Source organism: Schistosoma mansoni, chromosome W, assembly GCF_000237925.1.
Source record: "Schistosoma mansoni strain Puerto Rico chromosome W, complete genome".
NCBI classification, from domain to species: domain Eukaryota; kingdom Metazoa; phylum Platyhelminthes; class Trematoda; order Strigeidida; family Schistosomatidae; genus Schistosoma; species Schistosoma mansoni.
Window position 1 is genome coordinate 14,852,562 of NC_031502.1, and position 70,367 is coordinate 14,922,928.

At 38.8% G+C, this 70,367-nt stretch overlaps 4 protein-coding genes across 4 annotated transcripts in view; 3 read left to right on the forward strand and 1 right to left on the reverse strand.

Moving 5' to 3' along the window:
• The window catches only part of Smp_174930 (hypothetical protein), a gene marked incomplete at its 3' end in the record, with an annotated part of 4,995 nt that extends 328 nt beyond the window's left edge, over positions 1–4,667 (forward strand). The window contains exons 1-2 of the mRNA XM_018788684.1: positions 1–197; positions 4,483–4,667. The exon at positions 1–197 is cut by the window's left edge and continues 328 nt beyond it. Coding sequence (XP_018654202.1) covers positions 1–197; positions 4,483–4,667 — 382 coding nt within the window. The remainder of the gene's footprint in view (positions 198–4,482) is intronic.
• Positions 4,668–6,099: 1,432 nt separating this feature from the next.
• On the forward strand, positions 6,100–6,510 carry Smp_096180 (hypothetical protein; the record flags this gene model as incomplete). The annotated part of the gene is made up of 1 exon (XM_018788685.1): positions 6,100–6,510. One exon carries the CDS (start codon positions 6,100–6,102, stop codon positions 6,508–6,510), a length of 411 nt encoding a protein of 136 aa, XP_018654203.1.
• Positions 6,511–28,588: 22,078 nt separating this feature from the next.
• Smp_174960 (putative merlin/moesin/ezrin/radixin) lies at positions 28,589–55,808 on the forward strand (the record flags this gene model as incomplete). Its single annotated transcript, XM_018788686.1, has 14 exons — positions 28,589–28,669; positions 32,817–32,989; positions 33,041–33,116; positions 36,145–36,213; positions 37,931–38,065; positions 39,443–39,557; positions 39,594–39,830; positions 44,955–45,310; positions 45,616–46,374; positions 48,224–49,037; positions 49,374–49,411; positions 49,672–50,065; positions 51,027–51,271; positions 55,570–55,808. 12 exons carry the CDS (start codon positions 28,589–28,591, stop codon positions 49,903–49,905), a joined length of 3,087 nt encoding a protein of 1,028 aa, XP_018654204.1. The 3' UTR covers positions 49,906–50,065; positions 51,027–51,271; positions 55,570–55,808.
• Positions 55,809–57,759: 1,951 nt separating this feature from the next.
• Smp_174950 (putative 40s ribosomal protein S19) lies at positions 57,760–58,929 on the reverse strand. The gene is made up of 4 exons (XM_018788688.1): positions 58,903–58,929; positions 58,798–58,865; positions 58,482–58,763; positions 57,760–57,864 (listed from the first exon to the last, which is right to left on the reverse strand). The coding sequence occupies exons 1-4, from the start codon at positions 58,903–58,905 to the stop codon at positions 57,789–57,791; spliced, it is 429 nt and encodes a 142-aa protein (XP_018654205.1). The 5' UTR covers positions 58,906–58,929; the 3' UTR covers positions 57,760–57,788.
• Between the last annotated feature and the right edge of the window lie 11,438 nt (positions 58,930–70,367).

Below are 70,367 nucleotides of genomic sequence, written 5' to 3' on the forward strand. Positions count from 1 at the left end.
AAATTTGCATAATGTTGCTATGATTAGTCAACATACATCCACAAATAACCATAGGCATGCATTTTTAGAAAATTGTTTCAATTTAGCTAATGAGAAACGAGAACGTTTGGCAAATAAATTACGTACAGAGAATTGGCAAAAACAAGAATTACTCACATTATATCACACATCTGTACGGGAAATAACTGAACTCAATAGTAAGTTTGTTTTAGACGTTTAGGATCAATTTTTTTGAAACATTTTGGGTTTTCACTAACTGGACACAGCTTGTGGCCTGTAACTTTTTATACGTACTTTACTTCAAACAGTTTAATCATCTTTATGTGAATTCTCTATCATGGGTGTATATTAACTGCTACAATAAATAGAAAGCTTAGTCAGTAGTTTTTTAGCCGTACATTAATGCACTTAAGAAAAATGTATTATTATATTTTTCATCTTAGTTTTATTATGTAGATTGAATTTGTTGTTCGGATAGAATAAACTTCATAGGAAAATTTTTGTATTCCACCTAAGGTTCTATGCTGAAATCCACTAGTTCCAAACTGACCTCTTGTGTTATTGCAAACTATTCTTGATATAAACTAATTACTATACAAAATGGTTCGTAGTCACGATTGTTTTTCATATATCGACCGCCTTTCTTGGTTTTTATTATGCAAAAACCATTATCTAATAAATTGTTTTATCCTGCTTAACTACGTTACCCTATCAGGTACGCACAAATACAAAACTTAAAACCACTTACGGGAACATTTTGCAATAAATTTGAGCATAGACCGACATCAGCTGGAGGTTAGAATAGTCGTTTTTCTTCAGTTCGCAATAGTTTAATACTGAGCACTAGTTAACTCTATGACGAATTGACAAAATGCAGAAAATATACATAATTCGATTCCAGTTCTGGCGGAATGATATCCTGTCCGTCATAAAAATTTATTATTTTTAGTTCAATGCAGTGTAAGACAATGATTGTTCATTGCTTATGATCTCCAAACTAAGTTGGAACGGCTATCAATTGCACCATGCTTTTCGATGGCTCTTCAATAGATGTCATCTATTGATGAAAATGTAAACATAAGTTTAGAAAATCGGTTCAGTAAAACAGTTAAATGAAAGTATGGTTTTAGCGTAGTAATAAATTCACTATTGTCTCTTTCTAGACACATTAATCTTGATTTGAATTTTCTGATTATTACTGCTTTGGCAAACTGAAGAAAAGTTGTACTTTTTGTCTACTGATTATTTTGAAGGACTAGGAAGTGTCGGTGATATGCCCGCTACCAATCAACTACTGAGATTTTGCATTGCGTAGATCAGAGCTGCTGCACCACTCAGTCTCAAATTCTTTAGAGCATGCTCTTCAAATCTTGTATAGTTATTACATAACCCATCTAACTAATTTCGAATTCTCTATTATATATATTTGTTCCCAAGTGATGTGAAACTTATGTAAACGGTTCAAGTCCTCTATAATTATCACAGTTCATTTTATTAGTCTCCGGACTCCACTTAATTACTGCCACAATCCTCTGTATTTTTGAATTTTATCTGTAAACGACCTTAATTTCGTATATATATATATATATATATATATATATATATATATATCTGTTGGTAATTTCTGTTATTCTTATTCTTTCCGTCATCAATGTTGGTTACTCAACTTTGTATCATATCTTAATTTTACACTTTGATACGAATACGGTTGTAAGGAGCTGTTGAGAAACCACAAAATGAAATGAATTGAGGTTATTCTGATTCAATTTTTGTTTTGAGTTTATTCAAATTCGTAAAGGAAACCAATCGCACTGAAATAGTTTTATGTTTTTTTTTAAAAAACTGATTACAATTCTGGTTTTGTTTTTGAAAAACATTATGACATGAAAGTACTGGAATTCTAGTCCTAACCACTGATTAAATAGTTTTACATACCTCCATTAACAAAGATATCTTAATTATTTACTCAGGGAAATAATTGTCCTAGTAAATTTATAATAGTCTAGTCTCGACTTTTAAAGTGGTTTTTTTCCAAGATTACTGTTAGTTGTAATGTCTAGTGGACTTTTTCCCCAAGATTATTACATCGACAGCTGAAATTCACCTGAGCTCTCAATAAGTACGTACGGAATTTTTCGCTGGGTTTTCGTAATATGTCTATTAAAAAGTAATTTAATGCTCATCCTAGAATATTTCACGTAAAACAATGAAAAGGATTACTAAATCTGAATTTCAAACAGAGAAATCGATTTGAAAGTTTAATGTATGGTAAAGAATATTTGTAGCTCAGACTAAGGATGTTGAAGATGTGGTCTCGGAACTAGATAATTTAGTGGTAAAGGTTTCACTGCTCGTCTGAACAATGTCATCAGTACGTAGTTCAGAGTGAGTTATTAGGCTTTATCCACATTTGATAGCTTTTCCCATTAGTCTAAGATTTGATTGGTTGCCTTCTATAACTGTGTTGTTGGCGTATTTGTTTTGACTTTGTGATTGTTAGTCCTTTCACTTATTGCCTGATAGATTTGGTTGATTTCAATTTGTTTATTTATTGGTGCCTGATTAAGTTATCAGATTTCTCTGGCTTTCTTTGTGTCCTCTGTTTAATATTTCGACGTTTTTCTGGTCGAGATTATGTCCATAATTGTACACTCATATCTATATGATTGGGGGTATATCGTATTATTTAACAGGTAACTGGCGTTCATTCAAGTACAAACAAAGAGGATGGTTGCTTTGAATTATGTAGCGCCTGTCTCAGTTAATGCAATTTATCTTGTACATGATGCTTTGCTTGTCTTTGTGTCCATTGTTTGCATTTTACTGATTCCAACGATATTGTCAGTTTGTGAGCTACACGTATTCCCAGTGGCCTTAATCTGTTTGTGATCTGAGACATTCTCCATATTGGGTAAACTCATTCTTTTTCGGTTATCTAAATCTTCCTATTGATGTTTGCGACTGCAAATGATCGGTCTCTTTTGTCATATATGCATCCTGTGGGTATTGTCGCGATAATGCCATTGAGTCACAAGCATTTTAAACTGAGACGGAGGGCGTCTAGCAGTGGAATCTTTGACGTGCGTTTCGTTCTATTTAGGACTCATTAGTTGTATGTACCTACATCCTAGAACTGATGTTTACTCTGAGACTCGAACCTAGTACCGTCCGCTACATACGCTATCGTTTTGTTCACTTAGCTAGTGAGTCAATCGATTGAAGAATTCCAAGAATCAATAAAAATTCACTTCATTGCACAAGCTAATCCAACCAAGTATCAATTAATAGACAAATTAAAATCAACCAAATCTATCAGGCAATAAGTGAAAGGACTGACAATCGCAAAGCCAAAAAAGAAAAACAGCCAAAACACATACGTCAACAACAACACAGTTATAAAAGACAACCAATCAAATCTTAGACCAATGGGAAAAGCTGTCAAATGTGGATAAAGCCTAATAACTCACTCTGAACTACGTACTGATGACATTGTTCAGACGAGCAGTGAAACCTTTACCACTAAATTATCTAGCTCACAGACCACGATACCAACTTATTTATATGTAAGACAATTATAGTTTAAGTGAATGAATGTTTGCCGGATAATGGAGTTCAAAGTTATAGCTTGTGTAGCACTTAATCATATTTTAACTTACATGTATAGTCAATATAAAGTTTAATTGATCGTCTAATCCGAATCACTCGTTTCTATGTTTGGTCACAGGTTAGCCTATTTATTTTGGCTAGATGAATCAATAATTATTAGAGTAAGTCAGATTAATAATCACTCATTTAGTTTCATTTCTTTGTACTTATTATCTAGTAAGTATACCGACATGTCTTCGATGATCATAAAGTTTTCTATAATCCATCCTGTTATTTTATAGATGAGTATTGTGTTCACTGTCTTATACTTTTTATATCGAATGGATTAGAGTATGAGAAACTAAATGTCCCCTTAAAATGTAGAAGTAAATTGTCTAAGATATTGGTTTTGAATTATTATAAACAAAGTTTTACTCAAAACCTGATATTGTAATGCATCAGTTCAAGATACATCACTTATCAGCACTATCCCGAAGGCAAGTCAACAGAAGTAATACAAACCAAGAAAACTCGAGGCATTTTTAATGACATTATACGTTCACTTTCTTCATTTACATGAGTGCAGTTAATTTCGAACATCACCAATACATTCTGAAAATTCGTACATTAACAAAATCTATAGTCATTATTTTAGAGTCATATCGATTTTACTCAAAGCTATATCATGCTCCAGTCCCTGTTTTAGTTCAGTGCAATAACTAGCATGTTTTTTATATGCTTCTAGTCACTCATTTTCAAAATATATGCAATCTTGACTGTTCACTTGATGCTTTTAGTTTGATTTTGTCCCAAGAATTTTTGACATAATCTTTATATGGTATTTTATATTGTCTTATATCACTATCTGTCTTTTTTTGGTAAACATTTTTTATTCAGAAACCCTCAAACAACGTGATTTACAGATCTTAGAACTTACGATGAAAATAGAACAACTTGAGTGTTTACCAAAAAGTACTAGTCGGTGTAATCCTGTCAGTCAGGCCGGATATATTGCAACAACAGCAGCATTGACAGAGCCATTAGATGGAATCGGGGTGATGATCCTACAAAATTTTGTTTAGATGATAGACAGTTCCCATCTAATAAACACGGGATGTAAGTCAAACGAATTTCTCCTATATCTTTTATCTGATCAAAAACCACTTAATGCATATCATTCTAGTGCTTATGTTTTCTACCAATTAGGTACTTTTATTTCAGAGCTTTGATTGTCTATTTTTGAACTTCCACGTGCCCAAACTCAGTTTTTGGCATAACTGTGATTAGTCATCAGTTTATGGTGTATGCCTGAAAATTGGAACTACGTATTGGGCTACAGTGAAACTAGATAAGTCTTGCTAAATAAATGCTCGATTCTACTTCCTAGCCGCTTCTAATATCCTCAGGTTGAATCTACACGGCAACTTAAACACAAGAGAAAAAGTGCTAATTTTAAAACCGAAGATTAGTGATAAGGATTTATCAAACTCCCAAAATAAATCGAAAGGATTTATGAATGCACCACTTTTTAGATGATTTATTTATAGTAAGATTAACAGACAGCTTTGTATAAATTAAACTGAGTTGTATTTAGCGATAATAATTCAGTAATTTACTGTATGAACACATATATATATATCATTATCATGCAATTAAGCATCTGTAATCCTTGTTGAGATGTGACGAATCCATATCACACACGATTGGAAAAATACAAGTTTCATATGTCATTAGCATTCCAATCGATGAAGTTATTACTCGCCATATCAGAAATATGCCAAGACAATTTCTTATTTCAAATGTATTTTAATTGATAATTGTGTTTTTTACGAATGCTAATATTTTACAAATAGTGGACTAATTAACATCCCAGTTCTTTTCTGTTATGATCAGGTAGGGTTTGATTTATACCCTCAAAATTACTGTTCGTACAACCTTTGTGATTAGTCACAACATTATATTTGTTATCCATTGAAAGTGGTTGTTACTGGCATCCTAGTTCATATATGTGTGTATATTTAATTACATTTCATATTTCCACACTGTGGTTTACAATTTAAAAGTACTCAGCTTCCTACTGTTTTTTTGTCATAACATCCTTCAGAAGAATTACATTTCCCTTTTATTATATTTGTCATCAATTACTTGTCGAGATCACCTCAGTTATTATCACAGACCCACTAAATTCGATGACCATAGGTATGATTTTAATTTGAGTTCTCTTCTTTGGTTACACCACGTATAATAATTTATGTCCATAGTAAAATTAATCAACAAACAGCTATTTTTGTTTTCTGGAACACTGACTTCAGGTTTCGTAGTATTTTTATGCTGAAAGAGTCATTTGTTTGAAGGTAATAAACTAGTAATTGATTTTCTATATTGTAATCATAATATCGAAGAGAGAAATACTTGCATAAAATCGATTCTTATTATTTTTAGGTGTCATCTCTACTGTCAACATACAATATAGGTCAATTGTTTACCAATACCTCGACAAATACACTTGGTAACATGCTTATCCACTCTGCCTCAGTAAAGCATGATAATAGTGGTAGTGATAATACCGTTTTACAGACTTCTAGATTGTGTGCATCAGCCATCCCATCCATAACTTCATTCACAGACTTTGCAAGTTATAATTACCCTGCAATTTATGCTCATACAACTAATCACTATAAAGACAAACAGAATCTAATCTTCACAGGACCTGTTACTTCTACTTTCCACACTAACTTATCTTCATCTTGTCTGTTAACTTCTCGAATATGTTCCTCCTTCTCGTCGTCATCATCGTCATCTTCAAATATGAGCTGCGCGGTGCATGCAGACGTACAGACACTTAATAATTATAAAGAATCATCTGTTATTACATCAATCAGTAGTAGCTGCCCAATTGTACATCAACGGCATCACCTAAAATAGCAGCAGTAACTATCTGCTGACATAGAGTAATCTATTACAATCATTGTCGTTATAATTATACACGAATTAATGAGTGTTTTTCCTACCTTTAAATAAAGATACATGTACCTGTGAGATATAGATAATTTTTTTTATGAAAATAGCAAGGTTTCATTACTGCTTTTTTATTGGTTATTCTTCTGGTACCTGTTAAACAGTTAGGAAATCCCCCTAAAGTTGGTAAATATCTCAAGTTGTTTGCGTTATATATATATATACATATATATATATATATATATATATATATATATATATATACATATATATATATATATATATACATACATATATACAAATAGAAAAAAGTTAGTATTCAACGTAATATCAAGTTTCCATGCTAATTGTAGACAAAAAGATGCCTAGTGTAGGATAGAGGTTGGATGTGTTCCAGTTGAGTTTTCGGTCACCAACATTTTGTCTGGGGACTTTTAACTTATAGCTAAGCATGTATCCATTGAGTACATGCTCACAAAGCAGTTATCCCACCTACATATATGTGTATTTATTTATATTATAGTACACAATCTCATTCATAAAACACCAGTCTTTTAACTCTGACAGTGTTCATATATATAGCGTTTATTAATGCAAGTATTCACAAAATAGAACTACTTCAGTAACGTGAATAAACTGACTGCATGTTACTGGCTTCAGATCTGGTCGTGGCTGCATCGACCACACATTCACCATTCGTCAAGTTTTTGAACGCAGACATGTTTATCGGCGTCCGACAAAGATAGTTTATCTTGACTTGAAAGCAGCATTTGACTCTGTAAACCGAGAGGTTCTGTGGCAGTGTTTGTCATTGAATGGTGTACCTCAGAATTACATAAACCTTGTGAAGGCTCTTCACTGGAACATTGCAGGCGGAGTCAGAGTGTATGGCGAACTGTCATCTGATTTTGGAACATCAAGTGGTGTCCGGCAAGGTTGCCCACTATCTCCATTTTCGTTTAACATCATCATAGACCTACTGCTGGAAATAACGTCCTCGTCGTCTGAATTCTCAGGAATTGATCTACCAGGAGGTCCACTTATTGATTTAGAATATACAGATGACATAGTCCTGTTTGGTGAAGACGCTGATAAAATGCAAGTCTTTTGGTAGCACTGAGTAACAATGCCAGGATGTTTGGGATGCGTTCCTCCCCCTCTAAATGTAAATTGTTGCTCCAGGACTAGCCTGCTTCGACAACTTCACTTATCTTAGAAGTTTAATCAGCCCTAATGGGTTGGTGTCTGATGAAATCCCTGCGCGGATTCAAAAAGCTCGTTTGACTTTTGTCAACTTACGTCACCTAGGGCGAAGGCGAGATATCCGTCTATCAATAAAAGGACGAGTATACTGTGCAGCAGTTCGCTCTTATTCGATTTACGGCTGCAAAACGTCACCATTAAAAGTAAAAGATACTCGTAAGTTACTAATATTTGACCACAGATGTCATAGAAATATTGCTCGCATCTGCTAGGATTATTGGGTAAGTAATAGTGAGGTTAGACACAGGGTCTTAGGGAATGATGATAAACCAGGTGATGAGGTTGTAAATCTACATCGACTGAGATGGTTGAGCCACATGTTACGTATTCCTGAACACCGATTGGGGGAGGGATAGTTTGAAGAAAGTTACAGGTGGCCAAACCAAAACGTGGCATCAGTCCTTGAAGTCACTAACTTCTAGTCTGAGCCATGTTGATAGATGCAGACTGCTTGGTTGGGGTCCGCGTGACTATCGTAACCAATGGTTGGAGATTCTGGGTGACATAGTTGAGAATCGACTACAATGGCGTAGGTGCACCATGCACCACTTTGCAGTGAAATCCACCGTATGGATTCTGTATGATATTGACGATCATTTCAGGTGCACCATAGTGTCGAAGGAGTTTCCATAAAGTCCTATCCACACTGCCCAATGCTTTCTCATAGTCAAAGAAGCTGATATATAGTGACGAGTTCCATTCAATTGATTGTTCAACGATGATCCATAGTGTTGCGATTTGGTCTGTGCACAACGGATCCTTACAGAGTCCGGCCTGTTGGTCTCGAAGCTGGTAGGCATCGACTGGTTCTTTCATTTGATTCAACAACACTCTGTTGAAAGCGTTTCTTGTTGCTGATAATAGTGTGATGCCTTTACATCGGAGTTCTCATACTCTCTGTGATCTCCTTTCTTTGATTTATTGACGATGTATCCTTCTTCCCAGCTTGTTGTCATTTGTTCTTCCTCCTAAATCTTTCTGAAAAGAAAGTGGAATATCTTTGGAGTCACCATTCTGTCTGACTTCAGTGGTTTATGCGTTATGTTGCCAGGATTTTAAGCTTCCCCACTCTCGATTTGTCTGATGGCTATGCTGATTTCTTCGATTGTTGATGGGGTGACATCTATAGGAAAGTCTGTGTGTGCTGGCTCTATGGCTGATGGGCTCAGTGGGGCTTTTCAAGTCAAGAGTTACTCGAAGTATTCTACCCATCTGTTCCTCTGTTCTTAAATCTCAGTGATTGCCTTGCCTTCTTTGTCCTTGACCGGTCTGTTTGGTTTACTATATTTCTCTGCTAGTTTCTTCGTTGTGTCTTTTACGTATTGTTGCTTGCCGGCTTTCATGCTTCTCTTCACTTGCTTTCTTTGCTTCTATGTATTCAGTTTGTACCTTGACTTTCTCCGTTCTTGTTCGGCTGTTGTTAATCGCTGTCTTCTTGTTCTTCCTTTCTTGAATCCTGTCCAGGGTTCTCATAGAGATCTATTCCTTACGATGATGCTTCTCGCGGTCCAGCACTTCCTGGTACGTTGAACTTAGTGCTTCTTTGATCTCTTTCCAGGTGTCCTCCACTGTAGTTTCTTCTTTCAGTAGATCCTGTAAGGCTTGAAATCTGTTGTTGAGAGTTATCTTGAATTCGTTGAGTTTGTTAGTATCTTGAAGGAAGTTTGTATTGAACCTTTGTAAAGCTGTTTTCCCGATTGTCCAGTGTTTATTTAGCTTCAGCTCCATCTTGGCCACAACCAGGTGGTGATCTGAAGCTATATCAGCTTCTCTCCTGGTTCTCATGGCTTCCATTGTCCTGAATTTTTTAGTGATATATTTATTATCGGTCTGGTTCCTTGTATTGTGAGACTCGTGTAGTTTTGTGTGTGGAGAATATAGTGCTACCCATAACCACTTTGTTGAATACACATAAATTAGTAAATCTGGTTCCTTTCTCCCAGTCCCTATGATATCTTCATACACGGTGTTGTCCATTCTGACTTTGGCGTTCAGGTCTCCCATCAGGATGGTGTGATCCTTTATTGGGCACTTCGCTATGATTGATTGCAGCCTCTCATAAAACTGATTTTTATCGTCGTCATTGCTATCATTGGTGGGTGCATAACGGATAACATTGATTGTGATTCTCTCTTTTGTTTTAAAGGATGCTTTGATGATACTTGGTCCATGAGATTCCCATTCTATGAGTGCTATTCGTGCTTGTTTGAACAGCATCGGAGCAACTGTCTGAGGGTGTGGAGCATTTTCCTCTTCGTGACTGGAGTACAACAGCATCTTTCCTGTACTCAACCTTTTCTGTCTAGCTTGGGTACAATGGGTTCCACTAATTCCGAGCTCTGCCTAGTTGTATCTCCTCATTTTCATAGCTATTTGATTGATCTTCCCGGTCTCCCAAATTTTCTGAACATTAAATACACTTATAATAATTGTTGCTCTGGTTGTTAGAAGGGGCATCGTCCATGTGACTTCCGAGGGGTTTCAGCTTTCATCATGAGGTATCATAATTCTTCTGAACGATGATCTTACAACTTCCATGACAGGGTTTTAGCTGTTTAAATGATTTTTTTCTAGTTAGCGTTTTTCAGCAAGGCTTTCTTCCACGGGATGTGATTGCTGACTCCATGCTCAACCCTCCTCATTTACCTGGACGTGGGACCGGTTATAACTGTGGATCTACAGGTGGTGTTTCGTGGAAGAATACCTTGCGATAAGTACACTATGTATGGCAGATTTTTTATGCGAATCATTATGAAGAATACCTTGTCATAGTTTAAACTACGAACAGAACCTGGGTAAAAACTATTATATACTAATAAATATTGGACAACTGTTTCTTCGTACTATGGGGCTTCGCAGCATTGTATGTCTAGCGCTCCACTGAAGGACAGAATCTGAGACCTAGTTTCTGATTAAGGAAGGAATCGCAAATAGCATTGCTGGATTTCATTATGGTCCTGATGCCAACGTTATTTCTGACATGCAGTACCGGTGTTACGAAGAACTTGAGGATGCTACAGGTATTGTAGTTTGACAACACTACCAGCAACACCTGTAAGTTAATCGCACCCACCCAGTGAAATCAAAAGTTAGAAGCGAGGAAGTTGGAAGATATATTTGATAGATTATCAATATATTGAGAAGTGAATGATTTAAACTGGTCAGTGATCACAGGAGATGTTGAGCATGCCGTCCCCACTCGTGATCTGGTGCGGATGCATGACCGAGCGCCTTCAGCTAGGTGAGTATATTAAAACTAATGTGATCAGCATCCAATGTCAAACACTTAATTTTTTGTAATAAAGGTGTGAGTATAATGATAATAAATTTTTTATCATATATAAAACAAAGGAAAATCGAAATGAAGCAAAATGTTAACTAGTGTCTTACGTGCAATAGTCGTTTAAATGTTCTGGAAATCTTACTCTTCCATAAGGCGTTGTTTTAACTTTTTTTCAGATACTTCCGAAGCGTCAACGTGCGTGTTAGCTGTCGGATGAGGTATAATGAGTGTAGAAGCCGTGTCGTTCGATTGTACCGAAGCAAAATCGACGTGGATAGGATTTTCTTCTAAGTACGCTGCTTCGATTCGATCGGTGCCGATTCTATCGTTAGTGCCGTTCTTATTGACTATATAGTACTTAGGTTCACGCTGAAGAACTTTGAAGGGTCCTTCGTATGCTAATTGGAGCGGTCGTCGATGTGAATCTCGACGTACGAAGACATGTGTGCCACATCGTTAGTCAGGTTGAACGAAAACATCAGTTGATTGCGGTCGTCTGGAAAAAGGTTTAACTGAAAGTATCGCGTTTGTGAGGTTGCTTGTGTAGTAGTTTAGTTCCATGTTCTTTGAAGATGAAGTATCCACGTATTCCCCTGGAAGTCGAAGTGTCTTCCCATAAACGAGTTGAGCTGCAGTGTATTCAATGTCAGCATTGCGAATACCTAGTAAGACGAGTGGAAGAGCATCGGTCCACTGTGAAACGTTTGCGGCTGATAGCGAAGCTTTTAGTTGTCGGCGAAAGCGTTCTACCAACCCGTTTGCTTGTGAATGGTAGGTGGTCGTTTGGAAGCGAGTGATTTCCAGTAGTGTGGTCAGTGACTAGCAACGGTCTCGAGAACAATGCCAAAGGTTGCCAGGCGTGGTTAACCCATTGTTGTAAGACTCCCCCGATTGCTCAGTTGAATGCGTCTATTGCGATTCTGATGAATGCTTGAGTGTTCTGATGTGCCAGCATGGTTGCCTTTGCGACAAGTTCCTTAACTATGGATATGCTTTTCGCGGTGTCGTCCAGATTAATAGATTTTCATTTCCACGAAGTTGGTCGGTTAGCGGTTTCATAAGGGATGCGCATTTTGTTATGAACCGTCTATAGAAACTAGGTTGTTAATTGTGCGCAATAGCTTAATCGTGGTCCAGAATGGCCACTACTTTGCTTCTAAGAGGTCGGATGCCTTGAACATCAATAGTTTGTCGTAGGAAATCTATAGAGTCGGTTCCGACTTGGCATTTCGGGATGTTTACACTGATGCCATGCTGTTACAGTCGTTCGAACACAATGTCCGTATGCTGGAGTTGGGATTCTCTGTCGGGACTCGCAACCAAGCAGTCATCAGCATACTCATGTACAAAGTTGAGACCTCAAACAACGTCATCGATGAATCTCTGGAAAGTCTGGTGAGAATTTCTGAGGCCGAAAGGCATTCGCAAAAATTCGTAGAGTTCTAAAGGAGTGATGATAGAGGTTTTCGGAATATCGTCAGTCGCTATGGGGACTCGGTTATAGGCGATTTTCGAAAAGACATTTATACCTTTCAACGTAGCTGTCAAACCGCGAATGTGAGGCAATGGGTAGCGATCGGGAATGGCTTTTGCATTCAAACGCTGATAGTCTCCAGTTGGATGCCAGTCGTTGCTCTTGTTTTTAGGAACCATGTGCAAGGGAGATGCCCATGGGCTGTTTGATGGTCGACTGATTCCCAACTCTATCATGTGGTCGAATTCACTTTTGGCCAACCTCAGCTTTTCGGGAGCCAGTCGGCGTGTTTTCGAGAATACAGGTGGTCCTGTAGTCGTGATGTAATGTGTAGGATTGCTGGTTACACAAGGCATTTTCGGTTGCGGTCGGTATATCCCAGAATACTTATCGAGTGATAGTTGATAGAATGTGTCTATTGTGTGCCTAATTGTGACTGGAGATAATCTGCAACCGGAAAAAGAAGTTACGCAAACAGATAACCTAGTGTTTCCGTCAACTGGCCTCTGTTTGCGCGTATCGATGAGCAGATTGTGTTGTTGTAGGAGGTGTATACCGATGATTGACATAGAAACATCTGCAACAGCGGAGATCTGGTGAATGGGTTCGCGTAAATCCATATTAAGGTAAACGTACCTTCCGCCATATGTGGAGATTGGCTTCCCGTTTGCCACCTGTAAGTTTAAAACAGATTCGTGAAGCCGGTCGTTAGAATTTGCAGGAAGAACGCTAACTCCTGCACCAGTATCGACGAGGTAGCATACTTTCGTGATCACATCTGTAACGTATAACAGACGGCTGTGTTCGCCGGCTACGGTTGCCGTTAACGCGTTAGGGCTGTGAAGTTTCTCAAATTGTTTTTCGTGTCATTCGATTTCGAGCTCTGATAATTGCAGGGTTTCCCGCAATTTCTGGAAGACTTTCCATACTGGCTATGATACCAGCAACATTCGGGATCACCGGTCTCTCGTAGTTTGGAGACAGATCGCTTAAGTGGTGTTTCTTCGCGGGATATGTGACCGTTTACCGTCATCACGAAATCCAAGATAACGTGTAAGAGTATGACATAATTCCGTTTGAGGTTTTTCTTTGACTGAGAAATCCTCCGCATTAGAAGACTTCATGATTTCGAGGATGAGGTCAGCAGATACAGTCAGCTCGCCTACGGCATTGTTTTGAAACGAGACGAGTACTGTTTGCACTGGTTGAGGAAGTTTAGACAAGAAATGTCATCTGAGTAGGCCATCATAGAAAGTTCTTTGGACAATTACCTCGCTCATTTTTAGCAACATGTCTGTCGCAGAACCATATTGCAGGTCGATATTATTAAGGAGTTGATCTAACCTTTGCCTATCAGTTAGATCTCCGGGTTTCAGAATGGATCATTTTAGGCTTTCGTATGGTTCCGAAACATCATTAGTAAACATACTACGTGTGACGTACCTGTTGAATTCGCGCGGTAGTGCCTTTACTACCGCGAGGAATTGTGTGCGTGGATCGGTCATAACGTGCTCATAGAAGTCAGCATTTGTGTAGCAAAACCAAGCTTCGATATTGTCCGGCCAGAAGGGTATTAGCTGAAAGGAGGGTGGTTTAAGAGTCCTGATCCTAATAGCTTAGGATTCTGTTCTATCATGGCGAATTTAAAGTAGAGAGATGAATGAGGGAAAATATTCAAAAATACAAAAATATGTCACAATATATAAAAAATAAAGTAAAGCAATGATTTATGAAGTCCCAATAAGGAACAGACTCACAGTTTATGGGTTGGTGTACCAGATTATGTCGGGCTCAACAATGAAGATACCACAGTTATTGTAGCTTGACAACACTACCAGCAACACCTGTAAGTTAATCGCACCCACCCAGTGAAATCAAAAGTTAGAAGCGAGGAAGTTGGAAGATATATTTGATAGATTATCAATATATTGAGAAGTGAATGATTTAAACTGGTCAGTGATCACAGGAGATGTTGAGCATGCCGTTCCCACTCGTGATCTGGTGCAGATGCATCGAATATTTGACTGCTACTTCGAATATTTGGTGTAAGTGAGCTGGATGAGTACCGTAGTTTGATCCAACGTCATCGGTCCTTCTCACACACAGTCCATATAATAATCCGAAATTTCGGTTACAACTCTTCTTTGTTTAACACTCGTTATCGTTTTTGATGTTGGTTTGTTATCTGAGCTGGATGGTTTGGTCGTGGAGCTTCTACCCGAAGTTTGTGCTGATGATGTCGTTCAGAAGGACGATGAAAGCTCCACGACTAAACCATCCAGCTCAAAGAACAAACCAACATCATAGTCACACACCTGAGCTACAAATCTTCTCCACTCGTTATCGTTGTTTGAAGCTATTTATGAGCAAAGAGGATGATTTTCTTACACATGTGGGCGTCGTCAACCGTGAGTGAGAACTTTTCCGTTTGAAGTCTTTGTCTGAAGACCAGTTTAGAGTCCCCATCCTCGTTTCCGGCATCCAGTCTTAAAAGTTCATCGATATAAGGACATGGCTACTCTGTCTATTGGACCGAAATTCTATACTCACCCATGGTGATATGATTGATGAATACCAACCCCTCGTTAATCTGCGACCAAACACGATGATTCAGAGTAGTGATTCTAGTCGATCTGAAGTTCGAGTTGTGCGACAGAAACCTAACCAGAATAAATTCGCCACTGCTATAACCAGTCCATTCCAATCCAGATCAGTCCGACAGACTAAAACGAATCCCTCCGCTCCTTGCTGGCACTTTGGTGCATGGCATTATGTTCAAAACTTCTCATTCAGACAGCATCGATGCAGGAAGTGTAGTGTCGTCGGTCATAAAGATGGGTTCTATCTTAAGAGGAAGGCAAACGGATCCAGATATACCAAAAACACTGTTCCTAAGTCCTGGATTGAGTCGATGTTTGCCATGAAAGCAACGCTTCGGTTGAAAACTGGGGCCAAGCCTGTTTTCCATCCAAAGAGACCTATGCTTTATGCAACATTATCAACAGTAGATGAAATATAGAATCGCCTCCAACAACAAGGAGTTATAACGCCTGTTTCTTACTCTGCTTGGGCAGCACCTATAGTTTTTATCAAGAAGGCCAACGGTATGATGCGTATATATGCTGATTTTTCTACAGGTTTCAATACAGCTCTGGAACAGCATCATTATACTCTGTCAGTTCCCGCAGATTTGTTTACTATGCTGAGTGGAGGAACGTTTTTCGCGAAACTGGATCTAGCGTATGCTTACTTGCAAGTGGAAGTGGATGAAGCACTAAGAAAGCTGCTTACTATCAATTCTCATCGTGGTTTGTTTCAGTATAACCGTCTATATTTTAGGGTCAAGTCTGCCCCATCTATCTTCCAGCAACTAACGGATGCCATCCTATCAGGTATCTCGATGGTCACGGCTTACCTCGATGACGTCTCAATTGTTGTGACGACATTAAAACAGCTACAGGAAGGCACGACATTGATACTACAACGCATCAGTGACAATGGATTCGTGTGACGCACAGAGAAATGCCATTTTTTATTGCGGTCAGTAAAGTATTTGGGTTCATTTTTGACGCCGGCGGCCGCAGATTGGATCCTGAGATCATTCGAGCTATCAAACTGATACCTACTCCCACCAATGTCTTGGTACTACGTTCCTTATTAGGACTTGTTACCTATTATGCAGCATTAATCCTTCAATGAATGAAATTGTATCGTCTGCTGGAGAAGAACAGCTTTTGGAACTGGACTAAAGAGTGTGATGCTGTGTTTTGTAAACTAAAGTCCATAATTAGCTTGAAATAGTTATCAACGCACAACGATCCATCCATGCAGATCATTGTAGCTTCAGGCGCTTCAGCATACGGCTTAGGTGCTGTAATTTATCATCAGTTTCCAGATGCATCAGAAAAAGCTCTTATGCGTTTATCCCTCACACCAACCCCGGGAGAAAAGAAATACAGCCATATAGAGAAAGAGGTTCTTTCACTCGTATTTGCTGATTGACTTTTCCACAAGTTTCTGTACGGTCGGAGATTTGCGCTTCTCATAGGTCACAAGCCTGTGCTCGTAATATTCGGGTCAAAATCTGGCATTCCAACCCATTTAGCAAATCCTCTTCAGCGATGGGTCTTGTCACTCTTTGGGTGCGATTTCGAGATCTAATGCAGACACTTAACAATTTGGTCAGGCAGATGCCTTATCACAACTCAATAATGATCATTTGGCGGCTGGGGAAAACATGGTAGTCGCATTTCTGTCAGCGGAAGACCACGCGGAATGATACCTGACAACCGCAATACGGACATCGCCGGCGTTTGCAACAAACATACGAAACGTTTCCAGGAACGACCTCATCATCAAGATGGCGATGAGCTATGTCACCAGCGGTCGGCCGTCTAAGAGGTTTGACGGTGACATGAAACAGCTGTATAAGCGTCAGGATTCACTATACATTGTAAGCGACTGCGTGATATTTGGTGAAATAGTGGTTGTCAGAATCTGTTCGCGCGAAAGTGCTGAAACAGTTCCACACCGGTCATCCAGGGGTTAGACGAATGGAATCCATAGCCAGGAGTTATACACAATGGTCCCCAATGGATCAACATATGGCCAAGTTGGCTGGAAAATGCATGCAGCGTCAGTAAGTAGCAAAGGTGAATGCCAAAGTCCCGCCAGTTTCATGGTCACGATCTAATCACCCTTGTTCCAGGATACACATCGACTTTGCGGGCCTATTTAATGTGACCACGTATTAAATTGTGCTTGATTACCTCTCAAAATGACCAGAAATCAGCCTTGTGATGCTGCCCATGACAACTGAAATAATATAGCTCCTCAATGAAATTTTCTCCAGAAATGGCATGCCAGATATGATCGTATCTGAAAACGGGTCGAGATTTCCCTTCAACTAATTCCAAGCTCTCTGTCAACGGCTGGCCATCAAAGTTCTACGCTCTCCAGAATACTACCCGCAGTCGAATGGGCAAGCGGAAATGTTTGTGGTTACGTTTAAAAAAGCATTGGTTTAGTCAAAGAGGGAGGGAAAACCAGCTGATGCGTTACAAAATTTCTTCTCCGTTTATCGAACAACACCAAGTGAGACGGTACAGGAGCAAAAGTCCTCAGCAGAAATCTTGATGGGGAGAAGACTGTAAACGATCCACAGCTTGATGCATCCGACTAATGCATCAACACCAATACACAAAAGTCTGAAAAGCAATCCATGTACGAAAAAGGAGGTCCTGTGTTTGCCCGTGACTAAAGAGCAACCCATAGTCCATGGACAAAAGCGCCAAGGATCAGAAGAGAAGGCCGTGTAATTTACGAAGTAGAGGTAGGAGGCGATAGATTGTCACGCCATCGCAATCAGATACGTAGACAGCTAGAGCCAGACCGCCCATCAACAGGAGCAACTCTTCCAATTGACACCCTACTTGATACCTTCAATTTCGCGGAAACCCCAACTCAAACAAAGATCAACAAAAAGCTGATCTACCTTCCAAGAGTTGACCTCTCCGACAGCAACGAACAACAGACTTAATCCCAGACTTGCAGATTTGCCATGATTTGACTGCTTAATTTATAAGATCTTACGTAGAAGTCACATAATTATCTACACTGACTCGTCCTGTCACAAGAATCACCAATATGTTGCTGCCCACTTCTGAAAAACACATTTAGACGAGGTAGGACAATATGGATAAAAGTGAAAAGTTATACCGGAATGACCACACATGCAAGACTGGGCCATGCCATTCCATTCAATTGAATTAACTCTTCCCGCCTTCTCCATGGTTGACCTTCTCTCCATGTTAATTGTTGAATAGGCATTCTCCCAGTTATTTCTTGTTTAGTTTTAAGGATCGTGCGGTTAAAATCAATGCCACTACAAGCCTATTCTGAATAGATATCCAGGTTACCTCCCCACAAGCTGCAACAGCCGAGAAGAAACACTTGGAATGAAAATGCTGTTTGGCTCTTTAGGAGAATTCCGGTAATGCAACAAGCAGTCAAATCATTTCACTGAATTAGATATGAACCCTACTAGTAGCAGTTGAGAAGTTTCAGGCTATACTCATGGAATTTTTGATTTTAAACAAAGCCAATCATCAACCCTTCAACAGTAAACTGTGGCAACTTATGTGATCATAACTGAGGTGGCTCCTCCGATTGCGAAACATAGGATATTAGCCGAATTTTGATTATCTCCAAAGGTTGGAAATTGTCCTATCCCATGATAACTAGTGAACGCCACCCTTGCACAATCTCCTGTGGAAAAATGGAGAGGATAGGTGTCAGGCTGTAATAGGTGCCTACCTGGTTCCAAATATCCAAGATTGAACAAACGTCCCTTACATCATGACTTGATTTATGAAATATCTAATATAATGTATAACGTGAGTGTTACTTTCAAATTTTGCTATAGTCCTTTAATAAAGTGCGGTCGATTGATCCACTTGTAACTTACGACCCAAATAAAAAGAGAGTCAAATTCCAGATCAGGTACCAAAGTTTACTTGTAAATTACAAGTAATCAACCCAAATATATCCTTCTAATAGCAAATATAACAGTTGCACAATAAACCTTCAATTTTTAGGCTTCTAGTGAAGGACTCCCAAAATACCAAATCAGAAGCAGAGTGAGGTCAAAGTTGTAAACAAACTAGTTTAAAATTTGAGTAAGATAAATGTATCCGAAACACAGTGGAATTCGTGATATTCAATATGGCAGTTATTATTGAGAAATATATTTTCAGTTCTTCCTGTACCAATGTGAATCGTGATGTGTACTCTACCAGTCGGTTACATTTTCTCATTGAAAGGCGGTCGTCCTGAGACTCTAATACGATGTGGAAATATCGTTAGCGGACGCGTTCAATCTAGTGTATCCTCATGGAAGTGCTTGGACAAGTACGAGGAACTGTGCTTGTCATCGGATTACATTGAGCTTGAAAACATGTCTCTGAATATTGGAAGTACATTTCGATATTTTCCGGTCAGAACAACATGATTTCTAAAGTAGGTGACATGAAATTCTTATTCGAATGAACTTCAGAATATATTCATAATTAGAATGGTTTAGGTATTGGGAAATAATCCAAGAATGTAAAAGCATTGTCACAGTGTAGGAAAAATGAGTGATGACTTTGAGATTAGGGACAGAAACGCGAAATATACTTTCATGTTCTAGGTTATGTCAAGCTCACCAGTCAAGGGAGATCGGGTAGTGGGAAACTTGGCTGTATAGTTGTTGTATTACCTTTTGTCGAAGTGTTTCTAGGACAATTAATCCAGATGTATTGGGTTATTAGGTGGTAGGAATTATTGGACAGTAGACAGAGATGTCTAAGTGTATAGCTTTTACGCTGGCTAGCTATCACTGATGTGTTTTGCGACGAAAGAAAATGTGATCTTGTGGAGATACTTGACCGAGTCTCTTCAGCTAGTGACGTGCCTAGAAAAGTTAAGACAGTCAACAGCAGTGCTATTTACTAACAAAGCATTTATATTCGTGAATTACTTGCTGCAACTGCTTAATCCTGAACTCAACAAGATGGGGGATATTATCGTTCGAATAAATCCTCCAAATATGGTGTCCACAGGGCTTCAGTACGATGGAAATTTATCTATTACAAACCTCTCAGTCACATTGGTCTATTCCATCAATTCTCAAAATAAAGTCATCTATCGGAACTGAAGATTGCTACTATTACTCCTCCTGCTATTATTATTATTATTACTACTACTACTACCACTAATACTTCAAAACTAGCTAATCAAAGGCATATTAGATATTCTGGACATGTCTAATGAGAGTAAAATGCTGTGCCTATGACCTAGACTAGCTTTCACACCCTTAAATGAATAGGTTTTTCGCAATGACTACAAGATGCTCAGCTTATAATTACCAAAATAGGTAAGTTTACTTCTGAGATGTAATTATAGGGAGAAGTCATACCAGAGTTCATGAAAGTAGGACTCATTCTCTGAACATCACCATCATTTTATACGATTACTCTGATGGTAACTTGAGAGGTTCGAATAAACTGCACTTCCGATGTTGGTACTGACCTTGAAGTCCCGGGAGAAGTATACATTTGTAGAGGTAGCTAGAGTTTAGGCTGTTGTTTGTATTTTACAAAATATGAGTTGGCCATATAAAGTTCAAGCCTTGAAGAGTTACAGTTAACAATTAGTTTCAAAGTGCTCAGTAAACTACTGATTACGATAGTTCCAAATGGTCAAGGACCGGTGATAGTAGATACAAGGGTTTGGATGTATAGGTAATTTCTAGCCATACGTGGGTGAAAATTGTCGGATCAAGAATATTTTCAACTCGTCAATCGACACACAGCGCATCTGGGGGTATTCTAAACATTGATGGAGAGATTCACTGTGAAATCACAGTCAAAGAGTTTGCGGAGAAGGGGGTAACATTTTTGGCAGAACGTCCATCATTCGACTTATTGGGGCTTGATTGGATAGAAAGGTTGAAATCAGCAGACCGTCCCACAAACTCGATCTGTAACAACGTCAGTACGTCGGAAGTTGAGGATTCAACATTGTTTCGTGGGGGTGGATAAAGTCGCGAAATTCAGTCTGCATACCGACCCTGAATCTCCAAGAAACAGGGGGAAGGTGTTGTGACGATCCTGCAAATTTCTCGCAATAGGCATGACAAGCTCGGGAAAACATTAAGAAGCATTTTATCCAATCAGCGTTTGATTAGAAGTTTTGCTAGAAACGTCGTGAAAAATGAAAAGTCACATGTAGAGGTTCTGATTGGCTGATTACTACACTGCTACTATGTTTAGTAGCATTCCACAATTTTCAGGAAATCTCAAGGACTTTTAAAATACTATAAAAACCCTATATTTTCTGTACATAAATGAACCTTCGGAGTAAAGTGCTTCCCGCATATTTTGTGCCTTTTCTCTCGTGTTTAAGTCGCTGTGTAGTTCTAGCTTGGGGGTACAAGACTAGCTTAGGATCCGAATAATGCGTTCAATCAGCAAGACTTATCAGACATGTGAGAGCATTTCGAAAGAATGGGCGGACTCTCCTCATTTTCGGCCGTACCAGGGCATTTGGGGGTCGGACAGGAACAGAGGAAGCCAAGGCGAATACACAGAAGCAAACAATCACATGAGGAGAAGCACTAGGACTAAAAGCGGAAATATTTGGAAGGCCTAGCAATGACAGGAAAAAGCTACAAGAGAAGGAAACATAATACAACCATTCAATACGATGAAGTTAGAGGGAAAATATGGTGAACGAGAGCGACCAGTCAAGAAGAAAGACAAAAATAAACGCGCTTCCGTGTCTGGTAGCAGTGGATCACCAATACCTCCAGGCATAAACCTAGGTATATGAACGATAATAGAGGAAAAAAAAAGAATTTGGTAAATCATAATAATATGTTATCCTTAGTCCTTAAGAATAAGTCAAGTTTCCTCTTAAAGGACTCCTGGGAGGTCGCTTGGACTAGCTCAGTCGGCAGCGAATTCCAGCACTTGACAACTCTAACGGAGTAGAAGTTGTGTCTGCAGTCTGTTCTGCTATGTAGGGTCTCCAATTTCTGGGTGTTTCCTCTCAGGTTAGTGTTATGACTAAGCTTAAGAAGATGTTTAAGGGGATGACCAGAAGTATTAAGGATACTATAAGTCATAAGAAGGTCACCTCTAAGACGCCTGTACTCTAACGGGTAAAGGTTAAGTGATTTGAGGCGCTCTTCATAAGGTTTGAATTTGAGACCCCGAACTGATTTCGTGGCTCGACGTTGTATACGTTCCAGAGTGTCCTTATCCTTTTGGAGGGAGGGAGGAAATACTATGTTTCCGTACTCTAAATGGGGACGAATAAAACTGTTGAAGATTATGTGGAAGGTTCTACCGTCAAACTGGCCAAAAATGCGCTTCAATGTTACCAGTGCAAGGTTTGCTTGAGAGGCGTTTTTGTCACAGTTCGCATACGATTTCAGGTCGTAGGGTACCAACACTCCTAAATCTTTTTCGACTTGGGAAATTTCTAGAGGGGAGTTACCTAAGTTATAACTATAGTCTGCAAAATGTCTCAGATGGACTACTTTGCACTTTGTAGTGTTGAAGGTAAGTCCGTTGTCGTCTGCCCAACTTTGAAGTTGGGTCAGATCCTCCTGAAGAACTAGTATATCATTATGATTACGTATCTCTCTCCAAAGTTTCACATTATCAGCAAAAAGCAATAAGTCAGATGAAACTTGTTGAGGAAGATCGTTAATGTAAATCAAGAAGAGAAGAGGTCCTAGTATTGAGCCTTGGGGGACCCCACTAGGACATTCCATAGCCTGAGAGAGAGTGAAGTTAACCCTGACCTTAAAGTGTAGGTTTTCTAGATATGAAGTGAGCCAATCAATCAAAGGGGGTTTTATACCCAATCGTCTAAGCTTCTTGATAAGACATACGTGATTGACCCTATCAAAAGCTTTTGAGAAGTCCAGGTAGATGACGTCAACCTTCCCCTTGCGATCAAGGATGGTTGTCCATCTATCCACCGCAGTCAGCAGGTTGGTCATACAAGAATGACTTTTTCGTCAGTATGGTTGATGTGGGTCAGCTGGAATGTCTGGGAGTACTGTTCAGCCAAAAGGTTGGCGGCATCACCGTCGTTATTGGTCGGGCCATTAGGACCAAGCAGTTGGGAAACTCCAGTTTTGCCTTGTCGAAGAGAAGCTGCGTAATTGAATAAGCTCTTCGGATTGGAGACAAATTTATCGATAAGCTTGGCCTGGAACTGGAATTCGTACATTCCATCCCAATTTATGTGTACAGAAGAAGTTCGTAACCCCCCTATCCCTTCCATGGCCGGACATAACTTAATAAATGACATTATTATTATTTGTAAAAAATTTTATTTTGGTTATCATTTTTTTTGAAATTTTCTACCTCTTTCCGTTTGTATTCTTCACTATCTATTTACTTACATACTTCTTATTACGTAATGATTTTAATGTTTTGTGATTACTATTCCAGTCTATTTACCCACGTTTGACCTCTTAATTCTTATGTTTAATTATTGATAAGACTTTTGTTATCGTAATTTACTATTCTTACTACTATCAGTACACCTGTCTTCCCACTATCAACTTGTACTTTTAACTATTATTATGCTTGGTGACGTATTCTATTTCATTGTGATTATTGACTCAAATAGCCTTGATTGGTCTAACATTTTCATATAAATATTCATGTATATTAGAGTAAAGCCTGATGACGATCTAATTGAAAACAATTGTTCGCTTACATATGTTGTTCTAATTTTCACAATGGGAATCTTTAATATTCTAAAACCACAGTTAACTATTAATTTGAGTGAAACACAGAAAAAGAAGAAATCCACCGAACGTATAGCTCGTAATAGATTCTTTAGATCGGAAATGGTACTTTTGTTGCGTAAGAACACAGCAAAAGTTTGAGAAATGTAAATCACGTGAGGACAAAACTTCCCGTTCGAAAAGCGCGCTAGATGTAATTAAAGGGAGAAGTCATACCAGAGTTCATGAAAGTAGGACTCATTCTCTGAACATCACCATCATTTTATGCGATTACTCTGATGGTAACTTGAGAGGTTCGAATAAACTGCACTTCCGATGTTGGTACTGACCTTGAAGTCCCGGGAGAAGTATACATTTGTAGAGGTAGCTAGAGTTTAGGCTGTTGTTTGTATTTTACAAAATATGAGTTGGCCATATAAAGTTCAAGCCTTGAAGAGTTACAGTTAACAATTAGTTTCAAAGTGCTCAGTAAACTACTGATTACGATAGTTCCAAATGGTCAAGGACCGGTGATAGTAGATACAAGGGTTTGGATGTATAGGTAATTTCTAGCCATACTTACAAATACTTTTGAAGACAACTCCTTAACTTCAAAGCACGGCCATGTTGTAGAACACGTTCTCATTTCGAACCAGCCTGGAATTCTCGGATTTGCTGTCCTTGAACCCCAGTTAGACATTAGCTACGGAAACTAGTATTTAGAATTCTTCATTTGTCAGACTGATTCCTTGGCTATTGTCATAAAGTGTTTCCTGTCCTTCCTTGAATACGTTAGATGTCGGTGGTCGAGAGTGACTAAATAAGGTTTTGTACAACTAGACTCCAGTAGACGCTGCAGTCAGCCGTGCTTATGAAGCTGAGTAATCATCTATGACAACTCTGAGTTAACCCACCAGAATAAGTTGTCACGCCGCTAGGATTTTTGAATGTATGCTTTGCTCTACTAGCCCTAAAAACCCAGTTTATATGTAGTTGTCGACGTTCGGCTCATAACTACTCGTACTAATAAGGTATTTAGTGATACGTTTGTAGATTTGTGTTGTGTATTTTGATTTCTTATATTAGTCTGCGTGAAAGCATCTAAATGTGGTTAAGACGTGTAGTGCTTTAGGTTAACAGTTGATAAGGATAGGATGGGTTTAATCCTATTATTCATTAATAAACTTAATATCTGGAACACTGGTCAACACTATTGAGACTGTCACAATGTGGTATACTACGCTGAATTAATCCCATAAATTCAAATGCACCTTTTGTCTTGTTTCCTTGATTTTTATGTAGTGGGATATTACGCTACATTTTTTAGCACGGATTTACTCAAGTACCTGAAAGTTATGTTAATTTAGCACTGATTGGTAATATAACGGCGGATCTCAGCATTCGATGAAGTGGAATAATTCGGATGCTAAATGTTTGAAGATCAGAGTAACACTACATGAATCTGAGCTAGAGTTTAATATATCGGTACGTTTTATATCTACAACAAGCACTTTCGCTCCAGCCTAAAAGCACTGGAAAGTACCTCTTCGACCTAGTTTGCAGTACAATTGGCTTAAGAGAGACGTGGTATTTCGGACTACAATTTTATAGCTTCTTTCCAAATGGAAGAATGCAACTTTCCCACTGGCTTAAATTAGATAAGAAGGTAATTTAGTATTTTTTCAACTATTGACTTTTAGATTGTTTCACAAAAACCAGAGGATATCTCTAAGTCTCTTTGCTTCTTTTTTCACACCAAATTCTTCCCTGAAGATGTTGAACAGGAACTAATACAAGCTACAACTCGTCGTCTATTCTATTTAAGTGTTAAGTCCACCATTTTAAATCGAAGTGAATCCAATATGAATGGGAATTGTTTTGGTAGGTTAAGGGCTATATCTACGTATCAATAGCCTGTTGTTTTGTTCAGTCTCGAAATATTTCCCATTTTATTTTGATTGGACTTACCGTGAACCCCAGTTATGCATGCCTATGTTTCTCAGCATATATACTGCTTATCATCGTTTATTTATTATTATTAATGGCTTTATTCAATATTTGATTGGAGTGGGGAGAGTCCACTCTCCCTCTCGAAATGCTCTCACATGGCCACGCGAATATATAGCCTCTACCAGGGAAGTCCTACTCACTGCCTTCTCGTGGCATTACTGTTGTTTACAAAATTGAGAGGACGAAAAGCGAATGTCAGGCGCTCTAACCGGGTTGGTGGACATAGAAAGTTCACCTAGGGGAGTTGGAAAACCCTGATTCCAAAACAATGGTGCACATGGGCTCCAGTATCCTGAGGGAACAAATGGCGTATGAATCAATCGTTGGTCACCGGCTACCATGGGACTGCATCTCCTTAAGATGCCCCACTGCCTTGTGGACTAGAACTTCAGGTCAGAGGCTCGGTGTGTGGCCCCCTGAGAAAACCACCTGCTTCAGTCTGGGCACCTGGGTAATATCACAGCCCTCCCACAAATCAAATGAGATTGGTGAGGCGCATATTTGTCTGGTGCTTCCTTGTACCGATATTTATGTGTTTAGATAAATAAATAAATTATTCAATATTATTTTTTTGGTACAATATAGAATTCCTAGCAAAAAGTATTTAAACAAGTTTTGCCTACAAAAAAGGGAAGTAAAAAGCGATAGCCGCACACATATACATAAATTAGTTAGACGAACTGTTTGGAATGCAATTTGATTTTTTTTAAACATTTGAATTTGCACAGCCTTTTAGTTGGAAACATGTTTAACAATACAAGTTATTGAATAAGCTCAAACAACCTGTTCTTCACTCTACTCTACATTCAACCTCAGCACTGCTCACCTGTTGGTCTTAACATATACGAGCACTGGTCCGATCGCATCTGTAATCAAACACTAGTAACCCAAGAATATGCTTTATCTTTGGAGGCTACATTTCACGGCTATAAAGTACGACAAAGTGAATTACTGCACAGTGTACTCGTCCTCTGATTAATAGATGGATATCTGGCCTACACCACAAGTGACTCAGTGGAAAAGCCAACCAAGCTTTCTGAGTTCGTGACGAGATTTCTTCAGATATAAACCCACAACTAGGGCTGATAGAACTTCCAAGATAGGGAAAGTGGTCGACGCGCCCAACTACTTCACCCCATATCATTAGTTCGGTGAGGCTGTCCACTATCTCCATTTTCGTCATAGACCTACTGCGAGGAATGACGTTCTCGTCTGAATTTTTGGGAAGTGATCTCCTACCAGGAGGTCCACTTATCGACTTAGAATACGCAGACGACATAGTCCTATTTGGTGAAGACGCTGATAACATGGAAGTCTTTCGGTAGCACTGAGTAACAATGCAAGGATGTTTGGGATGCGTTTCTCCCCCTCTAGATGCAAATTGTTGCTTCAGGACTGGTCTGCGTCAACACCTGAACTAAGGATAGGGAGTGAAGTAGTCGAACGTGCCGACAACTTCACTTATCTTGTAAGTCTGATCAACCCTAATGGGTTGGTGTCTGACGAAATCTCAGCACAGATTCCAAAAGCTCTTTCGGCTTTTGCCGACCTACGTCACCTATGGCGAAGGCGAGACATCCGTCTACCAACTAAGTAACAAGTATACTGAACAATAGTTTGTTCTGTTTTACTTTACAGCTGCGAGACCTAGCCATTAAGGGTAGAGGATACTCGTTAGTTACTAGTGTTTGACCAAAGATGTCATAGAAGTATTACTCGCATCTTCTGCAATCTCTGGGCAAGTAATAGTGAAGGAGTTTAGACACAGGATACTATGGAATGATAGCAAATCGGTTGATGAAGTTGTAAATCTACATCGACTGAGGTGGTTGGACCAAGTATTACGCATGCCCAACCACCGATTACCACGGCGTCCAACGCTGATTAGTATTGAAGACGGATGGAAGAAAGTTAGGGGTGGTCAGACCAGAACGTGGCATCAGTCCATAAAGTCACTACTGGTTTGAACCGTGTTGGTAGATCCGGACTACTTGGTTGGGGTACGCGTGACTATCTTAACCAATGGTTGGAGACTGGGTGACATGACTGAGAATCGATCACAATGGAGTAAGTGTATACACTCATTGTCTTCCATTAAACCGTGGGATTAAAATTACTTTATACCTTCCTACGAACTAATTCTTTTCCCCTGTATCATATCCTGATATGCAATCTTTCTTTCATATATTACCACTGTTGAAGTAACTGGTTCTATGAATTTGATGTTCATCTTGTTGTGCCAATGAAGCATAACAACTTGGACTGATGCATATATGTGCCTGATCCTACGTTGTAGATGACTGACAGTATTATATATATAATATATATTCAGCATATTTACCTAGTGTAGCTATCATTAGCGCATTTTTGTTTGCTTAGTTAGTCACCTAGTTATGGACCATCACCTGAGGAGTTAGATAAGGAAAGTCCCATTCCTAGTAAGTCATTCATAACGAAATTAAATTAAATGTTAGGATACCCCTGATGAACAGCTGTTGAGGTTGACCTTTTTATAGTAGATTGCCTTGATATTTACTTGATAGAAGTGAAAATTTATGTTTAAATTTGGCCCACTGGTATCTTTGGAAAGTCGTTTGGGTACTCTCAGTATGAGCTACTTAGAGTAGCATATGAGATTTTGTAACTCGTAGTTGAAAATCGACATATTGTTTCAGCAGTATTGATGAATTGAAGATCAAGTGCTTTAATTCTGATTAGTTGTTGTATGAAACCCTTTCTTTTTGATCCAGGCGATCTTTGTCCGTCCCTCGACGTGGCTATTCTTCTTGCCTCATTAGCTTCTCAGGTTAGTTTAGCACTTTTGACCCAATGCTTTGAAGATAATCTATTACTGCTTTTATTTCAATTTCCTTCATCTTTTGGGCTTTATAATCAGAACAGAAATACATGCCATTTGAACTTACATTTCCGTTTGTAAGAATAACTAGACTTAAATTTTGTTACTTTTTTGGTTGAGGAAGATCAGTGAAGTTGTGTCCAAGGTGGTTTCCAGGACTCTTCGTATTATTTTTTCTTTTACGGCTTGGTCGCTCTACATGTAAAAGCTTGGTAATAAGTATCAGAACAGCCTAGTGGTGGCAGCATATTGCACCATTGTAAGATCTTTAAAATTTTTATACAGAAATAACCGTCTCTAAAGAATAGTTTAGTCGTAACATCTGCCTTAATTTTACTGCTCATGAACAGTAGTTTAGAGTATTGGTTTGGGAAGTCGTAAGGGATTTTTCAGTGCCATGTAAATCAGTGAGTAAAAACCAGAAATGTACTAAAAAAACCGTACAAACTCCAAGAATAAAAGTCCCTATATCCCACCTAAAACTACGTAGCTTTTCTTCTTTACAATAAAGTTCAAACTAGATTTTAATACATAAATTTGTAAAACACTGTGGTCCAGAATATCGGCACCCAATCGAGCTATATTGGTTGAGACAATTGTTTCTACCATTACAGACAGTTTGCTTGGAAAATGGTGAAATAAAGGTAGGAGCTCAAAGTTGGAGGGCTACGTTATACCACTGACTGTACGAGGGTGCGACTAAAGCAAGATGTTACCCTTAGGTGACCAGGATTTTGTAGTGATACTGATTTCTCAAAACAAAAGGCTGGGATTACCAAAGGTCAACACTAGGGGTGTCACACCTCATCTTACACTACAAATTTCAGGCGGCAGAGTCATTTGGAGAACAGAGCTGGCACGTTACAAACCTCACACAGACAGTCCGCATGAGACCGGTCTAAAGTTCCATGAGATTTGCGGTCTCCCTCCTAGTTCCTCAAGACTACTTGCTCAATTCCTATTCCATGTACCTCAATAAGAAGTATCCTACCATGGAATAGAAAACCGAAAATTGGTAATCGCCTTCATACGTCTAACAAACTCGAGATCCTCTTGCTTACCGTCAAATCCCCTCGTCACTCTGAAGTGCTCCTTCTATCCCCGCTACCTACCCATTTCCTATAACTTTATCCTTGTCCTCATGCCCCATCAGTGTTTATGAACTAAGTTCCCAAAATTTTATTACTGGTTTTATGAAACTTATAGTTTCTGTTATAACGACCCAGCTATTGTTGCTTAGTATTCTTGGACACTACTCGACAAGTCCCAACTCAGAACACGGTTGAACAGGGATGTGATTGTATTCCATATGAAAAGTTTGGATGGAAATATGAATCCCAATAAGAGAAACGTTAGTATACTTGGTTTTTACATGAGACTCTCAGTCAGTCAGTTAGCGACAACGTAGGACCAGGCACATATATGCATCGGTCCAAGTTGCCATACCTCGTTAGCACAACAAGATGAACACCGGATTCATAGAAGTAATTAATTTAGTGGTGGTAGTATATAAAGAAGGGTTGTATATAAGGATATAGTATAGGGAGGAAAAAAGTTATGAAGCAATTTCAATCTCAAGGTTTAAGGGAAGATAAAGAGTGTATACACCTATGCCATTGTGATCGATTCTGAGCCATGTCACCCAGAGTCTCCAACCATTGGTTACGATAGTCACGCGGACCCCAACCAAGTAGTCTGCATCTGCCAACATGGCTCAGACTAGAAGTTAGTGACTTCAAGCACTGATGCCATGTTTTGGTTTGGCCGCCCCTAACTCTCTTCCAACCATCCCCTACACTAGTCAGCATTGCGCGTCGTGGTAGACTCTAGAGTCTTCTCTAAGTATCCACTACCGCTGATCGGATGAGAACTAGCCAATCAACGTGCCCCAACACAACCTACACGGAACATGCTTTGATACAATCTGTATCCAGCTAAAAGAAACCGTTCTAAACTACACGTTCGAGCTTATACTGTTCGAACCTTATGTCAAATATTATCACAAACTTCCCTAGCTAGAACTCTAGATTATTGCGCTATCGATGTGTGTTGTGTCTCCGAAACATGCGTACAAAATTTGAGTGTGGTAATCCATTTGAACACAACCCCATCAGTGCGATTTACCATATGGATCTGAAGACCTCGTTGGTGTAGGTACAGCACTAGGTTCAAAAGCAAAACAGGCCCTCCCGGACTAGATTCCGGTAGACAGTCGCTTGTGAGTTGTCCGACTAAACGAGATAACAAAAGTCGGGAAGATAGGGACACGTCGTCTCTTCATTGCCTCTCCCTGCGTTTTCATTAATCGCAGTTCAAATGAATTTAAAAAATGAACATTCATAGAATTTTAATTTTCTAAAAGGCCTTGCACTCAGATATAGTACTCGTAGCAGGTGATTTTGTCGTTCATGTGGGTGATCCTATGCAAACTGAAAGGTATTTGTATGGGTGCGACGTTGCACCAACTCAACTAATAGACTATAGAGAACATCTTCAACTATGCTCAGAAAACCGCTTATTTCTAACTAAAACCAACTTCAAGTATAAACGGAGACATTATCTAAAATGCTGACCTAAAAGTGACTCAACAGTGGTTACAAATAGACCATATTGCAATCAGCTGTCTTTGGAGAAGTTCGATAAGACTGGGGCTTATTTTGGAGCACATGTTTGGACTCTGATCGTATTCTAGTGGAACCACGCGTTTGTCTGTCTTGCTGAATTCAGAGAAGTCACAGCAGGAAACCCCTTGGAGTTCGGCATAATGATTAAAAAACTAAGAATATTTTCCAGGAACAACTGGAGGGGTTAGTCAAACATGAAAGGGATATTCGCCCCGAGGTATCTGGACACAATGATCAAACACCTGAGTAAACAGCAATGATGTCTAACAGTAACTAAAACCACCTGTTTAAAAAAGGTCACTGGATTTCTCTAGCGTCTACTTAACTGATCGGTCCTCCGTCCCATCAAGCATTGAACACGGTATGGAGAGGAGGCAGCCTGACTGCAGATTGATGAAAAGGCTACTCAATGATCATGGGCAGTCGTGGGTAGCAAAAGCTGATGTGTTGTCCGCTTTTTCTATTTTCATTCGACTTTGTCGTTGATGTCCGTTAAGATATAATGCTCTCATCATCTGACTTTTCAGGGGCTGATCTTTCACTAGGAGATTCACTTGTTGACTTAGAATACGCAAATGATATAGTTTTGTTTGGTGGAGATATTGAAAAAATGCTGAGTCTTCTGACCACTTTAGAGAACAACACCAGCATTTTCGGGATGCGATTGTTTCACGTCAAATGTAAAATGTTGCTTCAAGACTGGACTGCGTCAGGGCCTGAACTAACAATAGTAGGTGGAAAAGTAGGGTGCTTCGACCGTTCACTTATTATGGGAGTCTCGTTAGTCCTGATGGGCTGGTCGCTGACGAAATCTCGGCATGTATTCAGAAAGCTCGATTGGCCTTAACCAACTTCCGTCGCTTGTGGAAAAGACGGGACATCCGTTTGCCAACAAAAGCACAAGTTTACCGTGAAGCACTTCAATCCATCCAACTTCATAGTTGTGAAACGTGACTATTAAGAGTAGAGGACATTCATAGGTTACTAGTATCCGATCATAAGTGTATTTGAAGGATTGCTTATGTAGTTTAGGACCACTGAGTAGGCGGTTCTTGGGTTAGAAATAGTGTACTAGGTAAGGATAGAAAATTGATTGATGAGGTAGCAAATGTTTATCAACTGAGGTGGTTGGTATATGTCTTTCGTAGAAATGCTTTTATTTTTCAGTGAAAATTGATGACGGATGAAAACATCATAGTTCATAGGATTTTACAAAGCGGTATCACCGACGGAAATCATTGTTGGTTACCTGCAATTGACATGCTTCGGAAGTCGTAATAACGTCAAGCTGACGGCCGTCATAGGAATAACTCTCACAGTAACAACCTTAAAATTACTTATCGAAACAAATGTTTTTGTGGCTAAAATGCCTTCGTGTTTGATCTGTTTTAAGTTGATCGTTAATTTTGTCAGTTGTATATTTTCTTTTAAAAAGCCTTAGATATGTTTTTAAAGTCAGCATTTGTTTGTAGGCAGAATACGGTGATCTTTGCGAGGAAGAGCTTAGTGATACAGAGGAACTCACGTTCTTACCACGACGTATTCTCAGATTAATCCCAGCTCAACTATGGACCCAAATACATTCCACTCAAGGTGTAACACAAAAGTTTCGGGAACATTATAAATCCCACAAGGGAATGAATCGGTTTGTTACTTAACATCATTTTTCATCTTTTCATTTTAAATGATATTACAGTGACAAAGCGGAACTTCAGTATCTCAAAGTAGCCCAGATGCATAACCTTTTTGGCGTGGATTTTTTTCCTATTGTCGTAAGTATCCGTTTTACTATAATGTTTTATATCAGACATTTCGAATATGGACTATGTTTAATTCATCTGTATATAATAATAGGTCGTCGTGTTTTATAATTCGATGTTGCATTTATTGTCTCTAGTACAGAAAACATTGCACTTGTCTCTTTCGACAAACATCTGTCACCTGTGGACTCCACTTCGAACGTGAGATTTTCCCCACGAATGTGTAGTCAACGGCGATTTGTTGAATATTACTTCCACGACGGAAATGTGTTCTTATTCTATTAAAGTTATAGATAATCATTATCATTCCTAGATGACCCATTAGTTTGGGTCCTATCAGTTTATTCGAGGTCTTCATTCTTAAACATACTTTACGCCAAGCCATTATCAATTCACGAACTATGATCATATGATTTCCACAAACGTATGCTGTATACATACATAGACTATGTTTTAGAGTGACCTATGCAGCATACTCGCTCATTGATTAGAAGATGGATTTCTTGTCTGGGATACAGGTAGTCCAAACTGAAAAAATACGGCTGTGTTTTTGTACCAGTTACAGGACTTAATCAGCCTCGATCACCCAAGGTAATGCAACTTCCTAAACAGATGAAATGAACAGTGAACTCAGCCATTATACTTAGTAAGCTGACTATACTTAGTATGTTCGAGTCACACAACGACTAAAACCATATCTGAAGTAGTATTTTAAGTTTAGAGGAGAAAAGTGTTCGATTAGGTCGTCATTAGGCTTTACTCTAATATACATGGATATTTATATGAAAATATAAATCGATCAAGGAAATTTATAATTCAGTGATCACAATGAAGTAGATTGCATGACTACAAATAACAGATAAACAGTGCAAATAGATAGCATGAAGACAGGTTTACTAGTAGTAGTGATAATGAAATCGATTTTATATAATATCGGGCTAAGACTGCTATTCCTAAAAGCACCTGTGTTATAAAATTAAATAAGTGATCAGCGCCGACCTACAATACTTATTTAATAAGCTTTCCAAATCCCAACACTTACAAGATCTCAGTCTGCAGAGTTAGATTTAACTCTAACCAGACATCTACAAATATTTTTATGGCTTTTTAGGGTTGGAGCATAATTCTGGTTTCTCATTCAGGCTATTTTTTGAGTATTGGATAACTGAAAAGTATTTGAGCTGTAGTTGAGTTGGTCTGTCCGTCGTCCTAAGCAGTCAAGACTATCGTTTTCGTAGATTATTTCGTAAACACCGAACTTTTAACCTCAATCTCTTTTGTTTTGCCTGTCACTGTTACGTCTGCGGAGTTGCTTAACTGACTTTTGCTTGGTATTGGAACCCCAAATCCAATGACACGTAGTAAGAAACAATGACTAGTGAAAAAAACTTATTTGATGCCGGTAATGAGTCAAAATGATGTATACATACACTACTTTTACATAACTTATATGTTGTCAGATTAACAATCAGATCTGTATAACTTGAATTAGTGTTACTTAACATTGGTTAATCAATAACTTATTATAAACACACATTTGGAATATCTTCTATTAATCTTCGCACTGACTTGATTTTACCCTTTTGATCCTGTCATATCTTAGGTCTGTTTAACCGGTTATCCGGCCCTATCACGACTGTCTTTTACATCTTCACTTTTGCTGCTCTCCACTAATCTCTATCATTGCGCAGACTTTCGTTAATTTTGATATAAGTTCTCTACTCGCCATCCCAGCTGAGTGTCTGAAAATCGCTTAATCCAATTAAGGCTTCCGAAATCAATTGGTCTTAAGCCTTAGTAATAAATGCTCTCGGTTGTATTTATAAAGATTACAAATCATTACAGCCCACTCCAGGAATAATATCCTATAGATTGTTTTACCTGTGAGTTTGACGAAGTCCTCTCGTAGCATTTTCCCGCTTTCAGTCACATATAAGTGCATACTCGTTCTAAAGCGTTGTCGGAGTCTACTGATGTCCCTCATAAGGATCAGAAATCGATTATCGATCTTCACCAAGGGCACCCGTCGCTATAATGATGCTGGGGGTCACTGGGTTCGAGAATGTCTATCTGTATGTTTAAAGTTAGTGCTTTTTAGGTTGCCTAACAACCATTGCAACAAATACCGTTACCTTTTCGCTTGATTTAATATGGTATGGCAACTTGAACTGATGTACGTGCGTACGAAGTTCTACGTTGTTACTCTCTGTCTTCCGCTTGATTGGTGTGGCAAATGCTTCGTCTAAGTATCTTTCAGCTTAACTTGGCTCACTTTTCTTGAGGCTAGGATTACCAGTTCTATATGAGAAATCAACTGATAGAACTGAGCTTCGGTTAGTGTATGTGTAAGCAGAAACGACGAAGAGTCAATGGGATGTATTGATATTTTCCTGAGTTCTTTTATTCGAAAAGTACTGAAGTGATTGTCGATAGAAGTCTAGTCAAACAGTGTTTTCGAGCTTATTCACATACTTGCACCTGAAACACCATGAGATGCTACTACAGAGTCTTCAGATACATAAATGTTGAATCATATTGATTCAAATGAATGATCATACTAAGTTCCTGCGTAATTATTTCACACACGACGAACGTCAATAAAATGAGATACATAGGTACTATATGAACATGGAAATCTTCAACACGTAGTGTCGAGCTCGGTCGCACAAGATCGGTGGTAAGATTTAGTCAGATCTGATTGTTAGAACTAGTGCGAGGAAAGATGGGGTTAATATTAAAAGTTGAGCAAATATTAGAAATCTTCTATAAAACAGTCCGAAGACCGATAATTAAAAAGAATATTACGTCACTTTCTTGTCTAAAACCAGTTAAGAAGTCTCCATCCTCCCTATTTGACCCAAAGTTAGAGACGTCATACTCGAGATCATAGGATTCTTGAGTGTTTTTTATCCTGTGGTTCTCACTTTCACTTCATCCCCCTCAAATTTTCACGTCCTTGTATCTCATGAGCTTAGTATCAATATTATTCTATTATTCGGTGTCAAATTCAATAGTTCCGTTACTCTCATGTTTCTTTCAGTATGTTCGGATGAAGTTTCCTCGAACGTTAAGTTTGGCGCAGAACGAATCAACTATTTGGGACAACACTGTAAGCTATTTCATTAAATAATATATTAATACATAATTTAAGGTGTCATAAAATAAACACAAAAGATACATTCTGGTGAGTCGCATAATAACTGTTGATTTGCATGGCTGAAAATACATCTTAGTGATCTGATTTCGTCCATCTTTTAATTGTGTTACATCGTTCTCTGTTGTCTCGAGTCTTACGTTCCATAGTGGTTAACAATAGTTAATGAGACTCATTTGTAGACCCTTCTGTTGTTTAATTTCAACCATCCAGTATCAGAATACTATTCATTATAATATCAGACCATTTAGCCCACTATCCTGTTTCGCCTATGACAAATTGCCACGTCTTTGATCTGTCTACCCACTTTCGTGCCGAGGATAACTTGTCTAATGTAGATTAAGACCTTGACGCGATAGGCTGACTGGCTTAACCTTGAGGCTAGTATGCGTTAGTCCGAAGTGGGGTAGAGAGACAAAAACTATTCTATTACCTGATTGGCTGACAGGCACGCGCAAGAGAAAAAACAAGACGACTGGAACACTACTCGCTTTATTCCAAAATCCGATCTGGCTTTGGAACAGAAAATGCTATGGCAGTGAATCATACATCAAACGAAAGCTTATGATCTGTAGAATAAACTAGGAACAAAAGTAAATATTACTATTTTACAAGCTTGGAATTAAATGAAATAACGTCCCCCAAAACAGCTTCCGTAGTTTGTCAAGGCTTCTTGTTTCTTTGTTCAAATCACAAATGAAATCAATTTATTTTTCAAGTATTTTATTTGCCACTTTTGGCTGGTTTTATACAGATATACATTCAGTTTAGGTTCATTGCTAAAATATGAACAATAACCAAAGCTTTAGTCCCGTCTAAATATAACCATATGTGGTTGTAGTGTATGTAGTTTCATTAATATTACGGTCAGGACGGGACTGAAAAACTTGGAAATAAGACCAACACTAATTTGTTTGCCACATCGAGCCAGCCCCACAGCTAAATTTTTACATCCCCGCACAGTTTATCAACAATATACAAATTTTCACACCACTACTTATTATATTAAGGCTGGTTGAAATAACTGATTTCTGAAATCCCCTTACATGTATAACGATGAAGCGAGAGATACACCCTTTGGAATTCTATCGTGAACTTACCGCCCGTATTTATATCAAAGGTCGCATTAGAGGTTTTTGTCTGTTCATATATCAAGATATGTTTTGGGGATGGGCTTTGGTATCTGAGTGGTTAAGGCGTTCGACTTCTAACTATTAAGTCACATGCATGAACCTCACCTCCCATCTACTTCAGTTTGAGCGACCGGGTAGTATCACTAACCCTCACACTTAGAATGTAGCCTATGCTCAAGTACCTGCTGAATTTTTTACTCAATCTAAATATTTTAGAACCCCATCATGTGCGTCGTATGTTTTCACAGATGATGTTCAGCTTGTTGCGAAAAGCTGTTTAAGTATCTCGTCTGTCGACTATATTTAACGAAGTAGTCAGGGCTAAGTATACCATCAGTCAAATAGAAGAATCATACCAATAAGTATCTTATTAAAATCCTTCTGGGTTTTCTTTGGCAGATGAGTTGAGGCTCATCCAAAATACTGTGGATAGCTTATAGCTATTTTTCGGGAGAAATTACCAAGGTAATATTTAAAATCCATGTACTATGGTTATGTATATATGATAATATTTTGTTTGCTCCCATTCTTTCTACCAGAATCAATGTCACACAAATGCTTGGCTTGGTGTTACAGCAGCAGGTCTTCAACTGTATGGAAAGTGTCAACGTGATCCACCTCAATTTACATTTCCTTGGAATATGATAAAAAACGTTTCATATCGTGAACGTAAGGTGAGCTATTTTTTACTTAATTATATTGCCCAGCCAAATTCATATAACATTTCCACCATGTTCTGCTCTATAGAATTTCGTTCTTTGTAGGCCATTCACACCTTTATCTTAATCACTGAATAAACTACAATCGTTTTTAACTTCACAATATGCCATAATAGTATATTTTAATTTGGTTGTTAGACAATTATTATCCCAACAATTTTACCATATCATCTCCTGTTACCTAGAAAATTCTGTAAAATATTTTTTGAATCTAAATAGTGTTGTTACTTATAGCTTAGACCCACTAAAGGATTGGTGGCTGTCATGAACCTATTTTTGTACATTTTCATTGCTGAATACCTCATAAATCAAATAGCTAGCCTAAATTTTCAAAATCTAAGTTTGCTTTTCATATTTCCATCCGTTTCTGGCGAAAATTTCCACGGATTCAATGTAACCTATTTCAACTTAACCCTCATTATAGCATACTTCCTACAATTTATTCAGAAATGTTGCTGATTGTATGGATTTGCATCTACCAAATATTGAGCGTTTCCAGACCGGACACAGTTATCTTTTATTTTGCAAACGGATTACTATCTTTGAAGTGAAGTGATTACTGTGATTTAAAAACTATGCTCTCAAGCAATAGGTCTCCGATCCAACCCCCCACCTCATCTGTTTTGGGGGACTATGTAATATCACTAGCCCTCACATACACCTGTAATATAAAATTCAGTCGAACAAAAATCGGTCGAAAGATCCTAAACAGATTTTCTGATAATCCGTTTCGTTTCATTTCATAACTTTTGCATTATGGTTTCCCGGTGGTTGACTATTCATCTTAACAACTAGCTGGAAGTAAAACACATTTTCCTGCAACCTTTTACATGTAGTTGTACAAAACACTTATGTATAGATTATACAAAACAACTTGTATTAAAATCTATAAAGTATGGTCTGAGTCAATAAAAAGTACTCTGATAACGAATATACAAATTTTATTAAAAAAGTCCACACTTATACAACTATCTGTATGCAAGTACAAAACTAATTACATATTTCTGATCATTTGTTTTTTGACTTATGTATTCTGCTCACACTGAATTATATTCTGTTTCATGTATAATCAGGTATAAAACAAAGTGAATTATTTGTCTTCGTCCGTTCCCTAATCAATAAAGCTCTGCGGATGTGCCAAACAGTGAACATTTTTCGTCACTAACTTTTACTACAGAAAGCGAACAACCTACTAAATGGAGAATAGTAATATCCTTGAGATCAGCAGATGAAAGACTATAAAATTTCTATTTTTACTGGGCGAAATTGTCTCTTTCATGTTTGTGTTTCCGTATTTCTTCTTAAGTTGGTTTCTTTTTAATCATCGTTTAGTTTACGATCAAGTTGACCAGTACCTGTCGTGCAACCAGCAAACCTAGTCAAATTACATCTATCCCTACCTTATTGAATGAAACCAGGGGACCAGTTGTAATTTCATCAAAAGCAAGTCAGCCCAGCCGCAGTCCTCTTATTAGTATCACAGGCCAAGCCTTTGTTGGCGTTGCTGTAGGTTCTAGTGCAGGAGGTAGTGGAACGTCTGCCGCAAGCTTACCTAGCACTCCAATATCAGCTCGTCTTGTCCCTGCGGTTCCACCTGTTTCTCCAAATTTACTTGATGCGTCTGTTAACCTTTCATCTCCAAGAGCTGTTTCCAAGTTCGAATCATGTGATACTGCGCAACAACTCGGTGCTCCTAAAGGTTTCAAAGGTCGTGCTAAAGGTAAGCTGAACTGAAAGTAAATGTGTCATTTTTTCGTGTAAACAGTAGTGTCAACAGTGGCTGCTACATTGACGTGGTTGTCGGGCTTGCCTATGGTGATGATTCAACCAGACTTTATTGGCTGGGACATATGGTCTTTTAGGTCCTACTATGCCAGGCAGGTCGGTTGGAGGTCAGTAAAACTTAAAGCTACAACTTACGGTCCAAAGAGTGAGGTCGTACTGGTGACTGCAGGGGGTTGTGGTAGCAGTAAGGTGTTTCCCTTGAACAACTAGCATCTGCAGCGCCGGTGCTCTTTCACAACGGGCGGAAGTGGTTATAAAAGGTCGACTCGGAAAATTTCACACCTCACCTTACCACACTGATTTCCATCTCCGTGAGTAAAGCTTTTTTGAAATGGGAAGCGAACACATCAAAAACTTTCCATATAAAGGTAGTGCGTGACCGAACTAAAGCAGATTTACTTTCGACTCTTCAGTCACATTCCCAGTTCACTAAGACCACCACTAAACCAGCTTCTTTCTCAGGCCCCCCAGTGAGAAGTATCCTTCCACAGTGTGGGCAACTAGAAAGTGGGAGGTGCCCTAATGCCTCTAACAGTGCCCAGTATAATCTTGTCCATAATCAAATCCCTTCTTCACCTATTGATAATCCTCCTGTCCCCAAAACTAATCATTCTCTCGAAACTCTGTTGCAACGCACCACCAATGCTAATGATGTGAGTTCACAAAATATAATTCCTGATCTACCGAAACCCTGCTCTAAACTACAAGTTTGGGTTTTCAATGCTCGAACCTTTTGTCAGATCAGACAACAGTTTTTTAGCTAGGACTGTAGAATCTCGCGTCACCGATGTGTGTTGCGTCTCTGAAACTCTCAAACAGGATCCAAACGCAGTCGTTTATTTGGTTCTACCTTGTCAAAATGAACAAACGGCGCGATTTACCCTTCATGTATCTAGGGAGTCTACTGCTACTTTCCATGGCCTTGCTGGTATAGGTATAGAATTAAGTTGAAAAGCGGATCAGGACAGTAAAATCTCCGAAAAATAGGGATACACCCCGTTACCTGTTCGTTGTCTTCGTTCACGCTCGTGCTGTTGCAGCTCGGATGAAGTTAAAAATGAATTTTATAGGAAGCTGTCCAACTTCCTTCAAAAAGCTAGATGCTCCGATGTAATAAGAGTGATGGGTAATTCTAATCCTCAAAAGATAGACTTAACGAAACCGAAAGGCTGTAAAATCGGTCTTGCAGTATCGCTGCTCAGCGAACAGATAATGGCAATTATTTACTGCAGTTATGCTCATTTAACCGTCTAGTTCTAGCAAACGCTAACTATAAACATATGGCAAAACATTGTCTGACCTGGCGATCCCCACAATCAACTCGTCGGTGGGATTCGAATAGACCAAGAGGTTAATAAGAATAAGTGAATTTCACTTGTGACTACGTAACTGATAAATGCTTAGAAACTCATCCCGTCTGGCTTCGGACACAAATGGCGGAGTTGGATACGGAGGGTCCATCTAGGGGAGTTGGAGAACCCTGATTGCAAAACAATGGTGTACATTGGCTCTATTATGCTGAAGGAACTAATAGTGTATGAACTCATTGTTGGTCACCGGCTGCGATGGGATCGCATCTACCAATGTTGCTCCACTGTCTTGTGGATTAGGCCTTCAGATCAAAGGCTTAATGTGTGGCCCTTAAGAAAACCAATTGCTCCGGTTCGGGCCCCCGTGCGTTATCCTATCTCACATGCGAATCAAGCAATAATGACTACTGGAAAAAATTACTCTTGCTTCAGCTCTCATTCAGAGAATCATATGATAATATCCGTTTTAATTTCTTTTATTATACGTCACTCTCCACTACCATTTATCGTCATTTTGTGTATTCCTTTACTCTTTGACTTACACAGCAGCTTGCCTATGGAGGAAACTCTGTTCTATTCATACGATCTTAAGTTACTAATTAGTCAAAAGTTGAATGCTACCACTGACAACGAATTGTGAGCCAGCCTTTCCAAAAAGACTATACGACTCAAACTGGTTTCCTTCAACGTTCGCACACTAATACAGATAAGAAAACAGGGTTGTTTATGTTATCATAAACTCTCAACATCGATCTCTGTTGTCTATCCAAGGTAGGTACAGCACTAGGTTCAAAAGCAAAACAGGCCCTCCCGGACTAGATTCCGGTAGACAGTCGCTTGTGAGTTGTCCGACTAAACGAGATAACAAAAGTCGGGAAGATAGGGACACGTCGTCTCTTCATTGCCTCTCCCTGCGTTTTCATTAATCGCAGTTCAAATGAATTTAAAAAATGAACATTCATAGAATTTTAATTTTCTAAAAGGCCTTGCACTCAGATATAGTACTCGTAGCAGGTGATTTTGTCGTTCATGTGGGTGATCCTATGCAAACTGAAAGGTATTTGTATGGGTGCGACGTTGCACCAACTCAACTAATAGACTATAGAGAACATCTTCAACTATGCTCAGAAAACCGCTTATTTCTAACTAAAACCAACTTCAAGTATAAACGGAGACATTATCTAAAATGCTGACCTAAAAGTGACTCAACAGTGGTTACAAATAGACCATATTGCAATCAGCTGTCTTTGGAGAAGTTCGATAAGACTGGGGCTTATTTTGGAGCACATGTTTGGACTCTGATCGTATTCTAGTGGAACCACGCGTTTGTCTGTCTTGCTGAATTCAGAGAAGTCACAGCAGGAAACCCCTTGGAGTTCGGCATAATGATTAAAAAACTAAGAATATTTTCCAGGAACAACTGGAGGGGTTAGTCAAACATGAAAGGGATATTCGCCCCGAGGTATCTGGACACAATGATCAAACACCTGAGTAAACAGCAATGATGTCTAACAGTAACTAAAACCACCTGTTTAAAAAAGGTCACTGGATTTCTCTAGCGTCTACTTAACTGATCGGTCCTCCGTCCCATCAAGCATTGAACACGGTATGGAGAGGAGGCAGCCTGACTGCAGATTGATGAAAAGGCTACTCAATGATCATGGGCAGTCGTGGGTAGCAAAAGCTGATGTGTTGTCCGCTTTTTCTATTTTCATTCGACTTTGTCGTTGATGTCCGTTAAGATATAATGCTCTCATCATCTGACTTTTCAGGGGCTGATCTTTCACTAGGAGATTCACTTGTTGACTTAGAATACGCAAATGATATAGTTTTGTTTGGTGGAGATATTGAAAAAATGCTGAGTCTTCTGACCACTTTAGAGAACAACACCAGCATTTTCGGGATGCGATTGTTTCACGTCAAATGTAAAATGTTGCTTCAAGACTGGACTGCGTCAGGGCCTGAACTAACAATAGTAGGTGGAAAAGTAGGGTGCTTCGACCGTTCACTTATTATGGGAGTCTCGTTAGTCCTGATGGGCTGGTCGCTGACGAAATCTCGGCATGTATTCAGAAAGCTCGATTGGCCTTAACCAACTTCCGTCGCTTGTGGAAAAGACGGGACATCCGTTTGCCAACAAAAGCACAAGTTTACCGTGAAGCACTTCAATCCATCCAACTTCATAGTTGTGAAACGTGACTATTAAGAGTAGAGGACATTCATAGGTTACTAGTATCCGATCATAAGTGTATTTGAAGGATTGCTTATGTAGTTTAGGACCACTGAGTAGGCGGTTCTTGGGTTAGAAATAGTGTACTAGGTAAGGATAGAAAATTGATTGATGAGGTAGCAAATGTTTATCAACTGAGGTGATTGGTATGTTCTTTTGGTATTTCAACCGCTGTCTATATGAACTGGTTTTATCGTATGGTTAAATTGTTGTTGGAAAGAAAGCTATTATTGGCCGAACCTTGAGATGACAACCGCCTATCGAGTCAATGACATTTGGGCTGTGCTGTATTAACATGAGTAAACTACAAGTTAAGGATTTTTTGTGATTATCCTAAACAGTGGGTAGAGACCTAATACCATTACTCAAAAGATTTTGTAATGGTACAGGTGTACCGATTGCTTGTATCACCAGGATTTCAAGCTTCTGATTTTCTCTTGGTTTTTTTAAATTACACTTATTTACATTTTCTTTTATTGTATCCCCAATGTCTTATCTTTCAATCAACACTCATACTTTTATTAGCTCCTGTACTCTGAAATTTGACTTGACAATTTCATATCGATTTTTATACTCACCAGCATCATTTTTGTAGTTGACTGACTGTAAATAGTAGTTTTTTTAGCAATATTTTACAAATATTTTGCTGTCTTTTCGTTTATCTTAAAAACCCTTGCATACTTTTCACATTCTTAAATTCAGTATAATTTGATTTAAAATAAGTAAACAATGACTGCTTCTAAAATTTCCGATCCTGAATTTCTTGTTCCATAGAACTCTTGGAATAAGATGTGTACTAACGATTCGTATTGATACATGAAGAATAAAGAAGTAGATGTTATGATATATTCTATTAGTGTAACTTTTACCGCAAAATTTTGTGTTCAGTTATACTAATCATTTACGTAAATATTGTTCACAAAAAGTCTTGGAAATCCGTGAATAGTGGTTGAAGCCAGTAAAAAAAGTACATTTAAACAAACTATTTTCCAGATGTTTTAGATTTACAATTAAGAATGCTAGGTGTATGTACTCGCGCTTTATTAAAGGGTTACAAAATATTTTCACTGCTTATTGCTGGAAAACTCAAACAGAAGTCTTGAAGTTCTTGGCGTATTTTCTTTTTATTTATCCTTTGACAGAACAGGAGACAAATGTATTGGAATTCAAGCAGTTTACATATGATGGATAGAAAAATAGTCATAGCAGCTAAGTTTTGATGACCAATAATAAATGTTAGAAATTATTTTTAAAAAATGTGTTTTGGATAGTTACAAATTATTTGGATGTTAGAATATTGCACAACTGGCTCTGTGAATTTTTTGCTGCACCAAAATTTATGACATTGAGTAAAGGAATAATAATTATTCATTTTTGTTCTCTAAAATTAAAAATAATTAATTTGTGCACTGCCGAAATAGTTATATTGAGTTTAATTTACAATCTAAACGAATATTCACTGGAAAAATCTGCTATTCGATGTCTTCAATTTTAATATAACTTGTGGTTTCTTGTTTAGTTCTTGAACTAGGTTCACGCTGCATTCCTGGTTTATCTATCAAATCCTCTTGTTACTCTGCTAATGAATTTGCAGTTACTAGGACTAGTGTGAATTGTCTTCGTGCCCCTAGGGTTCAGTCTGCGGAAAACAATGTCTCACTACCGTCCAAAGGTTTGCTTAAATCGTCTAATTTGAATTTTGAGACAGTGTCAATCAGTGTTGTTGAAGTTTGGTTAGCAGACCCAAATCAAGCTAAAACAGTTATGTCTATGTGTGCTGGTAACCACTCACTGTTCATGAGACGTCGTCAACCGGATAGCATTGAGGTTCAGCAAATGAGAGCACAAGCAAGAGAAGAGAGAGCCAGACGAGAGGTAACCTACCATTTTAGTATCTTTTCAGATTTCTTCAATTAATATGTCATTTTTTTATATTCTCAGTGATTTTTCGTTACTAAACTAATTATACTCTTTATGTCTCCGTATTATCCTTCTGCATTTCAATTTTTTCCGGTGTAAGTTTTTAACAATCCATGTTTGCCGGATGTACTGTTAAATTGATTTATCCATTTGTATGCGCATCGATTGTTTACATCTATGCAAAAGACATTTCTAATTGTTTTCAAATCGTTTACTTTTTCTTTCCAAATTATTATCTACCGAATTTTCTTTGAAATTAGGTTGAAAGAGCACGACTGGCGAAAGCACGTGCAGAAAAGGCTGAGGCTTTAGAAGCTAAATCAGTTTTAGAGGCTCGGTGTGCTCAACTTGAAGAGGCACTAATACATCAGCAAAAATGCCAAAACCCTTACACCTCTGATAACCATAATCGTTTGTTCGATACCTATGCAGTTAATTCGCCCTCCACTCAAGCTTCTCAATGTATATCCAATCCATACAACTGTAAAGTTGCTTTCAGTCCCATGAAGAAAGAAAATCAAAAAGACGTTAAAATAGATAGTATACCTATGTCCCAAACGTTGAACGACGACGATGATGACCAGAAATCCATTTCTAATCCCACTGAAGATAATGATAAAACTACTAGTGATATTATGAATGGTGATCGGTGTGGTAACTACTTTGATGATTATAGTTTCTATCCACCAGTAACCAGTTCGGATAGATACCCAGCACATCATGGAAAATCATGGGATGATGGCATTCACACAGACCAAAATAACTTGGTTTACAATGATCCTCTCTATCCAAACATTTCAGTAAATTCGTTCCCTGTCTTTTCTGAGTTTACTGATCATCGATTTGCTCCGGGTTCAGTGTCTGTTCCTGTAACACCTCACGTTAAACGCACAGAAATGATACTCGATCGGCGAACAAATTGTTACCCTCAGTCGTCGTTTTGGCCGTTTGAGTCAACTAGCTGTCCAGTAGATCTACACAGCGAACGTGCTGTTTATAAGACTCAGTCTAACAAAAAGGTTAGTCCACACAGTGCTTATGCTCTTGAGATTCATTTTAAGTAAACCGGTTCGTATTTTGGGGTGTGCCATCATCTAAATTTTATACGCAAAAGTAGATATACATTGTCTATAAGAGAATATGCATCACGGACGCCTTCGTAACACACGTCGGGTTAAATGTGCATAACTTTTTCATATCTTCCGAATGTGACCGACATCACACTACACTAAGTAGGGATTTTAGAACTTGTCTGACGCAGATGGCATTCGGAGCACGTTAGATCTTGTGTTTAAATATTTCTCAATGGACAGTGTCAGATTCCAACTTTATATCAGTAAATGTGTGCGGATATGAAAAGCGGGATTTCGAAACTGTAGACATGGACCAATCGACAAAATTGACTACAACTAGGTGCTCGTGGTGAGGTAATTATATGTAACCATATTGTCACTGTCCTGGTGCATTGTTTCAAGCTTCATTATTGTAGAGAAGGTTTACATCCATCACGATCTACTGTTGAGATCTAATGTCTCTACCCTTCTCTCTAAGTTAATACAAAGTTAATATTGACTGAAGTATCGGTCATACAGTGCGAACTATTCAGCACCTTCATATTGCCAATCCATTCAGCTCAAATAGCTACCTCCTGTCCTAAAACTCTTCATACACTTGCCTTAGCCCGATTTGTTTAGGCAAAATATCGGTTACGCCCTGCTGCCGTTTGCTGATAAACAAGAATCCACACTACTTTGACAAAAGATGTCTCCAGTTTGGGGTGTAAAAGCAGGATGGGAAACCAGGCTGTCAAAATGAACCATATCCTGTATCATATAGGCCTCTTGTTTTGCTCACTTTATATAAGTTATACGCTATGAATAAGCAACCAAACTGTTCAGCATTAAACGTGTTATCAACAGCTTGAGGACGATCTACATCAATAAAGTAGTGTTATAATTTCTTCTATTTCAACCCAGCCACTCTTATGGCTTAGCACTTTTCGGACACCTTAATTCACCCAACGAGTTCCCAAATCAGAACGCCACTGAATAGGAACGTAACTATTTTAAAAATGACAAGATAGAATGGTTGTAAGAATTCACAATAAGAAAAATGTTAGAATATGTATATTATTTTACACAGGAGGTTTATTGACTTTTCTTCAACTATCTCTAACGTTGATCGGCTAAGAAATGTCCACTCAGCATGCCCCAACACAATCCTGCACGGAACATGCTTTAATCCAATCCACATATTGTTATTTCTTGTGGCCTGCGTGCCCTGTTAATGTACAACGTGATAATACCGCCAATTAGAGAGCAGTGAATTATCGATCGGACCAATGACACACGAAACCCATACGAGCAGTCTAGAGTCCTTATCGGTCTTGCTTTCCACCTAGCCCAGCCAGTTAAGTCCAGGACACCACTTACAGCCCCTGCAATATAAATCATTATCTTTTAAACATACTGAGTTTATATACCAACCAAACTAACCACATCGTACCATAAAATAGAAAATAACATTTGTACAAGATTTAGCCGAAAGTGGCTGTGAAAGTGGGGAACAGCAATTAATAGACTGGGTATAACTAGAGAACGGTAAGTCATATAATAATAGTTCACATGTCAAAATAAAGCCTTTAATAAGAGGGATACGAATATGAATAGTTTAGTTAGTTAACAATTATACAATAAAAATATATGCATCATATTGGTCCATAAATAGTTCTCAAAAGTTACCATTCATAATTCTTATCGGTACATAACACATATGCTAACAAGTAGTTACTGTGATGGTATGGTATCTCACTACTTTTCATACCTGTTCAAACTGTATTTGATGTGGGTTTTTTTCTAACCAACCTAGGTGGTTTTGTATCCATCTTATTTGGTTACTAATCTTGGTCCAGTGTATCCTGATGGTAGTTTCTGTGGCATCGCCCTTAAATCGTTATCGTCTGGAAATCATTGTCTAACTGGTGAAATACCAATAGTATCTGTCGAGGAGTCCATTTCTAAAGAACCGGAAACCTCTTTCACTCCGTTTGTTATTGTCCCCGGTAGCTTGCCTGCTCTTCACAATGATGAAGTTTTCAATTCAAAATCTCGTATCGGACCAACAGGCGTCTCTCATAGTGATCATAATCCGTGTGCTTGTGCAGTAATGTCTACTGGACACCAACCTCCTACAATCTGTCACATACGCTCTCCACCTCAAACAATTATTCGTGAGGTTTCTTATACTGTACCAACGAGTGTTCTGAGGCACTCACAGTACTATACACCGAGTTGTCACGTTCAGTTCGTCCCACACGATCCTGCAGATCACAGCCAATATATGTATTCGAGTCCATCTTTGGCTGCAATACTTTCTCCTATTGTTAATCAACGTTTGCACCGTCGAATGCCCATTCGTCCACAGCCTTGTCGTGGCTTAAAGCGACAGCAGTCGCAGCCGAAAAGCACAAGATCATCTGACTCAGTTCATATTCCCTTAATGGAACGTTCGACAAGTTACATGCAAATGCCTTACTCAGAGAACGACTGTGGATTAGCGTCTACAGATGATTATAATTTGACCAACAACCACTTTTTACCCCATCCTACTAATCGTGGCTGTTCTTTTCAATATACACCTTGTTCCATAAACGTCCATTCGAAATACTATGACTTTCAGTCAGGTAACTTTTTGATCTTTGCAATAGCATTTTTTTCTCATGTCTTTATTGCTTCGTTTTAATCTCAAACCATTTAGATCTGTTTAATCGTATTCAGTCCTCAAAACGTATTACTAACTACCAAAGTACTAATGCGTTTAGTGCATATCTATATGTAGGTTTGTGTAACTTTAAGTTTCAAAAACCTTAGCATAAGAGTCAGAAAAATTTGATTATACACTTTAGTACAAAAAGCGAGTCACTTTTCAGTTTCACATGATTCTGTTTGCTCACTAAGTTGTATGTACTTTATGTATAATTTAATCTTAACTCAACTGTGGAATTTCATTTTACCTCCAGGTATTAATAGTTCATGGAAGTTCAAACGTTTGTGTTTGGTATGTGATTAGTTGTGTCTGTTTGTTCGTTTAAAATCTGGTGTATTTTTTAGCAAAATTTTTGTTAGCTACACTGTGTTTTCCTCCTAATTGCTTTTGCTTGTCTCATTCTAATCTGTTTTGTGTTGTATCAAGAAGCAGAGTTTTGGTTTACTATCACAGTTAAACTAATGTTTTCCGCTTACCTCATGTGTCAAAGCTACATAATAATTTGAGTTCATTACTTTAGTAATGAAGTTCGAAACAACTATCTTTTTTAGGTCTCAGATATCCAAATGAAGTTTATCCGAATCCACTATATTATCCATTTCACTCTCCTACAACAAATGAATATCTTCACCGTGCTGCTAGTCTCGACGTTTCATCTGGGAACAATGATCTTTTGTGGAATAAAGCGCCTCATGAATTGTTATCTCGAACAGGTAAATGTAATGAGGATGAAAATGCCTATCTACTCGAATCAAATCCTCCTTATTCTCAACGCAGTTTCTTAACAAATGAGTTACAGGAGGAAAGAGCTCACTTTGCATTCCTTCAAACACAATTTTCACGCCAGCTGTGTGATACGTGGGGATATTTAAAAGCAGCTCGTGGTCAGCAAGTTGATAAATTATGCGATTTGGCAACCCACGGGATTGGAAGTAATATTTACAAGTAATCATCAGTGATTCTATAATGATCAGTTCATTTTATAAAATGTTGATTAGGGTTTCGTGATTTTTATGTTGGTACCGATTGCTGTTATTAAAATCTTTGTTGTCATCTTATTCGCTTTATATCATAATGCTCTGTTTTTCTTGTCTACACGAATGGGTCGTTAATTTGCCTTAGGTGAATATCTACACTTGATTCCCTCCCGGTGTCTAATTAACAGGGCTTCAACACAACTCAGATCAAGAACTACTGGCTAGAAGTAAATATATTCCCACACCCAAAACCGACAACAAGGCGACGCAATCCAACAACAATAATAATAAGGTTAGGAGAATGTTATAACTCATCTAACGCCTGTTAGACTATCTACAAGTCTGATCAAGAAGACAACCAATCATTATCATCCTCACCCACGTATCATTTTGTATTTTGATGGATTGGTAGCTTCATTCAAACTGGAAGCTTGATGCTTTGGTATGCTAAGTAAACTGTTACTAATGACCTGTTTTCCCTTATAGTGAAGATCAGTAACTAGCAGTGAAGTATTGGGCTCATTTGTTGCTTTATTTTGAAACCTGTCAGCTGGATTTGCCAGGACCAGAATCCACAGGTGTTCATTTTAAAATGTATACTTTGAGCTTATATCTTCAACAGAAACAACTTTCTGTTGTACGTATGAAATCCATTCGAAAATTGATTCTCATCAAAAGATATCACAACTCTGATATACCAATAACGAATCGACATAAATTATTTTCATAGTTGTTTGAAGGCATCCAATGTGAAGCTCACGTTATTAGTTCAATATATTTTCTCCGTTTGTTAGTTTTAATTTAAACGACTATGAATTCTCTGTAGCAAGAAATTATTTTTGACCAACAAATTGTCTTCATTGCCAGATTAGAAACACTAAATTATATGACATAACAAAAAAATCTTGATTAAACTATTCGTTTTTTAGTAATCCTTCCTCCTATGGATGTGAACTGCGATGTGATCCTGCTGGCGCTTCGGATGGTGCATCCACTGGTGGCGGAAACATATGCAGTATGTGCGGTTCTAGTGCATATGATGGGCACGATCATCTTCACGACACTAGTCCTGACCATCATTTCTATGAACCGTACTCACAATTGAACCAAGATGTTTCGTCACCTGATGACTCAGGTGTTAATAATTTAAGGCCCGAGAACAAACTCGAAAGAGGTAAGCTCGTTTATTTTGGTTTCTTTTCATTTTCGAAGTACCTTATTGCGTAACAGAAGCTTTACAATAATGGTATTGCATTATAACAGCAATTATGTTTTGTGTGGCTGGATACCAAATTGGTAATCAGTATATCTCTTCTGGAGCATATTGTATAGTGTAACCCCGTACCATCCAATGCTTTGCAAAATCCATTACGATTTCTTCAACTTTTGGAGATCATTCGTGGACATCTACTTTTAATACAATAACACTTTCTAGAGATACTAATCAATTTAATATAGTGTTAGTTTTGTATAGTTAGGTAAGAATAGGATAAGCTAAGTGATCTGTTTTATTACAGCTACTCGTACAACTGGAAAATAATCAAACGTCCGATGCACCCGACCAAAATCTGAGCATGATAGTCTTGATCTTATTGCTATGAAGATAATGAACGTATTAGGATCAGTACATTGATTATTTATGTTAGGAATAGCGGAGAATATTGGATTAACAGAAGCTGATTTCTAAGTAATAGCAGTCATCGTATAACCGCAGGTTTCTGTTACTTGAGGAGTTTGAATCGGCGCACAATCCAACAACAATGAATAATAATAAGGAAAGGGAATATTATAACTCATCTAACGCTTGTGAGACTTTCTACAAGTCTGATCACGTACACAACCAATCAATATCATTCTCGCCCACAAATATTAAATAAATCCCTGAAATCAATAACTCTGCAAGTCTTTCATAGTTGATACTGATCGCATCAGCTTTACTGGACTCACCTAGCTGAAGGTGCTCGGTCACGCATCCGCACCAGACCACGAGTGGGTACGCGGTACTACGTATCTCCTACAGCCCTTAGTCAGATTATATTGATCACTTCTCGATAGCATATCATATATATCTTCGAACCTCTTCACTTCTGATTTGACTAAGTTGGCATATTTCGACTATAAAGGTGTTATGTGTAAAGGCGTTGTCAAATCCCAAATGCTTGTAGCATTTTCAGCGTCATTCTGAACTATCGCTGAATAAACTCTAATTGTACCATCAATTATTGATGCAATAATGATTTCTTTTGAGCTTTTTCTTTAATACGTATATTTACAATGGGTTCTTATTGCTTTACAAACATAATTTTTAACTTTATCACGCGTATTACATCTATCTTTCTCCCATTGTCAATTTTAAATTCTTTTAAATACTAGATAACATGTCTGCATATGATGGATTTTATGTAATAATTATTAAAAAGTTATTATAATTGCATTTTTGAAAAAACCTGGAATGGTTTATTTTCAACACTTAGGTGAGGATAAGCTATCGATAGGAGATAGCAAAAACTGCTGCGGTATTTGACGGGTAAACTGAAATATTCACGTCACGTTATCAGTATGCAGGGTATCAAACAGCTTGAGGATATAATTCAAGCAATCAGAAATGTTCCCGGACCAGATTCAGTGGACAAGCTTCATCGTTTCTCGGGAACGATTAGTTATTATTGAAGTCAACTTATCCGTTGTTCTACGATTCCACAACACGTAACAGATGCGCTTAAAAAAATTGCCAAGGGATTATACGTTATCTCCTGAAGGCAAAGATGGGTTCTCGACAGGTTATTTTGCTTTGACATCAATGTTAACCCGCGTGATTAAAGATTTCGACAATAATCTGAGTCACTACTTGGCGATTGAACTATTGAACGTTAGTAGAGCCAGCTTTCCATCTGGAAATGCTTTCATATAGTCTCGCATACACAGCCACTGTCAGGCAATTCCTACTCACTGCCTTCTCGTGGCATTACTGTTGTTTACAAAATTCAAAGGACGAAGGGTGAATGTCAGCATTAACCAGGTAGGTGGATATGAACGACCACCTAGGGGAGTTGGAGAACCCTGATTCCAAAACAATGGTGCACATGGGCTCCACGACTCTGAAGGAACAAATGGTATGTGAACTCATTGTTGGTCACCGTCTACGATGGGATCGCATCTCCTTAAGATGCTCCACTGCCTTGTGGACTAGAACTTCAGGTCAGAGGTTCGGTGTGTGGCCCCCTGAGAAAACCACCTGCTTCAGTCTGGGCACCTGGGTAATATCACAGCCCTCCCACAAATCAAATGAGATTGGTGAGGCGCATATTTGTCTGGTGCTTCCTTGTACCAATATTTATGTGTTTAGATAAATAAATAAATTATTCAATATTATTTTTTTGGTACAATATAGAATTCCTAGCAAAAAGTATTTAAACAAGTTTTGCCTACAAAAAAGGGAAGTAAAAAGCGATAGCCGCACACATATACATAAATTAGTTAGACGAACTGTTTGGAATGCAATTTGATTTTTTTTAAACATTTGAATTTGCACAGCCTTTTAGTTGGAAACATGTTTAACAATACAAGTTATTGAATAAGCTCAAACAACCTGTTCTTCACTCTACTCTACATTCAACCTCAGCACTGCTCACCTGTTGGTCTTAACATATACGAGCACTGGTCCGATCGCATCTGTAATCAAACACTAGTAACCCAAGAATATGCTTTATCTTTGGAGGCTACATTTCACGGCTATAAAGTACGACAAAGTGAATTACTGCACAGTGTACTCGTCCTCTGATTAATAGATGGATATCTGGCCTACACCACAAGTGACTCAGTGGAAAAGCCAACCAAGCTTTCTGAGTTCGTGACGAGATTTCTTCAGATATAAACCCACAACTAGGGCTGATAGAACTTCCAAGATAGGGAAAGTGGTCGACGCGCCCAACTACTTCACCCCATATCATTAGTTCGGTGAGGCTGTCCACTATCTCCATTTTCGTCATAGACCTACTGCGAGGAATGACGTTCTCGTCTGAATTTTTGGGAAGTGATCTCCTACCAGGAGGTCCACTTATCGACTTAGAATACGCAGACGACATAGTCCTATTTGGTGAAGACGCTGATAACATGGAAGTCTTTCGGTAGCACTGAGTAACAATGCAAGGATGTTTGGGATGCGTTTCTCCCCCTCTAGATGCAAATTGTTGCTTCAGGACTGGTCTGCGTCAACACCTGAACTAAGGATAGGGAGTGAAGTAGTCGAACGTGCCGACAACTTCACTTATCTTGTAAGTCTGATCAACCCTAATGGGTTGGTGTCTGACGAAATCTCAGCACAGATTCCAAAAGCTCTTTCGGCTTTTGCCAACCTACGTCACCTATGGCGAAGGCGAGACATCCGTCTACCAACTAAGTAACAAGTATACTGAACAATAGTTTGTTCTGTTTTACTTTACAGCTGCGAGACCTAGCCATTAAGGGTAGAGGATACTCGTTAGTTACTAGTGTTTGACCAAAGATGTCATAGAAGTATTACTCGCATCTTCTGCAATCTCTGGGCAAGTAATAGTGAAGGAGTTTAGACACAGGATACTATGGAATGATAGCAAATCGGTTGATGAAGTTGTAAATCTACATCGACTGAGGTGGTTGGACCAAGTATTACGCATGCCCAACCACCGATTACCACGGCGTCCAACGCTGATTAGTATTGAAGACGGATGGAAGAAAGTTAGGGGTGGTCAGACCAGAACGTGGCATCAGTCCATAAAGTCACTACTGGTTTGAACCGTGTTGGTAGATCCGGACTACTTGGTTGGGGTACGCGTGACTATCTTAACCAGTGGTTTTCAGTCTTGCTGAAACGGATGAATGACTCAGTAGTCGGCTGACCTCGAGATCAACAGACCGGATTCCGTAAAGATCGGTCGTGCACAGACCAAGTCGCGACAGCACGGATTATCGTTGAACAATCAACTGCAAGGAACTCGGCACTGTATATCATCTTCCTTGAATATGAGGAAGTGCTTGACATTGTGGGACTTTTTTCAACTCTATGGTGTACCTGACAAAATTGTCAACATCATCCGGAATTCATACGACGGGCTATACGGCGAAGTCGTGCATGGAAGACAGCTGACAGACGTATTCCAGGTGAGGACCGGAGTCAGACAAGCCTGCTTACTCTCCCCCTTTCTCTTTCTTCTGGTAGTTGAGTGGACTTTGAAGACCTCGACATCTGAGCGGAAACACGGAATACAACAGACAGCTTGGACTTTGCAGATAACCTATACACAAATATAAAAATCGACCCACCTGAGGATATTTTTTTTAAAAGCTTACATCTTGCGTACCGTATTTCCTGCCTATTGTTCGTACTAGGCAACGATTTTAGCGTTGCAAACACGACTAGAAAACCTAATTATTGGCAAATTTTACTTTCTTTGTATATAAGCATTGAAGTATTTCTATTTTCTTTTTTACCAGGTGGTAATGGGTTGGTTCAAGAATGGCAGTCTAGTGCACAATCACGATACACTCATATAAACGTATACACGCAGTCAACGAAAGCGTGTTGAATTGAGATTCATGTTACATGATAAGTCCTGCACACTACTAACTTTTCCAATTTTATTGCCGTATCCATCGGGCTTGTTCCCATAAAACCTTTTTGTATATAAAAAACAAGTGCACTATGAAAATAGACTACTTATATGCTAATTAAACGTGTTGAAGTTTTTTTCCTACGAACTCGGTTATTTTGATAAAATTCTCAATGTCATGATAGGCAACATCAGGACAAGGAAACACTAGTGCTGGAAGCATATTTGAGAACTTTCCGGTCGTTAATTTTCCCACAGTAGGCGTAATTGTGTACAGTTCGCTCGTCAATCTATCCGATTCGTACGCTTCAAATGAACAACTATCGTGAAAACAGCCTGGCCGACATACGTGCGTATCAGTCAACTAGATATGCCATCTAACAAAACCTGGTCGTCATCACTTGAAACTGCAGCATTCAAACTATATTTTCACATGAAATTATTTGATCCTAAACTTTGGCAGGTTATATGATAAAAACCTGTGACGGAAAGATCGTAGAAATCGGTCACTAACTACTTTCAGTCCCTAAATATTAGAATCATGCAACTACGACTTAGGATTTAAAGGCGATAATAAACGACAACTCACTGTATGAAATCGATAATTAGTAGATAAAAGGCCGTCAGCGCACATATATCTGAAAACTCTGCCGCTATATGTGACACTTGTACAGTCATTGAGCTCAAAGCACACATGTCTTCATGGTACACGTCGGGTTAAATACGCATAACTTTTTCATATCTTCCGAATGTGACCGACATCACACTACACTAAGTAGGGATTTTAGAACTTGTCTGACGCAGATGGCATTCGGAGCACGTTAGATCTTGTGTTTAAATATTTCTCAATGGACAGTGTCAGATTCCAACTTTATATCAGTAAATGTGTGCGGATATGAAAAGCGGGATTTCGAAACTGTAGACATGGACCAATCGACAAAATTGACTACAACTAGGTGCTCGTGGTGAGGTAATTATATGTAACCATATTGTCACTGTCCTGGTGCATTGTTTCAAGCTTCATTATTGTAGAGAAGGTTTACATCCATCACGATCTACTGTTGAGATCTAATGTCTCTACCCTTCTCTCTAAGTTAATACAAAGTTAATATTGACTGAAGTATCGGTCATACAGTGCGAACTATTCAGCACCTTCATATTGCCAATCCATTCAGCTCAAATAGCTACCTCCTGTCCTAAAACTCTTCATACACTTGCCTTAGCCCGATTTGTTTAGGCAAAATATCGGTTACGCCCTGCTGCCGTTTGCTGATAAACAAGAATCCACACTACTTTGACAAAAGATGTCTCCAGTTTGGGGTGTAAAAGCAGGATGGGAAACCAGGCTGTCAAAATGAACCATATCCTGTATCATATAGGCCTCTTGTTTTGCTCACTTTATATAAGTTATACGCTATGAATAAGCAACCAAACTGTTCAGCATTAAACGTGTTACCAACAGCTTGAGGACGATCTACATCAATAAAGTAGTGTTACGACACTCGAAGCGAAAGTTATATGCTGTGAATAAGCAGCACAGCTAATCACCAAACAACTCCGAGGGACTTTGACTTTACGTACCTACACAAACTGTATTTTCGCTTGTTTACTAGAACTCGGAGCGTTCACGCCAACAAACTTATGACACATTCACAATAGATGACTAACTTAGTTGCAACATACAGTCTGAAAGTTAAACAACTTTGAAACGTTCCAGTATTATAACGAAACCAACCTACTGTGCCATGCTTCGTACCACATGGTAGCCGTTGTTACGAGATTATAGAAAACACAAGCGTCTAGTTTTGTCATGATCACATGCCCAAGTCTTAATGACATCTGATTAAAGGTGGGAAACTACGTAGAGCACATGAATTACTCTCGAATGTAAGTTGAACGAACGCTTCACTCACTTAACTTCGCGTAAATTGGTTATTTTGCTTCATGATATATGTTCAACCGGAAATAACCTTTGCGGTCTAACTACGATCTAAGTACAACTGAAATGTAAACATATCATACTGTGATATCTAAAGTTATTGTCTTACACGAAGCTTCGAGACGGAAAATACATTATAATGCCAAAATTATGTATTTGATGTATTAATGACGCTCTTTCAGAATTTGGTATGCTAGGCGGTCTAAATCACGTCTTCCAGTTGATGTAAGACATCTTCCACTGAAAGTAAAATTTTCAAAGAGTTAATAATAAGCTACAAAGTTAATCATGTAGGTCTTAATTAATAAAAAAAACCAGAATGCACAAACGTATATAGCCTGAGACAGTAGTACTTTATTTACAAAAACAGCGACTTCACAAGTGATTCATGGCAGGTTCGTGTATTTAGAGCCCTGCTGGTTGGTGACCTATTGAAAAAGCGTTTCGTTAATGCGAACTACGTATTTCATGTAAATAAAAATCGCATTCTTCTGCACTTACAATTATTCCGGTGCTGAAAGATACATGCATACACAAACACAATGATGCCTGCTTTAGCCGATTTATTGACAAGCTATCGACAACTTCTTGGATAGCTCCTCATTATCAATCCACAGGGATAACCTTCTAACAGCTTCACTGTGGTTACCTTGATTTTTGTTAAATGGCAATCACCTGTTGCACAAACATATCGTTGAAACTGTCATACTTGAAAATTTACGTTGTGACCATCATTATTGCACAATAAGAATAATTAGGCGATAGTCACTGTTCTGTTTACTAAATACATGCTAGTAAAATAAGTTTAATGAGATGTTTGTCTAGTACCCTAACCTTATGAAAAGTGTCCGGCTTACCCATTTTCACGCTTCTGACACATTCCAAGTGCCTCCATTTGTTGTATGGCTTTTCTTATGACCGAACAATGTGCAAGGGAACGATGACATGGTTTGACGCCATTGCGCTTCTTTCTGGAGAACGCTTTGCTTAAACCAGTCAAGCCAGTAGGCCTGATGTACAAATGCCGGAGTATAGCGGCACATCGAACGTAAAACCAGTCAGGGTTATATGGTGCTAACTGGTTGGCTGATGATAGTTTGACCACGTCCGTCCAATCGGGTAGCCTTACCTTCCCGGTCCTACAATGAAATCAAGGAATGTTATACATCTTACTTCTTGAGAAACTGCGCCAGTGCTTTGATGTAAAGGTGTCCATCTACGTCTTTCACGGAGACAGGAGCCTGAACGATAAAGATCGGTAGTAACTCTACAACTCACCATGCTACCAGCAACTAAGTCCGCCAACTGGAGAACATTGATACAAACACTTGGGGTATTATACGTACAATTTTCAATTTTCTTTTTGTCGAAGGTGTAGAAATGAGCTGAATTTAGTTTCTTAGAGTTCGGTCAATCTTCTGTATTTCTATTACTGTTAAACTTTGTCCACTCGCTGTTATATTTTGACTCCGGAGTTTATGAATGTCTTCACTTGAATTTTCTGTTAAGTATCTAAGCCAGAGACATGTTTGCGGATCTGAACTCTTGCACTCAATCAATCTATTTCTTTGCTTGACACATTAATTCTGATGCGGATGAGTACAATACATCTATTTGTCATACAAATTAAACTATAAAATGAGTGACATTCATCACATCTGTATTAAAGATAAGCTCAAACGAAAACCGATTCAAGGTTTAGAGCTCCAGGCACCATGTAACGAACTAAGAACAATTACAACCCGTCGGAAGATGCAGTTTTGTTGAAATTTATATCCAAAATAGGTTCAATGCAATCCGGAAAGTATAAAATGGGTGAAAAACCAAGTTCTCCGAATTCTCATGGTCGCATGATCCTGAAAAATCAGTTAGTTTAAGATTTTGAATTCGGAATTCAGGCGTAAACAAAATTTAAATAATGGTTTAAATGCGTGTTTGCGTTATTAAACCAGACATTTCGAAAGATAAGTACGAAGTGTGTTGTTTTTACTCCCTAGATGTCACTTTTTCGTTAAGACCCACTACATATTGACGATTTTCAAAGATTGATTCTCATTGTCTGTGTGTATTTTACTGTTACAGGAAAGCATTTCTGAGTGCAGAGGCTGTATGTCTTTCTTTATTGAAAACGAGGATTAACTGTAGTGGATGCTGGTACAGATCGTGAATATTATGACATGGGGCGCTATGACAAATTACCTATGGAACGTGAGTTCTTGATGAAGCACACTTAATACGAGATCTTTCAGATAGGTGTCTTTGTTGGGTGAAGTTGACTTTCCAGCTACTTCATCAAGAGAACGTGATACAACTTTCATAGTCTCTGAAGTACATGATATAAAGGTCGTAAATTAGTCGGTATGGAAAATAATGTGTGTGCAAAGAAAATGATACGACTTATACAAAGAACTCTTTAGCCTGGTAATAAAATCTCCTTGAGATAGTCTGGTTTTAGATAAAGCACCATAGCAAAGCTGTTAACTTGAAAATCAGGAAAATTATCAGGCCACTTCGAGTGTTTTTGTTAGCATTTTGAACGAATAGGATGATCCTGATCGCAAACTTGGGCGCTCTCATGATTTAGGCAGGGTTGGAGCACTCATTTTTTGACTTTTGGGTAGCCCTGTGGGAGCGTATCACAAAATACTGAAAACAATAGACAGTTGGAAAGGCAGAAATGTCAACCTTCAACCATGTAGATTCTTTGGGGTGACCATGGAGCTGAAGAAATAAAAAAGTCCTTTTTAAAAAACTTCGAAGGAGAGGGAACACTGACGCTTAGTCCTTCGCGACACTTGTGTTGTTTGAGTTGCCTAGTGACTCGTTGACCATGATTGTTGTTGCTGTTTAAACAAAGTGTGCAACCAGCGAAATTCTGTTACTTCCTCAAAAACGTGTTGGGTTCTATAAGGTGTCCATGCTTTACGTCAACTATCTTAAGGATGGTGGTGACAAATTTTGTTAAGCTATTCAGTAATCGTTACGTAATCTTTCTTGTAATAACCGGTTATGTTTAGGCGATTGTTGACACAATTTTTCACAATGAAATGGCCTTTTTACGTATCTAGTTCACTGATATCCTAGAGGCTCTAGAATCTTCAGAACTCCATCAATTTTCTAACAACCGCACGTGAGCTCAGCATATATTGTTAACAATAATAACTGACATTTTTTAGTCTTCAGGTGCCATGTTCTGATATCTACAAAATGTTATTAACACTCAAGCCATACATGTCTGAGGAATGTTTTCAGCATATCTCGTTTTCCAACACTTGAAGCAATGTAGAAAAAGCGATCGGTGCCAGGTACCAGATAGTTTTAATGTGCCTGATGTAGGTTAGAAAAAGCTGTCCACCGTAGGACCCTGTGACGGTAAGCGCTTTATGACCGTGATGGAACATGGCCTGATACAACCTGCACCCAAACACATACGTTTTGTCTCAAACTCGTTTAATTTACTAATCTTTCATGAAGTTGTAGATGTTGGATGTTCAAATACTCTCCCACAGTTTGCTACTAGTGGTCATATTGTTTTATCACTCGAGTCCAGGGATTGTGATGTAATCTATAGTCAGGTTCGACCCCTCCCAAATATGTGGAGAGCAAACATTTCGGTCATCATTAAGGAATTGCGGTGTAGCAATGGGTTCGCCATTTGATGATGACACGTCAATCGAACAAGCGTGGTTCATATTTGAAAGTACATTTACCCAGTTATGTTCCCATATTTAGCACACTTGAAACTACTCAGATTTAAAAACCATCCACCACTGATAAGCGTGGGAATATGTTTGGTGAATGTTTACCCTGTGGCAAATTTCATTCTCGTAATTCATGTTCGTTTCCTGAGGCTATTTGTTTTAAATGTAGTAAGATAGGACACATTCAGTCAATATGCAAAACAACTGTTCACTTTGCTTCAAGTATTACTAAGTCTTGTAATTAAAACCCCAATAATTTGGCTGTTCTTAATGATCGCTTATCTTAAGCCACCGTTTCAAAAGGTAATATTTATATTCAACAACGATTATGTACATCTCTTGGTTCATCTCATGGCTTTATAGTGGACACAAATAGTATAGAGACCATTATTTAATTCAAGAACTAGAAATCTTTAGATCCTAACGTTGTGGTAAGACCCACTGAAGTCTCAACATTCCGGACTACTGGACACAGTTTATCCATAAAAGAATGCTGTGGATTGCTAATAAGAGATGATAATTCTTAACACATGCCTTGTGAATTTTTAGTTAGCGAGACAGGACCGTCAATAAAATCAGTCAATCAGCTACAAGGTAGGACCAGGCACAAATATGCATCGGTCCACGTTGCCATACCTCATTAGCACAACAAGATGAACACCGGATTCATAAAAGTAGTTAATTTATTGGTGGTAACATAAAAGAAAGGTTGTATATAAGGATATAGTATAGGAAAGAAGACAGATATGAAGCAATTTTAATCTCAAGGTTTAAGGAAAGATAGAAAGTGTGTACACCTACGCCGTTGTGATCGATTCTGAGCCATGTCACCCAGAGTCCCCAACCATTGGTTACAATAGTCACGCGGACCCCAACCAAGTAGTCTGCACCTACCAACATGGCCCAGACTAGAAGTTAGTGACTTCTAAGACTGATGCCACGTTTTGGTTTGGCCAACACTAACTTTCTTCAAACTATCCTCAACACTAGTCAGCATCACGTATCGTGGTAATCGGTGTTCAGGAATACGTAACATGTGGCCCAACCATCTCAATCAATGTAGATTTACAACCTCATCACCGGGTTTATCATCATTCCCTAAAACCCCGCATCTAACCTCACTATTACCTACCCAGTGCTCCCAGCAGATGCGAGCAATATTTCTAGGCATCTGGTTAAATACTAGTAACTTGCGAGTATCTTCTACTCTTAATGGCCACGTTTCGCAGCCGTAAAGTAGAACAGAGCGAACTGCTGCACAGTATACTCGTCCCTTAATTGATAGACGGATATCTCTTCATCATCGGTGACGTAAGTTGGCAAAAGCCGAACGAGCTTTTGGAATGTGTGCTGAGATTTCGTCAGAAACCAACCCATTGGGGTTGGTCAGACTTACAAAATAAGTGAAGTTGTCGGCACGTTCGACTACTTCACTCCCTATCCTTAGTTCAGGTGTTGACGTAGACCAGGCCTAGAGCAACAATTTACATCTAGAGGGGGAGAAACGCATCCCAAACATCCTTGCATTGTTACTCAGTGCTACCAAAAGACTTGTATATTATCAACGTCTTCACCAAATAGGACTATGTCGTCTGAGTATTGTAAGTCGATAAGTGGACCTCCTGGAAGGAGATCCATTCCTCAAAATTCAGTTGACGAGAGCATTATTTACAGCAATAGGTCTATGATGAAGTTAAACGAAAATGGAGACAGTAGACAGCCTTGTCGGACACCACTTGAGGTTGTAAAATCAGATGACAGTTTTCCATAAGCTCTGACTTAACTGGTGATAGTGTTCGATACAGCCACGACCAGGTCTGAAGCCAGCCTGATTTTCTCGTATTGGCAGTTCGCGAGTCTAGTTAGGCGCCCGATAGTTATTGAGGCTAATATTCTAGATACTATATTGGTCAAATTAATCCCTCTATGGTTATCACAGGATGATTTTCACCCTTTCTTATATATTGGGACAGTCAGTGATTGTGACTAGTGAGATGGGATTACGTTCAACTCCCAGATTTTAGCTATAATATTAGTCAACGTAATCGCTGAAATTGGACCACCATATTTAAAGACCCCTGGAGCCAATCCATCTGGACCAGCTGCTCTTCCTCGTTTCAGATTAGTTATAGCCTTTTGAACTTCAATTAGAGTCGGATGGGGCGCTACCTCAATGTTCCATTCAGACTGTCTGGGAATGGTGGGTAACTGTAGAGTAGCTAAAGTGTTCTCTAGAGTGTTCCGCCCATCGTTCTAAACGTGTGGGCTGAGAGCAGATAAGAGTTTCGTCTTTTCCGAGATTCTTTCGCTTACACTTGACTTCTTAATTCCAGCTTCTCTTATTAGTCTGAAGAGTTGTCTGGTGTTACCTACAGCCACTGCCCTTTCCATTTCTTTTACTTTCGTTGCCCAACACTGCTCACGATCATTCCTTAGACTTTTGATTAACCTAGATCTTATATGCTTTCGCTCTTTATCGTGTTCAGAGCCTGATGGAATGAGTTTACGAGAATCCATCAGTGCAATAGACTTAAAAGAAATCCATCGGTTTTTCGTGACCCTTTGGTTTAAATTACTGATAGATGTTACTGCTGTTTCCACAGCTGTTCGTATATCTTTCCAAGCAACATCTGTGTCAGCCGCGTTTTCAGAACCGCCTAGATGTGAACTCAGTTGTTCCTGGAACTTACTTTTGTTTTTCTCATCCCTCAGTTCAATTCTAATAGGTCTTCTTAGTGTAGTTTTTCTGCGTCAAGTGAGACGCAAGCAAATGCGTGCTCATATTAAAGCATGATCAGAGTCTAAATATGTATTCCAGAACGAGCGACAGCCTTCCATTGAGCCTCTCCAACGATGGCTGATGGCAATATAGTCTATTTGAGTCCATCGTTGGCTTGGTGCAAGGGGTCGCCATGTTAGACGATGTTTCTCCTTATGCTTAAAATTAGTGTTTGCTAAAAATAAACCATTGTCTGAACACAGTTGCAGCAGACGACCACCATTACGTGTTTGCCGAGTTGGGATACTAAAATACCCACCTAAATGTCTTTCTGTTTGGTTCAAGATACCTATTTGGGCATTAGTCACCTGCTGCGAGTATTATGTCTGAGCGTTTAGCTTTATGAAGAAGTTCAGAGAGCTTTCTGTAAAATTCATCTTTTACTTCATCCGGGCTGCAGTCAGTGAAAGTGTAGGCAGAAATGACTAAAGCACAACAGTGTGTGTTTCTATCCTTCCGAGTTCACTGGAGCCGTTTAACCGAACTAAACGTAGGCGGTTGTTAACAGGGATCCATTCTAACAGTGTTCTTTCTGCCCTCGTACTTCGTTCTGTGCCTATACTCGCCAGTCCATGAGAACTCGTCATCGGGTCGCCAGATAAACAGAGGTTGTATCTCGTCGGCTCTCCATTTTGGCGAGTTGAGGTCAAGTGAATGACCACACTAGGATCCTGTGTGCGTGTTCATGAGACACTGCATATATCAATTGTGCGAGATTCTAGTGTTTAACCAAGGAGGCCTGCTGGCCGATTTGATATAAGGTACGTGCGTTGAAGGTGTTGAGCGAGGTTTCATCAGACTTGGGTCAGGAGGGAGCCGGAAGAGGAAGCTTAGAGTTCAAAGTCGAAGTAGGAGGAATAATAAGAATTAAAGAGGGAGATTGATTATGAATACAGTGATCTTGAGCGCTGCTAGCTTCGTACTTGTCGGGGTCGTATCGACAGAAATAGAAACCCGTGGGATAAGGCGTGGTGTGCATTTTTAGGGTCGACCCTTTCTAACCCCGCCCCTCCTTGTGGGAAGGCAGCACCGTTGTTATGCTGGTTGTCTTAGGGAAAAGTTCTATTGCCATCACATCTCTGTACAGTCAGTAGTACGGCGTCGCCCTCGGACCTTGGGTTTGCTGCTCTTAGTCTTACCGCTCTTCAACCGACCTGACTGACATGGTAAGACCTTGGGAACGATAGTTCCAGCCAGTCTAACTCGATTGGTTCATCACGATAGGCAAGCGCTACCATCACATCGAGGTAGCAGCAACGGTCGGGGATGGCCGATACTAGGTTTGAAAAATTCGGAAAGGCTTAAAAAGGAGTTGTTTTTATTAGTTTCTAAAGAAAGTTCTGCTTTTCTTAGGGATTTGATAGCTGCGTGTGCTAAGTGCAGTGGGGTATGAAAATTCAGCACATAATACTCCAAGTACAGGGTGATCCAGTCTTTCTTATAAGACGAATAATTCCTTATGGTACTCGAGAAAGTACATAAGACATTGAACGACGTGTGTGCTAAAGGTATTATTGAATCGCTTTAGCCTTCAGTGTGGGGTACTCCTATTGTTACGCCATTGAAGTCGGATGGCAAGACCCCTACAATATAACGCGACTATAGAATAACACTGAATTCCCGTCTGTTGAGGCAAACATGTGCGACGGTAGATGCTGAATATATTCTAGATGAACTTCAGAGTTCTAAAATGTTTCCGAAAGTTGATGCAAAAGACGTTTATCTTCGAATCCCTTTTAGATCAATCTTCATCTATTTTGACAACAATTAACACTCCTTCTGGTCCGTTCGAATACAACTTCCTTCTATTTGGTCTCAGTTGTTCTCCAGCCATATTTGAGGAAGTTATGAATAAGGTAGTCGGCGATATTGAAGGTGTTGAAGTTTATCAAGATAATTTCACTGTTCATGGTACTGATAAGGTAGTTCATGGCCAGAGACTTATTGCTTTATTGCGCCGTTTAGTTGAAAAGAATACTACAATGAATCCAAATAAGTGATCATTTTGTGTACCTAGTTTTGAATGTCTCGGATACCAAGTCGATGGTTACGGTTTTAGACAATGTATGAAATGACTAGCCGCACTAACGAAAAGCACAGTCTCCGAGAAATCTCCCGCTTGCACACCATTGCGATGTAACTAGTTACTTTGCTTTGAAATGTGAATTTATTATCCTTGATCCATTCAGTTGTATATTCTGTTGATCTTATGATTCTAGATAAGGGAGCTACTATCTACATCTTGTCGTAAATCTTAATTTTCCCAAATTTAAAAAGAATTTATACAACGCTCACGAACTACATTAATGTTCCTCAACATGACACTTCAGTTACGTTGGCAGTCTTATTGATTCATCAGCACCCCATTTTAATGTGTTCCTTAGACTGACTGCAATCCTGAACTTTTTGATTGTGAGTTGAAGCATACTCCTACAACTGGAAACACTCATTGTTGTAACCAGTTATTCAGTTCGCGGTTTTTAATACTCTGGTTATTGATATTTTAATGAAGTTAAATACTACTTTGTGAACAAACTGTACATGATCTGTCCTGAGATGACAGGGTAGTACTCCTACACTAATAGTAACGTTCAATTTCTGGAGCTGGTAAGTATCTTATGTCCGTTATCACTATATCTACCCAGTGTAGTTCAAATCTTATTTGAGTCTGTTGATTAATTATTGGTTAAACAACTGGGTAGTAATATTTGTTAAGATAATAAGGCAAAATTAAACCTATAACTTTGTTCAGAACTGTTTCTCACCCAACCATTCTGTTCTGAATTTAAACTGGGTAAGATCACGAGTATTTGAACTGACCTTCAGTTACTAATAACTCCGAAACGCCCTGGTTTAAAATTAAAAATCACTACAAAGAAATTCTAGTTGAATTGTAGTAATTGTCATATCTAGAGCCTTATATTCTTGCTATGCCGCGTACTGCTAGACTACTTGAACGATCGAACCCGCAACGTCGCAATAGAGAAAACGGGAGACTAGTATGTAGGAATGTTATTCCCAACACAGTGTCGAATGTAGTACAAATGTTTCATGTATTTATAGTTTTTTGGCTGAAAGTAAATCATCATTTCGGACAGCCAATAGGCACATAGGCGGTCCTTCTTACTCATCCAATAGGAAAGCTACACGTCGACATTCTAGAATATTCCTCCAGCAGTGATTGGATGGAATGTCTTCGGCTCCTTCTGGGCTTCTTGAGGCTTCTTTGAGTCTGCCAACGAGCCATCCTTTCAGTAATTCAACTTAGTCACTCAGACAACCTGTGTAGCTTCACAGTAAATTGAATGATATGCCCAGGGGTAATTAATAATAGAAATTGTATTATCACAAGTGGTATCGACGTCAATACCATGAAGAACTTTGAGGGAGCTACTGCCAAAGGTTTTCGCAGCTTATAGACTATTCGTATTTCATTTCATATCTAGATGAATAAATATTTAACTCACTATAAGTGTCGTTTGCGAGACAACATCTGAATTACGGGGCTGAAGTAGCGAGTCTTTCTTTCAAATATGAAGCGAATATACTTCAGAGTATTCTAAATGGTCACACCTTTCCGATACTTGGAAATTCAATCGTCCAAAATGCCTCCTCATGAAGTGATTCTGATACCAAAATGACAAGAAATCGATGACAATGAAATTTGAAAATATGCTTGGATTACATGCCAATGTATCGTAATGTATGGATTCTGAGCTAATTAGTTATCATAGACGATATGCTGCACTGTGACTCAACGTGATTTAGAGAGCATACTGGTTACTGTAGTCTGATCACCAAAGTTGGTAATGATATGTCTACAGATTTCCTTATTTCAATTTTTATGATGTTTAACTGACGCTTAGTTTGGGTTAAGTATGCGGACTTTTTACCTTAATGTCCTGTTTTGAGGTTTACGATGCTGTCACAAAAACATGCAAAACTGAAGTGTGGTTTGTTTCTAAACCGGACCTTACAGAACGGATGAACAAATGAAGTTTGGTCATTGCATTTTCTATATTAGTCTTTGATCAAAGGTCAACTGACATCTTTCTCTACTATGTAGTATTTATTTCTACATCAAATGAAATGACTACACCTTACGTTGGCTATTTCCGTCATTTTTCTCCCAACTTCTATTTGTAAGTATTTGTGACAGCAAATCTTTCTGCTTGACAATTTTAGAAATTAATTATATTCGTAAAGGGTTTGTCATTGATTCAAATTTTTCAATGGCAACCCTACTCGCTAGAAAATATCAAAAAGAGGTCTCTTAAACTCATACCAAAGAGTTAGGGAAAACTTTATACTCTTTGCATTTCCGAAATGGAAATTGTTAGGTTGGGGCTACTCCTTGCTGTCGTATAATCTAACTTTACTTGTTCTTAGTTCATCTTTCTGAGTCCTTAATCCCAACACCATCCCGCATTTTCCGTTCTTCATTTTAATCGTCTTTTTTGAGCGATATTTTTTTGGTCAGTTTTCTAATACTTTTAACACCAATAAGTTGAAAAGTATGACTCAAGCAATAGTCTCCCCTTGTTACCCTAACCTAAATTTTGCTGACATGCTAATGGGCATCGTTATCAGGTCCTACATTGCTCACAAACAAATGACACAATGCTTCCACCACTCGTTATGTGGAAATTCTCATTGTTACATTGACCCCCGGAGACATCTTATTCATTAGACACGAGACCACAATATTAGCCCCAACTACCTTCAAACTCTAGAACGATGCGCACCGTGATTGTCTTCCTTTGTTCTCTTTCCCTAAGCCTAATAAGATCGACTGGTAACCACTTGGTGATATCCACAAAATTCTATTATCAGTTCTCATAACTAATTTCATCGCAGACTAGGTTTGGAGCTAGGCTATATCAGTTCGAGTTTTATTGTCACGTTCTCATAAATGCTGAGTTTATTTTCTACACATTGTGCAACTTGAGCAAGTAAGTCATCGACGGGTCTTGTTCTCATTTGTCCTTAGAGTTTCATACGACCACAGATCAAGGTCTCATTCTAAGAAGAGATGCTCAACCGTTCTTCCATTTTACCCAGTTATGCAATTTGAGTTTCGAAACTATTCCGTACTTTCGATTCTATGAACTAACCGTTTCTTTTTGAAAAAAGATTCCCCATGTCTAGTGTTTTTTCACTTCGACTGATACTACTACTACTACTACTTCAACCACTTTGACATTCATCCCGATAATTTCCCCCGACTGTGCTGACGTGGTATGGGAAATCGGACCGACGCAAACGCATACCAGGTTCTACGCTGCTGATGACTAACTGAATGATAACCTATGTGACAATTGTAATAAAGTCAAAGCCTGGTAGGAGCAGTGTTCTGACTTTTGTCTAAAGTTAATACAAGCCACGCGGTGTTCGTTTTGGGAAGAATTCCAAGAAAGCATTACCATTGAGATAACGAATAAAACTTGTAGCTCAGATGAACGCTTTTAGTGACACTGATTCCTCCGACCCAGATAGTCTATTTGCAAGGCATTCATTGTCATTTTAGACAATGTCTTCAGCGTCTACATGAAGTATACTTGACTAACATTGTCAGAATGTTATTCAGATTCTCTAATACAAACCTTAGCATTTTTGTTTGAATACTGAAGTATTCTGTTACACAACTACACATTGAAGCGTCAATATTTGAAGCAGCTTCGAAGATTTTTGGTAAGATGTCTCCACTATGTCTGTGTGGCCGACAGTTATTAAGTGCGTATGCAAGACATTAAACTCGATAGTCAAGGATTAGGTTCATTAGATGATCTGATATGTTTGTATTCATCTATCAATAGAAGAGTAGAGTTTTACTGGATGTTATAACGTGTGGCCTGCGTGTCCTAATGTCTTACAGAGTTACTCCTAATCCGGCAGTACCAGAAGGAAAGTCACTAGCCGAGTGTATGTTCGGAAGAAAAGTCCGGACAGTTTTTAACAGTATGTTGCCACTCAGAAAGACAAATAAACCCACGAATGAGTATCGTATGGTCACTCGTAGCTTCCAGGTGGGTGAAAGGGTACTTGTTAAATCGTATCAAGGCGACAGGAAGTGGGAACCAGGTGTTATAGAACGTCGGATTGGAAGTGCATTGTACCTAATCCGGAAAGATGTCGGAACGTATATAAGACACATAAATCAAATTCAAAGGGACGACAGAACATTGATGCCAAAAAGCCGACCCCCGTTTCAATTGCTCGTGGATTCATCTCAAAAAAGCCCTCAGGCGCGCGAATGTAAAAGA

What these genes read in the sequence shown, in the direction of transcription:
- Smp_174950 (XM_018788688.1), bottom strand. An exon ending in CTGGCGCAGTTTCTCAAGAA is followed by an intron (nt 58,764 to 58,797) that starts GTAAGATGTATA and finishes ATTTCATTGTAG; the next exon opens with GACCGGGAAGGTAAGGCTAC. An exon ending in TGTCAGAAGCGTGAAAATGG is followed by an intron (nt 57,865 to 58,481) that starts GTAAGCCGGACA and finishes TTTTACTTTCAG; the next exon opens with TGGAAGATGTCTTACATCAA.